Source organism: Protopterus annectens, chromosome 9.part0 (genome assembly GCF_019279795.1).
Source record: "Protopterus annectens isolate FY-2018-M chromosome 9.part0, PAN1.0, whole genome shotgun sequence".
Lineage (NCBI taxonomy): Eukaryota > Metazoa > Chordata > Ceratodontiformes > Protopteridae > Protopterus > Protopterus annectens.
The window spans coordinates 987,129,568-987,201,656 of NC_056743.1; the positions used below are offsets into that span (position 1 = coordinate 987,129,568).

The 72,089-nt window shown below is 42.6% G+C and overlaps 1 protein-coding gene across 1 annotated transcript; it reads right to left on the reverse strand.

Annotated features, from left to right (window-relative positions):
- Positions 1-3,107: 3,107 nt before the first annotated feature.
- On the reverse strand, positions 3,108-45,341 carry RPS26 (ribosomal protein S26). Its single transcript, XM_044083748.1, has 4 exons — positions 45,247-45,341; positions 34,985-35,162; positions 19,728-19,858; positions 3,108-3,231 (listed from the first exon to the last, which is right to left on the reverse strand). Exons 1-4 carry the CDS (start codon positions 45,247-45,249, stop codon positions 3,196-3,198), a joined length of 348 nt encoding a protein of 115 aa, XP_043939683.1. The 5' UTR covers positions 45,250-45,341; the 3' UTR covers positions 3,108-3,195.
- Between the last annotated feature and the right edge of the window lie 26,748 nt (positions 45,342-72,089).

A 72,089-nucleotide genomic window follows, 5' to 3' on the forward strand; every position in this document is an offset into this window, starting at 1 on the left:
GGTATTTTAGCATATGGAACTGACAGTTTAAGGCCCTCATGGTTAAGGTAGCAGAGGTATATACCCTCTTTCCCCACCTTTCTAAGGATCGGGAATCCCTCTCGGAAGGCAATGGATTTTTAGCAGTGGAGGCCTTAAATTCCCTTGGGGCCCTGTGAGATGGTTTCTGGGTCAGCAGCATGGCTTTTGTATAGAAATTGGTGTGAGTCAGGAACCCTGTAGTACCTGTCAGGCTCGACTGGGGCTGGAGGCAGAGAATCCGGGTTAAGGCAGGACTGAGTAAACATCATCTAGGATGTCCAAGACAGGAGGTATAGCCAGAGGCTTGTGCTGAGGTAGCAAGAAAAATTCCCTAAGCCTTTCCTTGGAATCTGAATAATCTTGGCCTTCCCACTGGAAGTGTTCCCTTAAGGTATGCAAAGTTTCCCCAAATGAGTAATCCTCTGGGGGGGATACAGAAGGAATAGACTCCTCTGCATCAGTCTCTGCAAAAGGGGAGTAAGAATGCTCCTGATCATCAGAATGCTCTGAAATAATGGAGCCCTGATCGGAGGAGGGGGATTCTTCCTCCACTCTGGGCCTTTTGTCCAGTGGGGGCTGAGAACCCCTGATAACAGTAAATAAATCCTCAGCCATTTTAAGCATCTGTTTTTTAGGCATGGGGCCTGGGGATGGGCCCTGTTGTAGCTCGTCTCTTAGAGTGCATGGCTGCTTTAGACTTAGTGAAAGCCTTGATGGAAAAAGAAGAGGAAGGTCTGAAGACATGTCGTCTGTAGTCAGGGGCTGCGTAGGCACCTCGCTGAGAACCAGACCACGTGCAGTCTGCTTTGGCATGGTGTCGGTAGAGGCCGCGGACCTCATGTGTCGGTCCTTATCTTTGTGGGTTTTTAGACAAAACTGGAGCCGGAGTATCAGACGACATATTAGTTAAATGTTTTTCCAAAATAATGCTGGGCGTACTCCGTCCGACGCTTAGTGCATTTGTTGAATGTAGCACAAAAGCGACAGACCGAGACGTCGTGGTCCGGGCCTAAACAAGGTATACAGAGGGAATGGAAATCCTTATGCGGTATTTGCTTCCCACATGAAATACAATTGTTAACTTTGACATCGGTCAGAGGCAAGAAAAGTTTCCCCAACGGGATACTTGGCTTTCAAGAAGACTTCGGTTTCAAAATTTTCGTAATTTCAGGAGCTGGCCGACCGGCACTTGCAAACTGCTTCTGCTTCGGGCACCGCGCGGCAAGAAAGACGGAAGAAAATGGCGTCGGCTGGTTCCTTTATACCCCTGTCACACAGACGTCAGGGAAGATGCGATGACAACCGACGCCAGACCTACACTTTGGAATTCGGCCGACCGAGGACCCGCCTGACGGCAGGAGAACCCATCTGTTGTAACTGCAGCTGTATGCACGATGAACATCTTGACACCTGAATTCAAAAATGGAATAAATACTTTTCCCCAAATGAAAAAGCTTTCCCTTTCTTATCAGAAAGGGAGGGACTGGATTTAGACCTATAGTTGCTGGGTCTGACCTGATCTCACAATCTACTGGCTTTCTCGATAAGGCTGGGTGCCAGGCTGGCAACTCTACACCGTAAAAATTTACGGCCAATCATTAGCAGACCGGAGTTCCACTTTGGCGACCCCTAACCAGGAAAAGCCAAAAGATAGTTACTTCAGGCAGTGAAGAAAGTCAGTTTCCCCAATAACATTAATTTTGGGAAAAGTTTCAGAGACCCCCTTCAAAGGGATTGGCAGAAGTCACATTCCTCATAGTCGGAACAAAAACCTAAGACTACCAAACAGAATCTGTCCCCATACAATTTTGTGGTTCAAAATCTTTAAGAGCCCAAACTACACCCCAAGTCAAGCCCAATAAATCACTACTGCACTAGATGTACAAGTTTTTCCTTCTTTGACAGCAATTTGTGAAGCAGACCCACTTTTGCTATGAAAAACTTCCCTATGGATAGGCAGAGCAGCGATATTCCCTGGCCCTTCTAATCAGGACAAGAGTGGTTCCCCCTAGCTCAGTAAAGGCACTCCAGTCGCTCAGAATGTGTTTAACCCTAGTCAAGGCTGGCCAAGGAGACAAATGGTCTGAGGAGCCAGAAATGTCAATCTGTGGGACATCAGCAGCCTGATGTGGTGTGGCACAAGTGATTTACTGTGTGCATCGCTGGAAGAAAGCAAGTTGTTGCACAGTTAAGATAAGACACCTGGTTCTAGGGAAACCAAGCAGCAGCAGACTGTAAAACAAGCTTGTAAGAGGCACTTGAGTGAAACAAGTCTCACCTCAGCCCCCAAAAGTAAAAACTTAATGCAGACAACTTTAATTCAACTTTTCTCCCCACAAAAGTACAAAGCGCAGTGTGCTCCTATTTAACAGTTAAGTTGCACTAGTCAAAAAACGCTGCCTAGTTAGCCCACCAACAGAAAGTGTTGCCTAAAGCCTAAAAAACCTGCAAGAGCAGCGTTCTTTGGCCGCAAGAAAACTTAATGCCTGGAATCCAAACCACTTTTTATTCGGGCTGAATGAGTGGGTGCATGAAATGTGTCATTCAAGCTTTGAAAGCAGACAGGCTTTTATAACCTGTGCAGGACACAACCCCATATAGCAAAGGCTACTGCTGCAGTCAAGATGATCAGCACATCCCTCATTGACAAGCCTGGAGAAAGTACTCCTTACCACAAAAATATAACCAGAAAGCAGTTTAAGCTCCTCCTTAAAGAGGAGGCTCACAGTCAAGCCAACTTGTTCAGGGGCATACCCAAGCTTGTGGTACTAGGCTACGAAGACTACACTGCAAGCTGCATGGTTTACAAACATTTCCAAGGACTTTAATTTGGAAAGGGACAAACAGGACGGCACAGGGTATGGGAAGAGAAATGCATTAACAAGCAGTGTCAGAAAACAAGTAGAGTGCTCTAGCACCAAATATGAACACTCCTAAAACTAAACACCATGTGAAGACAGATCAATAACTCACAATCTAGGAACCCTCAAACAGCAAATAACATGCATGTTAAGATAGCAGAATCAATTTTGCTACAAGCATTCCACTGCATTAAAATATTTAGACAGACAATCTGAACATACACCTTTTACAGAACCAAAACCATTTATTCCTAAAAAAGGAAAGATTACATTTTTTTTTCCATATTTTTATTTAATTTGTAGAATTGTTCTCCTACATGGTCTTTTGTGGAGGTCGCGGAGGAGCACCCTAAAAACAAAACACACAGTTTTAGAATACTGATTTATTGACTTCAATTTCACCTTGCATTAAAAAGCATTTACATCAGTATTAACCACTGAAAACATACATTATTAAAATGAAATAACGTAGTGACCGAGAAACATGCAGCCAGCCTCTCAAGACTTGGACCTGACAAAAAAAAAAAAAAAAAGTAAAAAAAGACGAATGCGAAGGACACTTGCACTCCGGTAAGTACAAGCAAATCTGCAGCTACAAGTTTGAAATAAGCTTCAAACTCTGGTCTCAACTGCCTTATCCACAGCTGTACAGCAAGGTACAAATAGTTAAATCCAGAGTTGTGAAAAACAGGTCAGTAGTTTATGAAATATTTTAATAGCCTCACTATGCCTACAAACTAAACTGAGGCAGCAACTCCCAATTACACACAAGCCACTACCAATGCATAACACCCAAAACATTACTACACCTGATGCTGAAATATGCAGTGTCCCCATAAATGAGGGGCTCCTGGTTGCCTGACAATCTTTTTAGGACTACAGCCCAACTACAAACTTGAGTTTGTTCATCTTCAGTACACTAAATGACCCCCTTTGTAATGTTAATTGAAATTCACAGGTCGTAAAAATTCAATGAACAGGCTTTTCGGGTGGAGATCAAATAGTAGCTCTGCTCCAGTATTTGAAATGAAATGATTTGTCCATGCAACTAGCCTTCTGATACATTTTTAAACCAAGGCAAAGGTTTGTGGGCTGCAAGTTCATAGGAGGTTATTAGGCTAATGACCCTAGGGCCCTTACAAGCCTAGCTAAGTTTTACCCTATTTCCAATATCAGTACCTTATCACACCTGTCCAAGAGGGACATGGGTAGAATACCTGGTGTGAATTAGTTACCCATCCAATCTGCATTTGAAAAGGGCCAATGAGGTCCTCTGCTTGACACGACAGAGTCTGTTCCAAAGTTGTGGCAACCTCCCAGACAAATATGCCCCCCCCAGCAGGTTCTATTAATGTCACATACCAGGTTAAGGCCATTAGAGTGAGTAACCAGTATAACATTACTTCTAGACATGCATTTCCAATAAAGCAGGGTCAAAGACTGCCTTACATGTAAGGCACAGAATGCTTCTGAGTAGTCTGTATAAAACGGAACAAGTGACTGATTTCAGACAATCCTTAGATGCTGAATACCTTGATTTTTCCTTGTGAGTAACCTTTGTGCTCTCCAATTGCTTGAAAAGATGTATACCAAAAGGGCCATTGTACTCTATATTATTGGCCTGATTAGGTCATTTCTTTTTTTTCTGGCGACAATGCCCTAATGAGATGAGCAATATACAATGCCCTTCTTACCACTGTGGAGACGTGATCAAAGGTAAGGCTGCTGTCAACCTGTGTGCCCAGGTCTCACCACCAAGTGTGTACTTAGCGTGCTATTGATGTGGTTGTTAGCAGGATCACTCTTACCAAGAGAGAGAAACTCAATGCAAAGTGTGTATTAAGGCCATGGCTTTGGCACCAGTCTGTTTGCACAAAGCCCTCTTGTAGGATACCAACATAGTTTCAGGATTCTACGACTGCTCCCAATTTGCAGCCATCAGCAAACCACCAGTCACAGACCTTTAGTATTACCTAGAACTTCTGAGAAATAGATTCCAATCAGCAATGGTCCCAGGACTGATCCCTGTGGAACATCACTGGTTACAGGTCTGCTGTTGGAGGTGGATTCCCTATTTTGAGGATATGGGTTCCATCAGTGAGTCAGTTAACCCATCTAATGATATACAGGTTGATACATAGCTGGGCGAGGTTGTCAATTATGCCTGAGTGGGGGACAGTGTCAAAGACCTTGGCTATATCTAGACGGGCTGTATGCACAGATTTCCTCTCAGGGGCCTTTGACCATATCAAGTCCACCAGGTTTCATCTCCCTTTGACAAACCGAGTAGTCAAGTGTTTGGGGGGTTTATATCTTTGACAAGGTCCATGAGGATTCGCTCCACGGCCGTGCAGAAAAGGGTACGCAGGCTAATAGGTTGATAGTTCCTGTGGTCATAATGGAAGAGTCACCTTTGTGCAAGGGGATAACTGTGGCCTTTTTCCATTCAGCTAGGACAAAGCCAGTGCTTAGACTAACTGAAGAGTACCCAATGGTGCTGCTAATTCTTGTTTGAGCTCAAGTAGGACGCAGCCTGGGATGCTACCAGGTCCCACGGATACTGTGCTTTTCACCTTAGAGAGGGCATTCACAACCTGCTCTTACAGAAGCAAGGCAGAGAACACAGGTGGCTAGGGACACAAGGCAGAGAACACAGGTGGCTAGGGACGTCCTGGGCTAAGTGTGGCATGAACAGGAGAGAAGTTTCCACAGAACCTATCAGCCAACAGGTTAGCAATGTCCACATGCTTGGTATTGTGTGGTGGTATTAACTGTTAGTTAGGCACAAATCTGGGAATTTCTTTTTAGGTTATGGATGTAACTAAAGAACACTTTATGGTTGTCCTCGGCTGATGAAGCTAATTTAGATTAGTAGCTAGCTTTGCAGTACTTGAAAAGAAGTTTGATTTGCTTGTTTAAGCTGAGGAGGGAGCGTTTCCAGTTTACAGCTCACTCCCTCGTACTCAGACAGCAATTTCCTACTCTTACTGTAAAGCCCGTTAATGTCCATCAGACAGGTTTGCTCTTCCCTGAGAGGCCTATTTTGGTCCCATCAGGTGTGGCAGATTCAATGCAGTTGTTCAGGTGTTTGCATAAAGCATTAGTGTAGAACTTGACAGTTGTCAGTTCCATCTGAGAGAGAGGTGCAGTGAAACTACCATCCCGTAAGACGTTAGAATTTTCTTTGGAAAAGTTTGGTGCTAGAAGTAGGTCAGGTGTGGCAATAACTTTGAATGAGACAGATTCATGTTCAGATCTCACCAGGGAAGACCTCAAGAGATCTCGCCTCACTGTATTAGTGGTCCCCCATACTGGTAACCACCAGATCCAGGATGTTGGCACCCCCGATGTGGTAGTCAACTAGCTGGTCCAGGGCATTGGAGTTAAAGTAGAGGAACCTTTGGGCAAGTGAGTTTGCTCATGAGTACTTTCCCCAGTCAATGCAGGAGTAAAGTTGCCCAAACCATGGTGTTTGCATGTTATCTTGATACTCAAGTAGATCCAAATAGGCAGAGTGGATATCCGGATTCATGGAGGGGGTCCTGTAGCTGGCAATGACTTGAACAGGTGTCCTACCAACAGTTAATTGCACCTAAAGTATCTCCAGGGAATCATGCTGTCTAACCAATATGGAGATTATTCATCTTTAATGAATATTGATACACCACCTTTTTAATTTTTCACACCAGTTTGTGGTCTGAATGTATGGAAGGAGGTGTAGCCCAATATGGCTGGGGTGCCCCTCCACACCCTTGAACCAGGTCTAAGCGACTGCACAAAATGTCCATCTTCCAAGGTGAGAACTGCTTCCAGTGAATGCAGTTTCATGTTAAGACACCTAGCAGCAAAACTTTGAGGTTGTTCCAAGATGGAGCTCGTGTGAGGAATTTTGTCCTTGAGACACTGCCTAAAAAAGGCAGTCTGGGGATGGCAAGTGCCTTGGCCAGTATCCAAAATCCCAGGGATGATAGATGAAGACCATATCTGGTAAGGCATAGAGGTCTGTCAATCATGTCATCCCAGGCTGACATACTGTATTCCCCTTGGAATGACATCCTTAAACTAAGCCAATTACCAGTCATTTTCTGTTTGTATTAAGACATCTTCGGTCAAGGTAAAATGCTGCTTAAGGCTAGGACATACCAGCCCGAGAGAGCTCAATCACGACTCTTCATGTAGTCCAGAGGCAAGTCTCACGTCATTCACACTCAACATAAACTATGACAGTCGTAACAGAACCTGTTGCGAGATTTGAGTGCATGTGTGACATGGCGGATCCTTGTGACCATCTTATGCAGTCTGGTGAGAGGGACATGCGTGTCTCACACTGGAATCACCTACGACCAATATACTTGGCATTGTCTTAAGGGCTTGACAGGTGAGACTGGTATGTGAGCTACTGTGTTTTAGTTGTTTCTGGCGAGGACCGCCGCATACATATTTGTGTGATGTGGGTTTGGATGGAGCAGGTGAAGTGTGCATGCTGACAACCTGCTCACTGTCATATTGTACAGACTGGTGTGTGACAGCATAAGGATTCAAGGTTCTTAAATATAGTTGCATCTCTCATGTGTTGAGTTTGTATGGTCTAGGAGCAGAAGGATGTCAGTGAACATGAGGCAGTTACTACACTGTCTTAGGATGCCCATGTCAAGCTGGCTCGAGAAACTATAGGAAATTCTACATGCATAGCATTAGGTAAAATTATGTGGTTAGGAAGAGGTGGGCACTTAGGAATGGCTAGTGGGCGAGAGGTTTTCATTCACAGAATACTAGTAGGTCAACTGCCCTTGAGAGAGTCATTTTAAGCCTAGCCAATTATCCCATTTCAGAATCAAACCCTGCACCTTGTGTTTGTAAGGCAAGCAGGTGGGCTGGTACACCTCTGAGACTAGGCTTAATGTTCTACCTGACAGTAGAGCAGAGCTGCAAAACCCCCTGGAGGTCCGCAAGATGTGCCAATGGAAAATTTAACAAGCAAAACATTTGCTACTATAGCCACCAACAGTAAACCACCTCTACACAGCACTGCACAACAGAGCACTAACATACAAGATGTGGCCAAACAGTTCAGACAATTCAGACAACAGAATGCAAATAATTTCAAAGAGTGCAATACAAGTGCAGAAACAGGCACCTAGTTGGGAAGCAACGGATGGCTCAGATGAAAGTATGAAATGTCAGTGAACAACTGGTTTTAGTGGTCAAGTGATACAAGACAGTCAAAATTCCACAAGACTAAATCTAGCCTATGCTAAAAACTACAAATGTACAATCAGTCATGACTGCAAACACAGTACAAAGCAGCAATTCAGTAAAACAATGTACTCAATGTAATCAGGTGACTAACAAGCAGTTCGTAGCCAGATTACATAGAGCAAGTGGCGGTAGAAATGCAACTGAACACTTAGGAACAGCAGCAAAAGCAAAATGAAGTATTACAGTAGGAAAACACACAGTAAAAGCAGCTCGAGAGAGTATTTTGTCAAGTAGAAAAAGAGGAAAAAGAAGATAATTCAAGGTTAAGAAGCTTGGGGGGGGGGAGGGTCTTCCCAAATGATTCAATGTACTCTGTAGAATAAGCTGATGTGATAAAATTTATAAGAGGCAGGCAAAGCAAAAGCCACCAATTTATAACCCCACCGGGGGGACAGAAAAATCAAATGGTGCAAGCCAGAGCAAGTGTTCAAAAGTAAGCCAGAGACCAGTTTAACACAAACTTTGCAACAATAAGCACAAACTTATTTACATCAAAAAAATAGTTACAGCAGCTTTGTATGTCAAACAATGTTAGAAGTAATCTAAGCCAAGCAACAAGGAAGGTAGCTTTTAGATTTCATCTCTGGGTAGCTATAGCTTTACCCTTCCACTTTTAGACTTCATCTCTGGGTAGCTAAAGCTTTACCCTTCCACTTTGATCCTTGTATGAATTTAAAATCACAGGTCTTAGTTTTCTGCCATTTTTGTAATTGACTATGAACCCCCCCCCTTACTTTTTTTTGCTTACAGTCAACAGCAGTGAATCACTGATCTATTGAAGTATCTTTACCCTTGCACTGTATTGCACAGATTCATAACACTAAGTGCCCAACAATGCCAAAGTACAGTTTTGTACCTACCATAAATGTAGATGTCCAATAAATATGCAACTGCAGTCCTGACATATGAATTGTCCTGCCTCAGGCAGCCCTTCGGTCGGCCGGATTCCAAAGTCTGGGTCTGGCGTCGGCTGATGTTGCCCTTTCCCCGACGTCAGAGCGCCTGGGGTATAAAAACGTCAGCCGACGCCATCTTCTTCAGTGTTTCTTGCCCCAGATGCCAGGTGCCCTCTAAGGAAGGCTAAATTTTGAAAAGAAAAAATTCCAGACAAGTACAACAGCATAAAAACAAATACACCATAAAAGATTACCCCAGGTAGCTAAAATGAGGGGTAGAAACCCAAAAGAATACCACAGAGGGGTAGGTGGGAGGGAAAACCTGACTGCAGTTGCATACCTATCGGACATCTACATTTATGGTAGGTACAAAACTGTACTATGTCCTTCAAGGATGCAACTGCAGTCCTGACATATGGGTTGAATACCATAGCCAACCTGGGGGTGGTAGGCACTAAGACAAAGATGGTGTAGCTAAAATGCCCTGCAGGACTTCAGAAGCAAACCCTGCTCTGGATCTGGAATATAAAGGCAGGTTGTAATGTTTGGAAAATGTATGCACTGAGCTCCATGTAGCAGCTTCTAAAATGTCCTTTGTTGCCACTCCTCTTAAAAAGGCTGTGGAGGTGGCTGTAGCTCTGGTGGAATGTGGCCCGATGTCAGCTGGCAGTTTTTCCATGAAAAGAGTAGCAGAACCTAATGCAATTTCCAATCCATTTAGAAATTGTCTGTTTGGAAATTGCTTTTCCCTGCAATCCAGCAGCGCAAGCTACAAAAAGCTGGTCAGATTTTCTGAAGGACTTTGTTCTGTCCAAGTAGTAGCGCAACTGTCTGTGTATGTCCAAGGTGTGCAGAAGTCTCTTCTCCTTTATTTTGAGGATTGGGAAAGAAGGTAGGCAGGTGAATAGCTTGATTCAGGGACACCCTGGATACCACCTTTGGCATGAATGACGGACTGGTTCTCAAAGAAACTCTGTCCTGATCAAAAATGAGAAATGGTTGTATTGCCATAAGGGCCTGTAGCTCAGAGACTCTTCTTGCTGAGGTTACAGCATGAAGGAAAGCTGTCTTCCAAGACAGAAATTTCAACTCTGAAGATGCTGCTGGTTCAAAGTGAGGAAGAGTTAATTTTTCCAGCATGAAGTTGAGGTCCCATGCAGGCACTGGTGGTTTCCTTGGAGGGTTGATGTTCTTTATACCTCTTAGAAACTGTCTTAGCAATGGGTGAGAAAATACAGGTGGATCAGTGTTATATTTGGCAGATATTGCTGAAGCATGTATTTTTATGGAAGAATATGAAAGGCCATTGTGGAGCATTTCAGCCAAATATTCTAGGATCTGTGGAATGCTCATCACTGATGGGTCTTTGACCCTTTTTGCTGTTCCAGATAAGAAATCTCTTCCATTTTGCCGAGTATGTTTTTCTAGTGGAAGGTCTGCGCGCCTCCAGGATGATATCTTTTACCCTCTTGGAAAGTGTATCCTGAGGAATAGTCATGGAATCTTCCAAGCTGTCAGCTTCAATGTTTTCAAGCTGGGGTGTAGTGTCCTGTAATTGTGCTGTGTCAGAAGAGGCCTTTGAGGAAGGAGCCACGGATTGGTGCGTGTCAAGCTCCGTAGCAGTGGGTACCCGTGTTGCCTTGGCCAGTCTGAAGCTATCAGTATGACTTTCGGTTGCTCTATCTTGATCTTTAGTAACACCTTGGTCATCAAAGGAAGAGGTGGGAAGGCATATAGTGTTAGTGAGTTCCAACTGAAGGAGAGAGTCTCCACCTTCCATGCTTGAGGATGGTATGTCCTTGTGCAAAACTTTTTCAGATGGTGATTGAGGTGGGAGGCAAAGAGATCTATGTCCGGCCTCCCCCATGTTCGAGTTATTTGTAAGAAAATGTCTGGATGCAACATCCATTCGTGTGGATCCATGATGTTTCTGCTTAGGCTGTCCGCCAGAACATTGTCCTTCTCTGGTACAAACTGGGATTGTAGCTCTATTTTCAATTGTAGAGAAATATCCCAGAGATTCATTGCCAGTCTGCAAAGAGGGTAGGAATGGGTACCTCCTTGCTTGTTTATGTACCACATAACTGTGGTATTGTCTGTCTTTATTAGTAGATGGCCCTGATGCATGAACTTTTCGAAGGCCTTGATTGCATGCATCACTGCCAGCATTTCTTTTTGGTTGATGTGCAGGTGCTTTTCTTTGTGTCCATTGTCCTTGAATGCATCTGCCCTCCATGTGCGCCCCCCATCCACGGTCCGAGGAGTCTGTTATGGTTTGACTTGTATGAGGCTTGCTGAAAGGCAGACCTTTGTTTATCTGGCTTGCTTGAGCCCACCACAGAAATTCCTTTTGAAGGTATGGGATGAGTGGGATCAATGCTTCCAGGCTGTGGCTGTGTTGAGACCATAGACGTTTTAGATACCATTGTAGTTTCCTCATATGCAGCCTTGCGTGTGGAATCAGAAGAATGCAAGATGCCATGAAACCCAGGGCCTGCAGGATTTTCCTTGCAGTCATCTGGGTGTGTGTTGCTAATTTTCTGAAGTATTCTGGCAATTGCTTTGGTTTTTCTTTTGTCAGAAACGCCATCTGTGTCCAGTGTGGCACCCAGGAAAGGTATTTGTTGGGATGGTACGAGACGATTTCTGAATATTGACTGTGTATCCCAAGGCCTGCAGTAGGTGAATGACAGTCCAAGTTTTTTTTAACAAGGACTGTTGGCTGTCCGCTTGTATAAGGCAGTTGTCCAGGTAAGGGTATATTTGTATCCCATGAAGTCTGCAATGTGCAATTACTGATGCCAAGCATTTCATGAACACTCTGGGCGCAGTAGACAAGCCAAAGGGCAATGCTGAGAATTGATAATGCTCTGAGCCTGCAAGAAATCCGAGGCATCTTCTGCAACTTTGTCTGATTGGGACATGCAGGTATGCCTCCTTGAGGTCCAGAGTTACCAGCCAAGACCCCTTGCCCAGCATGGGAAGGAGTTGCTGTCAAGTCAGCATTTTGAATTTTGGCACAATAAGGTAAGCATTCCGTGCGGACAAGTCCAGAATGGGTCTCCAGTGGTTTTCTTTTCTTGGAACAAGGAACAGTCTTGAATAAAATCCTTGGCCTTGTTTTGCAGAAGGAACCTTCTCTATTGCTCTTATTTGAAGTAGGTTTGTTATTTGTTTGAGTGCCTCTGCCCTTTGATTTGGTGGCAGGTTTGGCCTGCCATGTCTTGTTGTCAGTGTATGAAAATGGAATCTGTATCCTTTGTCTATTATGTCCAGTATCCATTTGTCCTTTGTAACATTGTGCCAATTTTGTGAGAAGATAATTTTCCGCCCAAAGGTGCTTCTAATTGAGCCCTGGATGGCGGCGTTAAAGTCATTGAGATTGTCCCTGCGGAGCAGTGGAAGGTCCTGCCCCACCTCTCTGGTTCGGAGGCTGCCATTGACGTCCTCTGTAGGACCCTCGAGTTTGCCCTCTACCACGTCTGTTTTTTGCCTCTGAAATTTGTCTGTGTCTGGAAAGGACCAATGCTTAGAAGGCCAATTCCTGCTGAATCTTGGAGGCTGTACCTGGAGGAAATATTTGACTGTTTGCACTGATTTTGCCTTTTCCTCTATTTTCTTTAAAACCTCTTGTGCAGTAGCACCAAATAGCTTATGTTTCTCTAGTGGTGCGTCCAAAAGCTTAATTTTTACATGGTCTGGCAATGTTTGTTCCTTTAACCAAGCATGTCTGCGTATGACCACACCTGTCATTGCTGCTCTGAAGCTTCCAATGCATCATATCCACACTGAAGGAAATGGTTGCTAACCTGCTGAGTATTATGAACCAATTCCTGTAACCCCTTTCTATCTATTGGTTCAGGGGAAGCCAATTTCTTTTGCAAGTCATCTAACATGTATTCCTGATGCTGAATATGAAATTGACAATTTAATGCTCGCATAGAAAGGGTGGAAGATGTATATACTTTCTTGCCCCACCTTTCTAAAGCCCTAGAATCTCTTTCCGAAGGAAGTGGATTCTTAGCAGTAGTGGTGGAAACCCCTTTAGGCCCCTGAGAAATAGTTTCAGGGTCAGCAGTATGGCCCTTGTACAGAAATTGAGGTGTCTGGGACCCTGTAGTACCTGTCTGGCGTGACAGGAGCCGGGGGGGAGGGAGTCAGGGGAAACACTAGATTCTAAGTACACATCATCTAAAATATTTAAGACTGGAGGAATAGCTAAGGGTCTATGCTGAGGTAGCTTTAAAGATTCCCTTAACCTTTTCCTAGAATCTGAGTATTCTTGGCCTTGCCATTTGAAGTGTTCCCTCATGGAATGAAGAGTTTCCCCAAAGGAAAACTCCTCAGGAGGAGAAGCAGAGGGAATGGATTCCTCCGCATCAGAATCCTCGTAGGCCGGGAAGGCCTCCTCCTGGTAGTCTGAATGTGCAGAATCACCTGAGGCCTCAGAGGACTGGGGATCTACCTGCTCAACCCTAGGCCTCTTGACAGAAGGCGGCTGAGAGCCTCTATCTGGATGTGGCTGAGAACCCCTAATTAAAGAAATAAGGTAGTCAGCTAAACTTAAAATTTGAGAACCAGAAGTGGATCCCAGAGAAACAGATCTTGGAGGGAAAGACTTAGCCTGTTTGGCAGCCTTAGCACGTGTGTAGGCCTTAATGGACATAGACACTGGAGGCCTGGCAGCCCCACGTGCTGGGGTAGTCTTATCCACTGAAAAGGTGTCAGAAGTATCCTGGGCTACGGTCTCAGAGGGGAGAACAGAAACCGGCACCGAGCTGGCCTCCGGTACCGAAGTAACCGGTGGGGCGGTGTCGTCTGTCTGTAGCGGTTGTGAAACCGGCTCAGAAGAGACAGACACTCGCGGTAGGCCTAAGCGTGGTGTCGGTCGAGACTGCAGACCGTGGGTGTCGGTCCTTATCCTTCCGTTTTTTTAGGTAAATGTGCTGTCAGAAGCTCCGACGGCATGATACAACAGAAATCTTCCCCAAAATAATCCTGTGCAAACTCTGACCGACGCCTAAGAGTGCGTCTATTGAAAGAAGCACAAGCTGTACAGGCCGAGACGTTGTGATCTGTGCCTAGGCAGGGTAAGCAGTAAGAGTGGAAATCCTTATGAGGTATTTGTTTCCCACAAGTTAAACAATTAACTTTTACAGTTTTATCAGACATCGGCTGAGGCAAGAAAAGGTCCCCAACGGGTTACTTAACTTTTTTGAAGACTTCAGTAGCTGAAAACACAGGAGCTGGCCGACCGGCACTTGCGAACTGCTTCTGCTTCGGGCGCCACGCAGCAAGAAAGACTGAAGATGGCATCGGCTGACGTTTTTATACCCCAGACGCTGACGTCGGGGAAAGGGCGACATCAGCCGACGCCGGACCGAGACTTTGGAATCCAGCCGACCGAAGGACTGCCTGAGGCAGGACAACCCATATATCAGGACTGCAGTTGCATCCTTGAAGGACATCCAGTGCTGCTAGAGTTCACAGATTCAAAACTGCTTCAGGAAACTCGTCTCATATTTTTACTAGTGGGCACTAAAATCAAACTGGGACGTTCACCCCCCTTTGATCAAGTCTTGCAACAGAAGCACGGAGGCAAACAACTGCCTTGTGTTCACTGACAATTTCTCCTTATAAAATGATTCCATATGTGAGAGCTGCACCTTTCAAATAACTCTGGAGTTAAACTTCATTTTAAAGATGTTAGAGCAGAGTGTTGTCAGTTCTGACACCCACCTCACACAACTATGCCCTCTATCTCCAAGACAGAGGCTTCTTATGCACACATTTAAAATCCCTGCCTAAACCACAAAGGCATTCTAGACAAAGGTTTAGTACAACAGACTGGTTTTCTTTCAGCTTTTCCCAGTTAGGGGTCGCCACAGCAGAACTCCAGTCCACTAATGATTGGCAGTGGATTGTCATGGTGACAAGTTGCCAGCCTGACACCCAACCTTCAAAAGCAGCACACCCATTCATGCAAGTACCTACTGCACATCTTTTACACGTCACTTGACCACAGGACATGCAGACTCCAGAGAGAAGGCCCTCCAGCCGAGAATCGAACGGGAGAACCTCTTGCTGTGAGGCGACAATGCTAACCTCTGCACCACCACAGTTTAGCATAAGAGTAACAGGGAAAACATCTATAGAAGACAGTGTTGACTACCAAGTCACTAGACAGTACATCTGGTAATGTATTAGTCATGTGACTCCAGACTGAGTGCACCACTCACCAAGCTGAGCAAAAGAGAAGCTATTAACCTTTCAGGTGCTGGGATATGCAGTCTTACTAGGGCCATCAAGTCCCTTCACACCAACTACACATGACAAGGTTACTGCACATGTGGGAATGAATTGCTCGAGCCTTATCCCTTTGGATAGAAGGGTCAAGAGTTCAGAATATGAATCTGAAATGGATGTGAAAAATACAGAGTAGTAGCTCACCATCACCAAGAATAATGCAAACAAGGTAAACTTTAAAATTACTGAATTAGCTACTGGTTCATAGGTAGGTACTAGGCTATTGGCCCTGGGGCCTATACAAGCCCAGCCAAAAAGGTACCCTGGCTTTTGCCACCCAAGAAAATTATTTTTTTCTGTGCTACTGTCTAGCAGAGCCACAGAGATGATCCCCGGGGTGAATTTCCCATCTCCCATCCAATCATCAAGATTTTTATTGAGTGCTAATGAGGAGCTTTGTTTGATATAGATAGGTAGTTTATTCCAGAGTATGGGAAGTCTCTGGGACAGGAATCTATCCCTCCGGCATGTTCTGTTTATTGTGGTGACCAGGTTTAGGTCCCTAGAGCATGTAGCTCAGAGGGATTGGGATTTCTTTAAGTGGAGCATGTCCAACAGCTCTGGGTTTGACATAGCTTTGTATGTTAGGCAGAGCTCTGAGTAGGCGATGTGCGACAGAGTAAAGCTGGAGTTTTTTTTTTTGAGACCGTCTGCATAGGGCTTCTGTTTGAGGCTGGTAATCCTCTGCGAGGTACTTCTACGACTTTTCCCGTTGTTGTAGAGGTCTTGTGAGGTACATACCAAAAGGGGCATTGGGTCTAATGAGTGATGAGTAGAGGTGAACAATGATTTTTTTTCTTGATGAGAAACCTTTTGTGATGAGGTGTGCCACATAGAAGGATTTCCCGACTGTCATTCTAAGGTGATCCAACATATAAAAAAAAAAAAAAATAAAATAAGCATAGGAGGAGAGGATATGCCCCTGGCTCCTTTACAAGGGATGGCCAGCACCACTCAAGATTTCCATTTACAGTCTACAGTCCAAGACCTTTTCCTAACATTGCTTTTAGGCAAATTCAGTACCCTCAAAATTACCTACATAACTAGTCAAAAACTACACAAGTTAACACTGCTCAACTCTAGAAGCCTAACAAAACTAACAGTTACAATACAGTGAGAGCACCCCACAGTGCAGGACTTCACAGCCTACCAATCCTACAGACCCAACCCAGGAATGACTTATAGGAGGGGGCATGCCTGTATCCCTAATATAGCCACAGGAAACAAACCAGGACAATGACCATGAACTTCTCCATATCCTTTTCACAGTAAATACATATGTGATGTGAATAAGTACACAACTCCACTTAAACCATATTTTCTCACCAAGACAGAGCACGACTTCCCTGAGTGATCTAGACCGCCTTAAAACAGTTTCCTACAGACCCAGAGGTGGGCTCTGCCTAGTCTACAAAAAGCCAAGTCTTGCGAAAACCCTATACATCCTCAAAACTGTCACTCAAGAGATCTCATTTCCACCGAAACAAACAGGGCCTGCTAGCAAGAGAGAATCCAAGGGAAGCCTATTCCATAAAAGGAGGGATGTAAACTCCCGGACTATTTACACAACCTGAACTTATGGAGTGGGAATAAGTCTAGTGTCTTGATCCCTCAAGCTCTTGAGAAGGGATTGAAACTAGGTACAAAATTAGTCAATGAGTAACCACAATTTGCATTATTGTGGCAGTGCTCCGGATGGTCTTCTGGAACAGCAGCCTAGTACTGACTTCAACACACCTCTGTTCCCTAGACTGCCAGCACGCCATGGTACATAATCAAGGATGTGGAAGAAAATTCGAGATCACGCCAACTCTGCTATTAAAAATGAAGTAGATTAACTTTGTATATGTGTGCTCCACAATGCAAAGCTGCCAGCAAGAGGAGGCAATGCATGCAAGGCACCTGATCTTTCATACCTGGTCTTGCCAAACTCAGTTACGTCAATCTAAACAGATTCACAACTTGACCAAGTCATTCTTTCACAAGACTGCAGCATTGCATGTCATTGTAATTATTCAGCCACATGCACTCGTGATGAACGCAAGGCAAGCAGCAACAAGCCTTTCCCTCTACATTTATATAAAGCTAAAGACCATACAAATGGAAACACTAAGATGTTCAAAATAAATAAGGTCAGCATATTAAACCGGACAACCTGCCTGCAACTCTCATCTTTTGTTTTTAAGTTATACATATACCATGTCTCAATTTTTACTGAAGAACGGCCAGACAATTGGCCCACAAATATGACAAACAAAAACAAAAAAGTGTGTTATGCAAGTGATGTACTCTCATCCAATGCCAGCAGGTAGCACAATTTGGCACTAAATGAATTTCTATTTGTGTGTAGGGGGGCTGGGTTTTAATTTCAACCTTAATTTTTTTTGGAAATGTAGTTCCAAGAAAGTATAAACTAAACAGACAAATTCTATACAATAACACCCAAGAGACTGAAGTTTGTACAATACGCAAAAATGACACTGGAGACAGCACTACACAGCCTTGTTTACCCATGTAGTGCATGAACCACTGGTATGTACATTCCAGAAAAATCACTGCAGACAAGGGGATACAGACAGCATGGCACCATTCTTGCCACTGTAATAATGCTTCTCACATGCGCAAATATAGCGGTATGAATAGAACCCCCCCTCCTCCCCAGCACACTGCAAATTTTGAAAGCTGACATGCAGAGCACTAACCAGTTCAGCTAGGATCACGGATAAAGGATCCCTGTGAGGACTCACTCTCGTGAGTTCACTTCACCATATGGGCCAAGTTTTGAGGCATGACATACACCAGTCTTGTACAAGCAGACCTGGTGGCCTGTCCAGAATCTACCTTCTTGTGGAATGCATTCAGCATTTTCTATACATATTCACGGATGGCCCCCTACACTAAAACCCTGAACCTGGTCAAATTATTTGTAGGACATCACCAGAAGCCTGTTCTATTGCCACTCACAGCAATACATTTAGCAATTCACACACTATGTGCGGTAAACAGTTTTGCCCATATCCAACTGGTCCTACTGAAGAAGTCAACTTCTTATGAACAATCTGTTCCAGCCACCCCCTTCTTTGTAATCTGGTGTTCCTGGTTTTGCCCCCCCCCCTTAACATTTGAGCAGTAGTGAGAGGTCCTGTGTGCAGAAACTGCATTTTGATACTACCTCATTTTGGTTTAGTGTCTGCTACTGGTCTGTACAACTTAAGCATTAAACCCTTTGGCAGTGCTATGGGTTCTAAATGCATCCCTTTACAAGTGCAAATCTGATAGCTGGCTCAATTTTTTAAAATTCTACTGTGTTTTACGTGGGGGGCTCTGCACCAAGCCATAACATTTCCACAATCACATCACTGAACAGTGTGTTGCTGTAAGGCCAATACTAAACCCCATCTCTCAAAAGCCATGAAATGAAGCTTAATTAGATTCAGGGCCCCACATTTCAAACTAATTACACGATACAGAAATGTACATGTGTTTGTCAATTCTCACTCTTTGGCTACCCACAAGAACACAACAAAGGATCCAGTCCAAAGTTTTGCAAACCTTGTGAATCTTAGCAATATCATGATAAATAAAACAGGAATTCAGTAACTTCTGTGGCTATCTGCTCTCCAAATGGGTTTTCTAGGTGCATCTATCAGCTATGAAACTGCTACAGCTAAAAAACACACTTTCACCTTTGAAAGTCCGACATACTCGCAATGAATGCTTTCATTTCTGGCAGGGATACCACACACTGAACATTTAATGGCAAGAGGCACATGGTAAACGAAGACTTGAAGTTGCTCCACAGAAGTATATCTAGCACATACAGATCCTTTCAGAACACTGCCTGAAGGAAACCCAATTTCTACAGATAGTACTCAGGAGTAAAATGTGCAGCCCATGGAGCCATTCCAGCAATCAGATAAAAGCTACTTGTGGTGGTTAAGTAGTTCCTAAAAACTGAAAGATCAGCTTCCACTTAAATTCTCAGTGTAAAGGCCACTGCTACAATGCTGCCCTGCCCACCTCAAAGTCATGTTCTGATTCTTCACTGCAGCAGCACCCCCTGCTGAAAACAAATGGCATGTGGGCAGCAGCACCCCCTGCTGAAAACAAATGGCATGGGAGCAGAGGATTATCCCCTTAAATGGAGCCCTAGTGAAGAAAGTATGTGCTAGCCAAAGCAATGCCAAGGGAATGACAAAGCACCGCAGAACATCCATTACAGAATAGTTGCACTTGTCACATAGTTGCTGCTGCACTTACCACCTTATCTTTTCTTATTTCTCAATTACCAAAGCCATTTAACTGCATCTTTATACCACCACCTAGTATAGCAAGACACCAAGATGCTTTTCCTTGCAAAACTATCAATGTAAGCAATACTTACTCCAGGTCTAAATCTTGGAGGTGGTGTGCGGTCTTTTCTTGCCTCACGTGATCGATTTCTTACCACCTTGCTGTGAATAGCACAGCTAACACAGTAGTGCAGCTTCACGTAAAGCTTCGGCAAGACATAGGCTGCAAAAAAAAAAAAAAAAAATCTATAAATAACTTGTGAAATATTCAGTCACCAAGCATAGAAAGTTGCTACAACTCCAATACATCAATAAGTGCACAAGTAGAACCAAAGAGTAGACTGCAATTTCAAGGCAGATGGGTTCTATTCTCAGCTGGGGTGCCTTCTGTGGTGAATCTGCATGCCTCCCCTTGTGTTCGCATGGATTTCCTCCGGGTGCTCCAATTTCCTCAAATTTCAAATACATGCAGTATACAGATTTGACACAAAGTTAGCCACAAGTCCAAGTGTGTGTTCAGAAAGCTATTGCAGCAGGACTAGCCACCCGGTGGTGTAATCCTTTGCTTCAGATGATTGTCACTGTTGGCAGTGACACCCAAACCCGATGTGCAAAAATGGGAAAGGTGTTGTGGACAGACAGATGGCTGGACTTCTGAAGGAAAAAAGTTGACATTACTCCCATTTGCATTCACATGCCTTCCAAATCCATAGAAACCAAAAACAACTTGGATGAATGAATGTGAGACAGCAAGTAGAAGCCATGGGAAGACACCCCCCATCCACCACATGAAACTGGATGGACAGGGGTGAACAGTTAAGTACAACTTAGATCTATGGATGAAAAACAGAAATTAACCCCAGGACTGCCCCATGTACTACAAAGGCAGCTCCTAAACGCTTTATGCCATGCATGGGTCCCCTCAAATTTACAGCATTACCCCTAATGAGAAACTGGGATTAGCAAATGAGGGATGGGCAAGGCCAAACTAAATGGGACTGGTTTCAAGCACCAACACACAAACTGGCTAGGCTTAAAATGACCCGCAATTACAGCAAGCCCAGTCCTTGCTCATGAGCCTATTAAAAATGTCCAACAAGCTTGACTTTCTAAATAGTATGTTCTCCCACTAAACCGCACACTACCCTTTAACCCCCCCCCCCCATTCAGACATGCAAACGTCAAGGCTCTTGCATCAAATTTTGGGCAAATCATTACCCTGCTCTGATAATACTCCACCCCATGGTTTATAAAAATTATGCTAGGATCACATACTGTTACCTACTGCTTATACCATTTCTTTAGTCTAGGGCTCTGACTTGCATCCATGTAAACACCTCTAGCAGTTTTGAGCCTTATTACACTCCACCCATGCCCACAAAACTTTTACATTGATATATTTTTAAGATAAGGTAACAGTACAATAGCCTCATTTACATTAACCAATAACCAACATTAATCTAGCTGTTGTCTAACAGACCTTTCTCAATTTGTTCAAACAAGAGCAAGCTAGTCTGCAGTGAACAAGCACCACCTCCATTTTCCCCCATCTAGGAGGGCCTTCCCCTAAACTTAAAAGGACCACTACAGGCAAATGATGAAAACATTTTTATCTTGCCATGATTTACTACACCTCCCAAAGCTGCCTGCAGCAAATTAAGTACTCATTCCTAATTTTATATTGTTTTTACTCGTCTGCCCTCATGGGGGCAGACATCGTGCTTCCTTTGGAAAGCCAAATCTGTCCCATAATAATGCACAGACCTCAGTCAAATAGCCCTACCATTTGTTGTCAGACTAGACTTTCACTTAGAATGGAACACCTGAAAAAACTGCCAAGTTTGAGAGTCTGCAACTCATGTGTCACTGACTGGTATGCGCAGAGTTTTACAAATGTTGTTCCTACTGATGTACTACACATTCTCTGAAAGAAACTTGCAAAAAAGTGTCAAATTATGGAGATAAAAAAAAAAGACTTTTCAAAAGGAGCAGTTTTGCAAGTTCCAGTTCCTGGCCAGATTACTCCTCCCATCTCCCCTCCATCAGTGGGCTACAGTCTCATTTCCAGCTTGACTAGATTCAACTAGTCAGCTTTGCATGACAATAAACAACAAATAATCACAGCCTAGTGTGCCACTAAATGTTCCCTTGTACGCCTCTTCACTTCTGAATAGCATTTCCCCAGGAATAAAAAAAATCACAGGAATAAAAAAACTCATCAGTCCAGAGTTTAGGCCAGTCTATCCATTTAAAATGTGCACAGTTAAATATTCAACTTGTAATGCATTTTGGCTGCTGGCATGGTTATCTTTACATAGCTATTCTCTTATAGTATAATCTGAACTTATGGTATTTAATGATACATTTTACAACAGTTCAGTTTCTTAACAATGACTTCCCAAGCCTCTAATGTGACCTAGTACTTTTTCTTACCATTGCTTCAAGTTTGTCTTAGTTGTATACCTGTAGCATCTCTCAGCAACAGACTCAGAGAAAACCTCCAAAGCAGATACTTGTATTGAAAGAGTAGCAGCAGCTGTAGCAGTGAAACTACACTCCAAAACAATGCACTCAAACATAGTACTGACAAACACAGGGGAATGTATATGTCTGAATCAAGCAGTGATGAAATTGCTAGGGACTTCAAGCACAATTTTACTCAATCGCTCCATTTCATAATCCATAACACTTCAAGGCACACCTCCAGCTTCCACAAACACAGCTACCCACAAAACATACCTGTCAAATTTAAGGCTTTTCCCACCTCTCTGCAAAACACTGCTGTAATGGCTTTGGCAAACAAATGAAAATGATTGATGGGTGTTGGTTCAGGGCTCCCATCCATATCTCTCAACAGTACAGATTTTTGAAGAAAGTCCAGATTTTTTGTTTTTCATAAAATTGCAGTTTTCTGTCAAATCACTGGAAAATCATTGAAAACTAAAGTCAGAAAGTTGATAGGCATTTGAATTTCAGACTTCATATCCTTAAGAAAATTCACTAATGCAAAACCTGTTTATCAACTTTCTAAGTTTGTAAGTGCAATATTTACAAATTGCCCCAATTTTGGGGCCTTTGTCCCCTATTTATGGCCTTGTCCATATTTCTTGTTCTACAATGTTGAGGTATAATGCCATCTGTCTTCCTACTGGAGCCAGTCCACTGCACTTGCATAAAAGTGCCCCCCCTCAGCAGGGCAGCAAGCAGGTATAAGTGCAGATTTGCTTTATAGTTTTTACACTACACACACACTGATACACAGTTAATGCGAACAAATCAGTTTGTTCAAAGTTGCCAAACTTTTCTCAAACCCAGTTTTTTGACACCTGCTACCAATGCACTTGACAGTCTACAGCTGTAAATCTTGTCGTCCATGTTATTCATTCTTTTCCTTGATTTCGTTTCTTACTTGTAATGTTATTTACTCATTTTTTCTCCCGCCTCCCATACCTACCCCAATTATTACTTTTAACAAATACTCACTCTTTCTTCTCTTCTTCTCTATTTGAACTTTTCCACTCTGACATTTGCTTTATGAGTAATGCCAGCACATTTCAATGCTACATAATACTGTATTCAGTCTAATAATAGGTTCATAGGTAGGTACTAGGCTATCGGCCCAAGGGCCTAAGTAAGCCTAGCCAACAAGTTTCCCTGGCTTATGCCATCCAAGAAAGTTATTTTCCTGTGCCACTGTCGAACAGAGCCACAGAAGTGATTCCCGGGGTATATTTTCCTCCCATCCACTCAAAGATTTTTCTTGAAAAGTGCTAATGAGGAGCTTTGCCTGACATAGGTAGTATGTTCCAGAGAAGTCTCTGGGACAGGAATCTCTCTCTCCAGCAAGTCCTGTTTATTGTGGTGACAAGGTTTAGGTCCCTAGAACATGTAGCTCGGAGGGATTGGGATTTCTTTAGGTGCAGCATGTCCAACAGCTCGGGGTTTGACATAGCTTTATAGGTTAGGCAGAAATCACCTTGGAGTAGGCGATATGCTACGGAGTAAAGCTGGTCAGTGTATGGCATCTGAGGCCAGTAATACACTCTGAAGTACTTCTGCGGCCTTTCCAACTGCTGCAGATGTCTTGTGAGGTACATTCCAAAAGGGGTGTTGTACTCTACAATGGGTGAAATGAGTGTCAAGTAAAGGGGAACAATGACCTCTGTTCCTGGATGAGAACCCTTTTGTGATAGCTGCATCACATAGGAGGACTTCCCGACTACTGTGGCAACGTGATTATCCAAGGAGAGACTACTGTCCACCTGGGTCCCAAGGTCTCATCACACATTCGGTGTTAAGTAGACTACCACCTATGTGATAGCTCATGGGTACAGAGTTTTTACCAAAGGGGATGACAATGCACTTTTTGGCATCGAACTTGAGGCCATGGCTCTGACACCAGGCATCTGTCTCAGTGAGGCCCTTCTGTAGGATGTCCACATTTGGGGACTCTACTATGGCTCCTAGTTTGCAGTCATCTGCAAACTTGGCCAGAGGCTTCTGTGCTGGCCTGTACTTTAGAGAAGTAGATACCAAGCAGGAGAGGTCCCAGGACTGAATCCAGTGGTACTCCACTTGTCACTGGTTTGATGTCAGATTTGGAGTCTGCAACTTTTACAATGTGGGTTCTGTTAGCGAGTCAGTTGGCAACCCATCTTGCGAAGTAGGGATTTATACCTAGTTTAGTGAGTTTAGCTATAATTCCAGAATGGGGGATGGTGTCAAAAGCCTTGGCGAGGTCAAGATAGGCTGTGTGAACCACCTTAGCCTCACTGACTGCCTCAGAGAAGTCGATTAGGTTCAGGATGCATGATCTGCCTTTCACAAACCCAAACTGGGTGGGGTCCAGAGTTTGGAGGTTACCAATGTCTTTGGCTTGTGTGTTCCATGATGATACGTTCCATGGCTTTGCAGACCAGGCTCATCAGGCTAATAGGGGGGACAGTTCCTGGGATCAGTTGTGGCTCCCCCTTTGTGGAGTGGGATAACTGTTGCTGTGCATCACTCAGAGGGCACAAAGCTGGATGTGAGGCTATGATTGAACATGGTGCTTAGGTGGGGAGCCAGTTCATTCTGAAGTTAGTGTAAAACGCAGTCTGGGGTGTTGTCCAGTCCCATGGATGATGTGTTTTTGGCTTTAGTGTGCGCAGCTTTTACCTGTGTAGATGTGATTACAGGGACTCTGCATTCTTCCTGTATAGATATGGGCCCTTTAGGGCGTGAGAAGGTGGTAAAGTTAGCACTGAACCTATCCCCTGGCAATATCAGTTGGTTCTGTAATTTTCATGCCATTGCGCTGTAACTCAGCAGATCTGGGTGCTGCCATTGAGATTCTTGACATAGAATGCTTTGTGGTTGTCCTTAGAACCAGTGGTGATTTTATTTTCATAGCCAGCTTTGGAGGCTCTTATAAGGGATCTCAGCTTCTTACCGAGGCTGACCAGGGAGCTCCACCACTCATGGGATTTTATTCTCTTTTGCAACAGTTTCTTCCTTCTGTTGTACAGTTTGTTTATGGCAGACCACCAGAATGGCTTCCTTTTTTTTTTTGGAGGATAGCTTCTTGGTTCTGTTTGGGATAGCACGATCCATGCACTCATTTAAGTGCTTATAGAGTACATTTGTGTAGGATCCAGCAGTCGTAACTGTTCTGTCTGCACGGGTGTCATGAAGTTCGCCACTTCTGTCTTAAGCAGCATGAAGATGGCTATGGAGAAATTTTTTATCGTGGTTTCCTTAATGTGGGGTGGGGGCAGGATGTGGATATCTAGGGCGATTAGCTTATGGTCGGATCTGACCAACGAGGAGTTGACTTCGGGTGTGGAACACCAGTCACTCATGTTGGTAATGACTAGGGCTAAGACATTGTTGCCCTTGGTGGGGGTGTGGATAAGTTGATCCAGGGCACAGGAATTTATGAATTCCAGAAAACGTGTAGCGAAGGAGTTGGTACATTAGTAGTTCTCAGTTAATGGTGGGGTGGTTGAAATCGCCCATTATTAGGGTGTTTGAACCCTATATTTTCCATTATATCAAGGAGAGGAGTGGGAATCCTGGGGCATGATGGGGGATCTGTAGCATGCTACAATTTGGATTGCAGTCTTGCCCAGTTACTTGCACTTGGATAACCTCGGATGCATTATGCTGAGCAACTAGCCTGGAGGTGTGGACATCCTTAATGAATATGGGCACATCTCCGCCTTTGGTGTTCCGGTCCAGGTTACATGGCCAGTGTATGAGTTGTAGCCTGGTAGTGCAGGGGTGCCCTTTGGAGCCTTGAACCAGGTCTCAGTCACTGCACAGATATCGATGTTCTCCATTTTAAGGAGTGCCTTGAGTGAGTGCATTTTAAGATTTGGACTTCTAGCACTGAGTAGAATTACCCTCAGTTTTTGCTTGCCTGTTCCCGTTACATTTGAAACTTGTCTAAAAAGGCACTATATGGGGCGGCAGGAACCTTAGTCAGTATCTGGAATCCCATCTGCGACAGGTGCAGGCCATCTCTGGCAAAGCATCATGGTCTGTCGACCATGTCGCCCCAGGCAAACAGATACTGGATCCCCTTAGAATGACACCAGAAGCTTAGCCAATTGTTGAAGTCAATCATTTTGTCCTTGTACTGCGGTATCATTCTGGGCGATGGCAGAATGCTACGCAGGGCTAGGGTCATACCTCCCTGGTCTACAAGATCAGAGAGCTCTTCCATGTCACTTTTTATGTAGTCCAGGGAGGCATGTCTCAGGTCACTCACACCAACATGGACAATGACAGTCATATTTGTACTTGTTGTGGAGTGACCCAAGTGCGTGAGTTATGTGGCAGATGCTGGCACCCGACAGGCAGACAGTAACCTTCTCCTTTTTAGCCTGGTGAGTGAGACATCAGTGTGCCTGACTAGTCATCTATGACTAGTGTGTTGGGTACATTGTTTTGCCTAGCAAGTGAGTGGGATTTTCATGATAGCATCAAGGAAAATTTTCCTTCCTTCTGTTTTTTTTTTCTTAAGTTTTGGATTTTTCTTGGTATATTGACTGATTTTTCTTAGTATATTTTATTTAATTTTCCATTTGTTTACCAGGTCAGTCCGACTGGACACAAGGGGACCGTTTTCAGCAGAGGCTCAGGGAGAAAAGCTCCAGCTACATAGTAAATAATTATAAAAAAAATAATAAATTATACAAACATAGCTATTTTGTACAAAGAGCATAGAAAACATAAAAGGAGTAAAATCAGAGTTTTACAATTGCGGCAGCATACAGTGGTTAGAATATTGAGAAACAATTAAACAAGATAATATACAAACATACAATTGCTTGAACATAAATTCAAAAAGAAGTTTCCATAGACAAACAGGGTCATAAACTAGAAATCGTAACTATATTGATATGATTTATATTGCATTTATCTGGTTTTAATGATGGTATGTGTGTGTATTATTGTACGTATCATAGGTTCATACTAGGCTATCTGCCCTAGGGCATTTATAAGCCTAGCCAGAGTGTGTTTGGCTTTCACCACCCATTTTAAATGAATTTTGCTATGCCCTTTTTCGAGGTTAGTATACTGTGCCTCTGTCTAACAGTGACACAGAAGTGATACCCGGGGTAAACCTATCATCTCCCATCCACTCATCAAGATTCCTCTTGGAGAGGAAATGAGGGACTCTGCCTAACCTGGACTGGGATTTTATTCCAGAGTGAAGGGAGCCTCTTGGTTATGAATCGGTCCCTCCAGCATGTCCTATTTATTTCAGTGCTGAGGTTCAAGTCTCTCGAGCGTGTAGCTCGATGGAATTTGGATTTTCTGAGTGCAGCATGTCCATTAATTCCGGGTTGGACACTGCTTTATACAAGTCAAGCACAGATCGCCTCTGAGCAGGCGGTATGCCACTGAGTAGAACTGGAGTTTCTTTAACCGGGCAGCATATGGCATCTGTTTGAGCCCTTTGATCCTCTTGGTGAGGTACTTTTGGGGTCTTTCCAGTTGCTGCAGGTGTCTGGTAAGGTACATCCCAAAAGGGGCATTGTACTCAATTATGGGCCTGATGAGGGATGAGTAAAGAGGCACGATGACCTCCCCTGATCTAGATGTGAACCCCTTCACAATTAGTTGGGCTATATAAAATGTTTTTCTAACTACTTTGGCCACGTGGTTGTCAAAGGAGAGCTTGCTATCAACTTAGGTCCCCAGGTCCCCAATTACTTCTTCAGTACTTAATGGATTACCACATATGTGGTAATTTGTGGGCACTTTGTTTTTACCAAAGGGGATGACTATACACTTTTTGGCGTTTAGCTTGAGGCCATGGCGCTGGCACCAGTTGTCTGTTTCTACGAGGCCCTTTTGCAGGATGCTTGTGTCGGCTGGAGAGTCTATTATGGCGCCCAGTTTGCAGTCATCTGCGAACTTGGTCAGCCCCACAGTCCTTCCGTGTTAGCCTGTACCTCCGAGAAATATATACCGAACAAGAGATGTCCCAGGACTGAGCCTTGTGGGACGCCACTTGTAACCGGTTTGGAGTCTGACGTGGCTCCAGCAATTCTAACCATGTGGGTTCTGTCCTTGAGCCAGTTTGCAACCCATCTAGTGACATAGGGGTTTATACTTAAGCTGGTGAGCTTCTCTATAATGCCCGAGTGGGGTATTGTATCGAAGGCTTTTGCAAGGTCCAGGTAGGCTGTGTGGACCACCTTCCCCTCGTCAATGGCCTTGGTGACTTTCAAAGAAATCAACCAGGTTTAAGAGGCAGGATCTGCCCTTAAAGCAGAAACGGGTAGGATCCAGTGTCTGTAGGTCCCCAATATCTTTATTTATGAGGTCCATGATTATCCTTTCCATAGCTTTGCAGACCAAGCTAGTCAGGCTTATGGGGCGATAGTTTCCAGGATCTGTTTTGGCACCACCTTTGTGGAGAGGGACCACTGTTGCTGTGCGCCACTCTTTGGGTACATATCCTGTAGTAAGGCTGAGATTGAACGGTAGTTTTATGTTTGGGTTTAGTTCTTCTTGGAGCTCATGTAGGACACAGCCCGAGACACCATCTGGTCCCATTGATGCTGTGTTTTTTTGCTTTGGAGAGGGCGGCTCTTACCTGAGCATCTGAGATGTCAGGGGGGCAGCACTCTGCTGGGATAGATGATAGATATTTGCCCTTTTGGTAGGGAAGGGGGGGGGAGTTTGCGCTGAACCTGTCAGCTAGGATGTTGGCAATGTCTGTGGGGTCTGTGTATTTTTTGTCATTTTGGACTAATTCTGAGCACATCTGGGAATTCCCACCCAGGTTCCTAACAACTAAAGAAAGCCTTGTGATTATCCTTGGTATCCTGTGCAATTTTTCTCTCGAAGCTGGCCTTGGATGAATTTACGAGTGCCCGTAGTTTTTTGCTAACACTGATCAGAGATGCCTTCCCTTTTTGGGATTTTGCTCTATCATGTAGTAGCTTCCTCCTTCTATTGTATAGTTTGTTTATGGCTGGGGTCCACCAGACAGGACGCCTAACTTTGGAGGATTGGGTCTTGGTTTTATGTGGGATTGCATGATCCATGCATTCCTGAAGGTGTTCATAGAATGCGTTTATAAAGGATTCTGCGGTCTGGGCCGTGCACAAATATTTGTATTAATGTATTTACAGTATATTGACAAAGTACGGGGTCACATCAGAGGCTTGGGAGGTCATTCTTAAGAAACTGAAACTGTTGTAAAGCTCGCCATTGAATACCATAAGTTCAGGTTATGCTATACGAGAACTACTATGTAAAGATAACCATGTCAGCAGCCAGAACGCATTATATACTGAATGTTTTACTGTGCACATTAAGAAATGGATAGATTGGCCCAAACTCTGGACTGATTGTGTGCTTTTTTCTTTTTATTCCTGGGGAAATGCTATTCAAAAATGGAGAGACACAGAAGGGAACAGATTTAGTGGCACACCAGGTTGTGATTTTTTTTGTCTACTGTCATGTAAAGCTGACAAAAATAGTTGAATCTACCCAAGCTGGAAATGTGAGACTGTAGCCCACTGAAGGGGAGGCGATGGGAGGAGTAACTTGGCCAGGAAATGAAACTTGCAAAACTGCTCCTTGTGAAAAGTCTTTTCTCAGTAATTTGTTGACAGTTACAGGTTTCTTTCAGGAGAATGTGCAGTACATCAATAGGAAAAACATTTGTAAAACTCAGCACATACCAGTCAATGACATACGAGATGCAGACTCTCAAACTTGGCATTTCTTTTTTCAGGTGGTCCATTCTAAGTGAATGGAAGTCTAGTCCGACAACAAATGGTAGGGCTATTTGTTCTCACATTCTGTGCATTGAGACAGATTTAGCTTTCCAAAGGAATCACAATGTCTGCCCCCATGAGGGCAGACGAGTAAAAAAAAATTAGGAATGAGCACTTATTTTGCTGCAGGCAGCTTTAGATGATGTAGTAAATCATGGCAAGATAATGGTTTGCCCGTAGTGGTCCTTTAAGTCTAATGCCACTGGACATCCAAAAGGAATCAGCCCACAATCGTAATGGCAGAGGTCCCCTTATGGAAAGCAGCACTCAATTCATCTTTTCCAAGCTGAACTCTACAAGATGGCACCTTGCCCTGTTTATACACGAGCTGCAGGGAAACCTAGGAGTACCCACAGGCTTAGCCCCTCCCACAAAGACTTATCCCCGACAGTTTATAACTGAACAAAGAAAACCAAAGCTCAAACCCACAAAAGCCCACATCAGTACCCACCGACAAGCACATAACATGCAATACATACAAGCCACTTCTTACAGCCAAGGGTTCTGCTTCACAAATATTTAGAATATCAGCATTGCATCAATATAAACTAGGACCAAAAGTTAAGCCAGCCAATCTTGTCAAATATTTGCCACTCAACAAAAAACACATAGTATTGTAAAGGCATCCCAACACCCCCCTTACTGCAATAACAAAAATAGATATTACCATATCGTAAAGTACACACACACAAAACCACTTATTCTAGACAAAAACTAGATAGCTGTAGAGGGAACATAGTTACCATTAGGTTCTCTTGATTTTAAGACTGTGAAACTTGCAGAAAGCCCCTCACAGCTGACCACCTAAAACCTGCACCCAAAACTTAAACTTCTCTCTCAAACAGGTTACCCAGATTTTACTGGCTCAACTTTGAGAATTGCCTCCCACCGCCCCCAAAACAATTTAAGAACTGGCCATGGAAGAGACAACTGCCACTAGCGCGCATGCACACACACAGTGAAGCATTTGTCAGTAGGCTATGAAAAAAATGGCAGGAACTACATATAGTCCATACTTTAGCATAAAAAAAAAAGGGGGGGGGGTGAAGTTGAGGGAGAGAGTAATGTCGCACTGATCTTTTGCACTGGGGATGGAGTGGACAGAAAGGGCAATGCAGCACTGAACTTTTGAACAGCTATGATAAGTTTGTGCAACTGCACTATGTCCATCATGGTAATCACTGCTGCGGTTGTCTCGGCTATAGGTTCACAGGTGGTTACTAGGCTTAACCATATTACCAGAGTTGCCCCAAATGTCAATAGTTAGGTAAGCGAAGTTCACATGTATGATTCTATTGTAGTAAATACTGGCTGCCTCTGTCCATGAGGGATTGCTCCACCACCAGGGGAGTGAATTTATGGTCAACCATCCACTGATCTAGGTTGCATTATGAAGATGGTGAAGGAGAGGCTGTGCTTCATAGGAATGGGAAGCTTGCTCTAGAGAAGGGGCAGTCTCTGGAAGATGCATCTCTCCAACATGATTTGTTCATGTCAGAGACTATGTTAAAATCTTTAGAGAGTGAGCAACCAAAGTGTAGCTTGATTTACAAAAGTGTGTAGTATTTCCATTAGGACCAGATGGAAACTGCCTTGTAAGCCACAAGTTACCCCATAGCAGCCTGCAGGGGACAGAATACACCAACAGGGCTCCAGTCTTTCTGCAAAGGATTTTGTGCACCCTGTATTTCTTGGTGAGAAACCTCTATGGTTTCTCCAGCAGTTGCAAATGTCTAGTAAGATGCATGTAAGAGAGAGCATTGTACTTACTGGTCTGATAGGGGCAGTGTGTAATGGAATTTTACCATTCTTAGATCTAGAAGCAATGCTTTTACTTACAAGACATGCCACACAGGATTTCTGCCTATAATGCAATTAGCAGGGATGTTAGCTTTCCCCAAAGAGAATAATGCATTATTTTGTATCTAGCCTCAATCTATAGCTTTAGCAAACATTTGCCAGTGTTAACCCTTCTGCAGTATAGTGGCATTGTTGGGGGACTTGCTGCTCCCTCCTAGCTGGAGATCAGCTAGTGTGTTCAACCTCAAGACAATTCATGTTTGCCTGGACTTCTCTAAGAAACAGATTCCAAACAGTAAAGGACCCAGTACAGGACTCTGTGGTACGCTATTGGTGATGTCACCCACTGAGTGTCCTGTGGCCAACTTGCTACCCATCTCATGACATTGGGGTTAATTCCCAAATAAGCAGTTTCTCACTAACACTAGAGTGGGGGATTGTATCAAATGCCTTGGTGACTTTCTCGAAGTTGTAAACCAGGTTTAACAGACATGGTCTACCCTTAATGAATCCAACTGGGTTGAGTTCAGAGTCTGGAGATGACCTCTGTCCTTAAGGTCCACAATGATTCTTTCCACAGCCTTACAGTTGTCAGGGTCAGCTGCTGTCATCCTTTATATGCAGAGGGATTATATTGCAATCCTCCAAAGTGCCAGAACATAACCAGTCCACATGATATGGGGAAAAAGGGATCCAAGTGGGCCTCCCATGTCATTTTAAGTTGTTTAAGAAGGCAAGCTAGAATGTTGCCTGCTCCCACTGGTGCTGTGACTTTGGCCATTTAGCCATGGAGTGCTCAGAGATGACATTTTCTCGGATAACAGGCTGAGGAATTTGGGGGGGGGTCCTTCCTCTGCTGAGCCAGTTCCCTTCCATTAATGTTTGCGTGCCTGTTCTTGGATGTTCTCTTGGAATCCCAGCTTATGCAAGATATACAAACTCCCGACACAAATACTTGGCAAAGACAAAGCTTAAATACAGAAAAAATGTGGATAACCCACAACAGGCTACAAGCTGCAACTGGAGCTAGACAAATTTGTGAACACACTTTGTGGTGGATAGCCCAAAGGGTAAGGAAGAACTGAAAATGTGATCCAGACACACACAACCTTAAACATCTGACGCCTGGACGAATACAGGTATAAACATCTTTTAAAAGTATAGATAAAAAAAGACCCAGAACCGGTCTCCAAACATTTTGATACGTAGACCTTTCTTTAATAAAAAGTTCCCCACTTGGGAAGTAGGAAGAGCATGCGAGAGAGACCCGGGGGGGTCTGATCTGAAGATGAGGAATGGCTCCTTGGAAAGGATGAATTTCCTCTCACTACCATCTGTAACCTTACAGAGTAATCTTCAGGACACATTTGTCACAATTTTTCATTTGCTAAAGTGAAAAATGGAGATTCAGACTTTCTGCAAAAAAAAAAAAAGGGCCAAGGTGGGAGGAAGTCACAAGGTCTGTTCAATAAACCAGACAGTCCCTGGTTTTGGGAAGTTGAGACTTTTGGAACCTCCTCTCTGCGTCAGACTTGTTTACCTGTATTTTGTGGAGACCGCTTCATCTGTATTTTGCAGAAACTGGATGAAGAGTTAAGAACCCCTTAGAAAATTTGGAAGAGGTGGGCTGAAAAATCTTTGATTCCCTGAATTAGCTTACCCCTTTCATCATACTTTTAGAATGATCTCTGTAGCAGAGGATCCAAAACATACACTACTGAAGAGTTTAAAATATTATCTAGAGGGTTCTGAGAACAGACAATCTAACATTACCAGAGGCCATAGACCTGGAAGTTATCAACAAGGTCGTACAACTGTAAGAAAGTAGTTACCTGGGCAATAAAAGAAACCAATGTACAGAAATCTCTCAGGGGGCACTGCAAATAAAGCATTCCCCATCTTCGCATTTAGAACACAGGAGATAGTTGCAGAAGCACACTTTCCTCGTACTTAATTTTCCCATCCTTATCAGACAGTAGGATTGGAATTGATCCCACGACTGGTAAAAATGTGGTTAACTAAAGAGAGCTTCTGGGTCAACCTTGGGAATTGTATATAAAAACAAGGAACTTTATGCAGCCCACCTGCCTTTTAAGGGGCAAATGGCCAACTATCAGGAAACCGCAAGCAGTAACACACACACTAAACGGACAGGAGTAATACAACAATATTTCCAGTGTGACTGAGAACTCGCATGTGACCCCCCCCCCAGGTATAAACCAGAACCAGAGTTTTCCTCTGAGCCCGAATCAAATCTGAGGAGACAAACTAGTCTGTCCCTTCATCTTACCATTCGAATTAAGCTTTAATATCTTCAGGGGGGAAAAAAGGCACACCTCATTCTTTTATCAAAAACTACTTTACAAGGATCAATAACCTGAGCCCTGAGGTGGACCCAATAAAACCACTCCTTGTTAAGGAAATCTGAAGAGTAGATACAGGCTTAGTTAATTACTACCCTTTGAAAGGAAAAAAAAAGACTGGTGCAACATTAAACCAGTAAGTCTACCCTGTTATCTCGCCCAAGACTAACGGTGGCTCTCCCTTGCCCACTGAGAGGACCACAACAGCCAGAGCATGTGGCTAACTCCAGGTCCACAGTGACTGTAGGTGCAAATGGCTACATCATTTGCCCATCTGCAGCTGAGGCAAATTGCTAGACTGCTGTGGTGACAAAGGCAGTTTGCTTAACTTCTTGTGGATGGAAGGACTGACCATAGGACTAGTGGTGTGTTCCACGGTAAAGCTGGCATGGTGACCCTTTCCAGAGGAAGACAAGTAGCAAATGCCAGTAAAAAGTACAATTCCTTAAAGAGTCTTTCACAGAAAAGCACAGTAAAATGCACTGTTACTTTACACAACGTTAAATGGGAGACCTTTTGCCCTGTTTAAAAGTATGATGCAGTCTTAAGAGTCCATTAAAACAAACTCTTACCATTAAAATAACTTTCCCAGAGAGGAAGTGATCAATGGGAGTCTTTCCCCCAAAGGGAACTTATCGACCAAGCAAAGAAACAGCATCAAGCTGACTGATCCCCAAAAGCCTTAACACGAGCATACTCTTCAGCAGCAGTCAAGATCTAAAGGGCTTGACACCCAAACTTGCCTTAGCCCAAAGTAATCCCCTCAAAATCAACCACACCCCATTACTACACGTTTCAAGTCAACCCAGAAAACAAATACCAAACTACCAGCACCACACAAAAATACACAAGTAGTAAAATGTACACTTGTAAACAGCCCAACTGTTGGGCAGTCTAACTTACATTCAAAGACACTGGCTTCAGAAATATCTCTCACGGCGGCAGCCTCAACAATATTCCTTATAACAAACTTCTTAATGGCCTTATCCTTGGGAACACATCGAGCACAGTTGGTGCAGCGAATGGGTTGAACGTGCCCACGGCCCTTCTTGGCCCGTCCATTGTTCCTTCTCTTCTTTGTCTGAAAAGCATTAAAAGGAAAAAATAAAGCACCGCAGATAGACCATACAAAATATTCAACAGACAAACCTCTAAAGTGGCAAGACATAAGTTAGTCTGAACATTTTAATTCATTTCTGGTACCAAACTCACCCAATTCATAAACAATGTATGCCTAAGAAATGGATTTCAAGAACTTTGAGAGACCAAAGAAATTCCATGTAATCCATTTTTTGACAAACTGACCAAAGACGCAACGGATACAATCGGTTTGTAGTTTACGCAGCTTTTACTTGTGTTACCATCCTTGTACGTTACAGAGCAGAAAACTGACCGGTGTCAAAGGGCTGTAATTTGCATTTCTCGGCGCTCACGTGAACAGGCATGCACCAAACCCAGTTTAGTTTCAGTTGACAACGCCAACTTGCATTTCAAACCCATAGTAGCATCCACAATGCAGTAATCTGCAATACTACTGTTGGTTTTCTTTGGACAGCACAGTAGTAAGACAAACCAGTTAGGAGTGCAGTTTGTGTTAGTGTTTTGACCCTCAAACCAACAGAGCAGAATATGTAGCACTAAATTTTGCAATTGCTACCATGAGCATGCTATCATACTCCTGGGAGGTTCCAAATATGAAGTTAGGATTAGACAGACTTCCTCAGTTTTCAGCAAAAGGGGACCACATGTACTGTATTTACATTCAAGTACCAACAATTAAAAACATGAAAACATTCAATTACACTGCAGCAGATGTACTCCTAAATTCCACTTGTAGGTGCAGCAGAGAAATTACTGCTGTTGGACAGAAGTTAAATCCCATTAATGTATTACCCCAAATTTGCAGTGTGAATTTTTTTTTGTATGGGAGGCTCAGCGAGTTGACATGAGATGCTCTCCAACAGAAGCAGAGATTTCAATGACAAACAGGTTCAAGCACGATTTTGCACAAAGCCACCACATACTTGCACTGTAAACACTAATACTGTGGTAAACTCTACAAGTGGAAATTCAGCAATAAATCAATTCATCCAACACCACAACTGCAGAAGTGTGTGGGAAAACATCATCTTTTACAGAGCGGATAAAGACAAATTTACCAGTAATCAACCGTATGGTTCAAACGGGCCTATATATCACATTGTCGAACTTGTATAAAAGTTCGAACAATGTAATAAGCCATGGCACAGATTTTTCCCTTGGGGGGGGTGTCGGTGGGCAGTTTTCAGGGCTTTGCTATTTCCTCCACTGTAAACCAAATGAATCACTGAGAGCAACCAAATGGAGAACGAGCCGAAGTGAAAGTTTATTCAAACCAAGATTCAGAAAAACATGCTGTGATTAACGCTACACAATGAAATTGGTGTTTTCGTAAAACCATCACACACACTAGAATGCCTTAACACTATTTAAATATTAAACTGACTGATAACAAAATATAACTGGACAGCCAATGAATTGGGAAACTAACACCAATATAAAAAGTAGATTCAGTTAAAATAATCTAAAACCTTATATAAACATAATAAAAATGTGTATAAAAAACATGAAAACTGTTAATGTTTGTTACATAAATAAAAATAGTATGAAACTTTTACATAAGTAACTTTGTTATCTAGCATAAATAAAAATGCATGAATCAACTACATAAGATGATATACGCTCTAATACATTCCAATGCTGCCCCTCAGAGAAAAAAATTACAATTTGGCAGCTCTTAATTTTAATGGCTGTCCAATTATATTTGTGTAGCGTTAATCACATGTTTTTCTGAATCTTGGTTTGAAATAACTTTCACTTCGGCTCGTTCTCCATTTGGTCGCTCAGCGATTCATTTGGTTTATAGTTTTCTATTCACTGACATCCTTTTGGTTATTTATTTCCTCCACTGTGCTGCGATCATGGAATTTGTATATTTAAATCGGTGTGGGGGGCCACAGCCCCCACTTTAGTTTAAGGGTTTTTTTTGTTAGGGAACAGTGATTTTTTTTCCCTGGAAAAAAAAAGAAAAACGATGGGGTGCCCTTTATTGTTCGGTTGTAGACTTTTGGGTTCGATATTACATCGTTTAACAATGTGATACAGACCCTCTTCAAACTTATACCACCAATGTTAATTTTAAGTCGCCATCTGTTAAAAAAATCAATTCCCTGTCCACAAGTCTGTTACTCAGAACATGATGCAAGGGGCCCAATGGCTCTGGAGCTACACATGTCTTTTTCTGCTACTCACCAACCATACCCATGGCAGTACTGAAGCTTTAGTGCGTTTCACCCAATAGCAGCACAGATGAAATTCAAAAATTAGTGTTAAGTAAACTGACACTGGTAAATTCTTGCTTTTATTAAAAAACATTTATATACCCCCTTTTCTGTTATATTTCATAAGAAAACCACAACTCTCTCAACACAAGATTCAAAATGTCATTACATTTTTGGGTTGCTGACCTCCGAACTATGATGAACTCCAAATACTCGAACTAGTGTACTGTCTAATAGTTGGGACATGGTGTTATTAATCCAAACACCAAGTCAAACCTGCACACACCATGTTGCTTACCAACTAGCCAGGAACGCAGCTTAAGACAGACCAGAACAGAAACATTACTAACCAAGTATTCTACCAGTACCCACAACAGGTGGTACTTTCTGCAAATTCAGCACAAGCATGTAACTGAATCTTCACTTATACTCCACCTAACAGGGTCTACTAAACTAGTCCTGCTCAGAGAGAGCGCCACACAAAAAGTCTAGGTTACTTCATCCCACTGTATTGTCTTCCAGCAACTCACAGAACAGACTGTCACAATACTGAAAACCACAAAAAGGGGGACCCCCCCCCAGTCTAACTAGACTTACGGGTGACTCGTGTGCTGATTAAGCATGACAGTGAGAAGCTGCCAGTTCACATTCACACATCCCAGTGGAAAGTGGTCCAGGCTATAGCACTGCTTACCTACTGCAGCATAGAACGACATATCCTTGGGTAGGATAAGCAGTAGAATTATAGAATTCATTAGGCATGGGCAAGAACAATCACATTCAGGAACATGCCAGATACTCCCACATTACCTAAATGGGGGTACTACAACAGAACATGGAAATTGCTCATAACTGCCTGGATAACAATGCCACAAATAGCCATCAACCCAATGACAAGAACAAATGAGCAGCAGCTACAGGGCTAGCAGCCACAGAAAATAAAACCGCTGCATTACAGGGTGCACTTACAAACTTGTGGCACATGCAGGATGCCCATGACTTGGCCTAGCAAACTTTAATTTCAAAACAGGAAAAATGTATTAAGGTACACGCAAACACAGTTAAAAGAGGCAAGCAGATTACAGAACACAGGAACAAAAATCACAGCACTGAACATACGCAGGACAGAAAGGAAATGGGAGATGGGAAACCACAGCAGCACACCACTAGGCTGGAAAGAAGACAGACAGGTGGCAACTCTGAGGTGAGGGACAAAATGCACATCAAAAAATTACATTGTAGTGAAAAAAGCACCCTGGATCATACAACCTTAAAAAGGAAGCAAAAGGGGACAACCTGCGTAGTCATTACATCTGATGGTTTTCCTAGACCAATCAGCATTCAGTATCCACCCACTTTTCTCATAGATATAGGACAGCAGCAGTAAGCAGTGAAAACAAGCCAGCCTTCTTTATCCTCACCAACATCCCAAGCTCATTTTGCTGCAGCCCTAGGCAAGCTGAGGAGTCTGACCCATCTCCTTCTAGCACAGAAGGCCTGAAATGCCTCCTACTGAAGGCATCCTCATTAGGTGCCCAACTCAACTATTACAGATCATACACACCAGCCCTTTGTATTTTTTGCTCACTTCGCCTGTCTTCTACTTTACCTGTTCCTTCCTGTCTTCTGTGTTTTTCTGACCACATCAACTTACCTAGCAATATGGGAGGACAATTTCAAGCAGTTTCTCCAGCCAGTCTAGTAGACATGGGCATCCTGAGGCAATGCAGCAATTGCTACATGTATACTGACAACCCACTTCGAGTCCACACAGATTCATTATGAGAGAGATGCATCTATATGAAGAACATAAAATTCAGGATCTCTTGCTCAGTCAGTCCATCAGATACCAAGCAGGCTGTCAGCATGCACACCTTTCCTCCTGCACCTACCAAACCAACACTACAAACCTACATATGTGGAGGTCCTTACAAGAAACTTACCTAAACAGACACCTCCCAAACACAAGAACCCTTCACACAACACTATCTGCGGGAACATAGTACACACAATATATAACACACTAGTGTCACCAGTCAAACCCTCAAGGCACAACACAAAAAAACATCCTAGTCAGACAATTCAATTGAGACAGGTCCCTCTCACCAAGTTGGCTTAAGGAAAAAAAATGTCACGATCAGCTGCCAGGATCCACCACATCACACAATCAAGTCTCAACATCATGCACTGTTATGTCCGAGTCCATGATGGGACTTGAGACTTGCGCTATGGACTATACAAAGAGAGCCATGACTGACCTCTAGGACAGAGTCTCAGGCAGGTATATGTTCCTAACCTTGCACAGCATTCTACCTTTGCCTAGGATGATACCTCAATACAAACAAAAAATGATTAAGCCAATTGCTGAAATCAGTTTCTGATGTCAAAAGGGGATCCAGCATCTGTCAGCCTGGGAAGACATGGTCGACAGACCACAATACTTTCTCACAGATGGTCTTCACCTGTCACCCCTGGGATTTCAGTTACTGGCTAAGGCTCTTCGATCCCATACAGTGCCTTTTTAGGTAATGTCACAAGAACAAAATTCCAGATGTAAAAATACCCTCTAAAAACAACCCCAAGGTTATACTGCTAACCGCTAGGAGTCCAAACCAGAAACTCCACTCGCTTGAAGCAGTCCTCACCATGGAAGATGCTGACATTTGTGCATTCAGAAACCTGGTTTGAGGCTGCGGACAGCACCCCAACTATACCAGGTTAGGTTTCGTTCCACACGTTCAGACCACAAACTGAAGGTGCAAGAACTAGGAGGTGGTTACCAATATTCATTAAAGATAAACAGAGATGTAGATCATGCCTGTAGGATCACCGAAGGCAAATGTGCATATGGCCTACCTAGACTTGGCAAAAGCCTTTGACACAGCCCCCCCCCTCACGCATCACTGATAAAATTCACCCCAGCTAGGTATCAACCCATATATTGTCAGGTGGGTTGCAATCTAGCTCACTGATAGAACGCATATGCAATCTAGCTCACAGAGAACATATATGGTCAAAATGGGGGACCACCTCCTCCAGCAGACCTATAACTAATGGTGTTCTACAGGGATCTATTCTGGGACACATACTGTTCGGAATCTACTCCAAAGTACACGCTAAAACTAAAGGACTGTGGTTGACCAAGTTTGCTGATGACTGCAAACTGGGAAGAGCATTGAAACTCCTAGCGAGGTCAACATCATGCAAGAAGGTCTTAGACTAATGACTGGTGCCAAAGCGAGCATCAAGCACACAGTCAACTGAGATACAGGCAACACAAGTTGACATCAACCTTAACCACCATGTCTCCACTGTGGTAAGAAGGGCATTTTATATTGCTCATCTCATAAGTATGGGAAGGCACTGCCTCGGGGGGGGGGAGATAATCCCTCTGTACTCTTCCTTCATCGGGCCAATAGCAGCTCTCATTTGTATGTTCCTTTCCAAACATGTACAGCAACCGGAGAAACCACAAAAGTTCCTTACAAAGAAAAATTCAGAGTCTTCAAAATGTGTCTTGTTCGGATCATTATCCCTTTACTCTGTGATACAAGGTAACCTGTGTCTTGCATATAGACAAATTTCTGACCAAGCTTTGATAGAAATGCTGCACATTTGCAAGTCAAATGGCACACGGGTCACTCCCTCAAAAGGACCTTAACCTGGTACAAGACATCAACAGAATTTTGCTGGAAACCAATTTGTCTCAGAGGTTGCCCCACCTTCTTCCAATTCATGTTAAAGCCCCTCATTGGCCCTATTTCAGCACAATTTGGACAACTGGATGGGTAACCAGAAACTCACCCCAGGGGTTCCCACCTGTGTCCCTCTTGCTTAGGGGCAAGAGGTGCCAATTTTAGTGTCTGCTTGAACCAGTTACCCTTGGGAACACAGGCTGAACCTGGCTAGGTTTGCAAGGGCCCTGGCGCCATTACACTAGCAACCTCCTATGATCACCTCTCAAACTATGTGCAATTGCAGTAGATTTCCTACCACACCACCAAGCGCCCCACTCCAACTACCCAAAAGCTTTAAGTGAGGATGGGAGAAACAGCTCTGCTTTACAAGTCAACTCTTGCTACTCCAAAGTCTGCAAATTTACTACAAATGCACACTTCTAATCATCTACCCAAACTCCTACCCACCCTCACCCGTTAATACTCAAACATATTTAAAACTCACACGAAGCTGTTCCCCCACTAAATGTGAAGGGCAATTCACCTTTTCTGGGACAGAAATATGACCTGCAATTTCCAGATATCAATTTTCATCTCAACCTCTCTACACTCCATAGCAAGCTGCTACAGGGAAGCTTGAGACCAATGTTAAGTCACCATTTGCAAATGAAGATGACACCCATACATAACCAAACATGAAAGGCTGGGACACTCCAGATTTTAGCAGTATATTAACATATGCCCACGAAAACACAAAAGCCTGGACAGAAGGGAACAGACTTGGCAAATTCCTGCCTACCTCAAAACACCAAAAATGTTGGAACCAGTTGACTCTCCTAAAATACTTTTTAGAGTATTAGGAGAGAACAGTCTAGGATATGCAATTGTATGCATTCTTCTAGGTTCATAAAACAAGTGAACAATTTGACAACCCCTGCAAATACCAAACACTGACCTGGACAACATTCACTTGTGTCTTTCGGCTTTTCCGAGTTAGGGGTCGCCACAGCAGAACTCCGGTCCGCTAATGATTGGCAGTAGATTTTTACGTGCTGGCTTGCCGGGCCTAACGCTCAACCTTCAATGAAGGAATGCCCATTCACTCATGTCGCCACACAGAAGACGCTCTGAGAATCGAACAGGCAACTACACTCGCTAAATCACTAAACCAACTACTAGCCGGTCTCAATTCCAGCACCATGCAAGGATGTGGAGAATCACTGATTTCAAACGTCCACTTCCCTAAGAGAGAGAATCAGTACCCCAGTTTGCCAATCTAGAGGTTTAGTCCCACCACCTACACAGCACTAAAACTTTGACCACAACACTTAATAGCAGTACCTTCAGCATTTCTAATCTTGACTACCACCATCACGTGCAGGTTCTACTGCCCCCACACACAAGGCTATGATGGCTACAGATTAAAAAAAAAAAATCGGTACTTTTCCGTTATCGGGGCAACACTTTAAATGAAGTTGCTAAGCTACGAATCCAGTGTCTTGTCATGTCCTTTTGTGTCTTAATTTAATCAATGTTACTGGATACGGTTTAAAAAAAAAAAAAGGAGATGTCTCTGCTAATAGGAGTGCCTTTTTTAGGCAAGGCTCAAATTCTAAACCTACCACCCTAGAAAACAAAAATGGGAAGAAACTGAGGGTAATGCTGCTCAATGCAAAGTCTAAACCTCAAAATGCTGCACTCGAGGCCCTTCTCAGTATGGAGAACATCGATGTCTGAAAGCTAAAACACAGCATCAATGGGACCGGATGGCCGTGCCCGCTGTGTTGTGCTAATTGAGAAAAATTATTCCGCACCCGCATTACAAGGCAGCTGTTTAATTAATCACATACCCCAGGATAGGAGTGGGCAGCTGTGGTCCTGCTCCACAAAGTACAAAGGCGGTGCCTCCCGGTAATTACCTAATTATAGCCTTATAACTAACAAGTCTAGTCTGCAAAGCTATGGAGAGGATGGAGCTCATAAAACAAAGAAATAGGGGACTTGCAGACATTGGACCCGACCCAGTTTGGCTTTGTCAAGGGGCATCTACTTCAGTACAGGCCAACATGGGAGGAACATGCTGAAAGTTTTTGAGAGGGACACTGCAAACTGGGCCATAGTAGTAGTGGTGGATCGGACGACACGATATCCTTCAGAAAGGACTCACGAAACAGATGCGATACCAGAGAGGTGACATGTGCCTGCCTACATACAAGGCCATGCTATTATTCAGATACCGCCTGCTCAGCCAGTGGTGACATGCCTGACATACAAGGCCATGCAACCGAATCTAAAATTTACTCACACCTGGTTAGATTAAGACCAAAAAGACATGACAAGACACTGGATTCGAGCTCAGCAACTACGTTTAAAACGGTTTCCCTCTTACGTAGCAGCTAGACAAATCAAATGAAAATAACAAGCAACCAAAATTTGGGAAAGCAGAACCTCGATAAAACGCTGATAATAAATGTTGCATCAGGTACATAATGACTATAACTCCTGCACATTATCTATACTTCGTAATAATGGTTAATTCCGTTGCCAGAAAAACCCTTTTAAAGCAGTACTTGGTATTTCCAAAAAAAAAAAAAACGCTCACAGCAACCTGCTGTTTCAGGATTCCGATCACAGCTGCCAGAAGCCAGATAACTGTATGCACGGAAATTGTGTTTTTAGGGGATGTACATACAAGTGTAGTCGTAAGGGGGTGAATAGTTTAATGGAGAATTTTTTTTACACTGCTATCAGAGCAGCACTTTATACGTGGTTGCTGAGCTCGGAATCCTGTGTCTTGTCAGGTCTTCATCGCACCAGGTGCGTATACAATATTTTACTGGATAACACAAACAAAGGGGATGTCAATTCTAAACTTTACGCAAGACCAAAAAGACATGACAAGACACTGGATTCGGAGCTCAGCAACCGCGTTTAAAGTGTTACCCCAAAAACGGAAAAGTACCAAAAGAATCAGTATGTGAAGTAGTCTAAACATTTTTTTCCTTAAGTGGAAACTGTCTTTTTCTTGCACCACATCAAAACTGTTTAATTGTTGCTGCAGTGGCATCCTCTACACAATGACCTAATCCCACAAGCTGTTTCTGGTACTACTTAGTGGAATACATATCCACCCAACAGCTCTTCAGGGAGTTACTTCACCTCCAAACCTAATGTCAACCAAAACATTAATTCTTCACAGGCACAAACAACCCACAGTTAAGTTGTCACTTTTGCAGCTCCTGCAGCCTTCCTGGTCTGTTGGCACCATTAAGTCAACTTGTATTATTTTCGGGTACCCATATTTAGTCCTGTTTGCAACACCTTTCAATGACATCAGTATCTCATCTGATACAGTAGAAAATAATGCAGTCCTTTTTGTGTATAGAGCAACCAAGAGCTTGCTGCTTTGCATTAACATGCACTTATTGAATAACACAAAGAGTGCGCAATTTAGTAACATTAATCTTGCACGATTTGCCAGGAAACCATAACACTTATGTGGCACGAACCTGGACGTTCTGTGATAACCTAGACAGAGAGGCGTGGAATAAAAATTCCTTACAGCACTGCATATGCATCAAGATGCAATTTTTTAAACCTACTTTCAATAATATATTCTTGCTTATTCTGGGGGAAAAAGCTCTTCCAGTAATTCTAGAAGGAACTAACCAAACAGTTGTACACGAGACCAGGCTCGGTATCAACAGTGTAAACACTTCATACTGAGCGGAATCGACATACAATCCGCAAAACATAGCGTCCAATGTATTCGTGACACAAATCTAGGTTTGTTTTCACAATATCCAGATTTCTAGACAGTAGCATTTTAATTAAAGCATTCCAGCTTAATCGTGTATAATTGACCCCCTGACCCGCTCTGCTGTATGGAAACAACATACCACGTAAAATCCTGTTTCGAAACTTTTCGAAATAATTCGCCTTTTCCCCAAGCACACCAAAAACAGACCACAACACGAATCGATAAGTATGCTCTTCAGGCCAACAGCCTCCAACCACAGAAGACATTAACATTTAAGAACAACCGCACAATCGAGGTGAGAATTCTCCTACTCAATAACTCTTCTGATACCCTGATGCCTTCAATCATAAAAAAATAAACATTATCAACACTATACACTTTACTACCCGCATGGAAGTATACACTCACCATTTTGTGAGAGGAGAGATAAAGAGAAAAGGAAATTACATAGCACAGTATTTATATGAGGTTGTGCGCTACCGGAAGTATGGTGCCGGACTTGCACCGCCTCATGTCTCCGTGATTACTGGCATTTTGTCATAGTACGCGCTAATTGGTAGTAGGCAACGATTTTTCTGTTTTGGGCGTGGTTTGGTACCGAAACGTAAAATAATGAGTCTTAAAGCTTGCAAATTACAAACAGATTTATTTATTGTATTTTCACTAGAAATTTAATATAAATGAGCATTTTCTTTCCTAAAAATAGTGTTTAATTTATAACAAAAATACTATCGTTTTGAGGAAACGTTAGAGAGGCGGGAGGGAGTTTAGCGTGCGGTGATTTTTATCCGGACCGGAGGATGAACATTTTTCGGTAATCTCCAATCAGATGCACGATGACCTGCCAGTCATCGTGAACACGCCCTACGCTGCGCAGTACCGCACGCGAGGTACTACACTTGGAGATAACCTGGGGTTGAAAATGGGTTATTTGTCAGACCCAAACCCTTATCTTTATGATAAGGGAAAAAAAAAAAAAAAACCCTGTTGGAAAGACAAGAGGAGCACCTTCTGATTTTTCAAAAGATAAGGTCTTCGTATATAGTTAGTGATTTCAAATATTGGTATAGGCGTAGTTTATGTGTGTGATAAAAAAATATACAACTACAGACCTGATGCAGGAAGCGCAAAACTAAATTTCATGGCCAAAATCATACCGCTATGCTTAAATCTTAGCGGGTGAGAGGTATTGATTGGTTATGCTCCTACCGTTATCACTTGTGGTCTGCCTCAGAGCCTTGCAGACTGGAAATGATATTGAGAAAGAGGTAGAACGGCATTGTCCCCTGCGCCAGCGTATTTATTGTGATGTTGCTGTATTTTGGGGGTGGGGGTTAAAAAAATTCCCTCTTTCCAGTGACCTCCTTCAGGTTGCCTGTTTATATGTTTTGGGTACCATTCATACTTCTTAGCACAAGAAATCTGGACAGAGCATACAACAATGGGGACAAAGGCCCAAAACTGAGGACAGACTTTAAATATTGCTCTTATAAAGTTCCTAGTATATGATTTGCATGCATTTTTATAAAAGATAAGAGATCTGAAACTCAACGATGTCATTATTTAGTGACCTCAATCCTCAGTAGTTGCTAGAAAACTACACATTTCATGAAGAACATGGCAAAAATCTGGACAGTTGAGAGGTATGCAACCTGCCTGGAATTTCATGGTTAACTGATCTAGATTTTCAAGAGTCATTTGTTAATATTGTATACAATTATTCAGCAACAACCGGTAATTAAAATCTAATAGAATTTGCTGCATATCTAAATATAGTTTACTGATAATTTACTCTTTTGTAAACATTCATTTCCTGTAATACTATTTAACATGGCATACTTCTTTGAGAGAGTCTCATAGGTTCATAGGTTTATACTAGGCTATCTGCCCTAAGGCATTTATAAGCCTAGCCCAAATTTTTATATGAAAAAAATACTGTGCCCATTAATTTGTTGTGCCTCTGTCCAGCAATGACACAGAGATGATTCCCGGGGTAAACCTACGATCTCCCATCCACAGGTCTAGATTTCTCTTGAACAGAGTCAGCGAGGTGCTCTGCCTCACATGGATTTTATTCCACAGCATAGGAGTCTCTGGTGATAATATTTATATCCGTGCTAAGGTTTAAGTCGCTTGCTCTAGTGGTTTTGGTGGATTTGGATTTTTTGAGGTGGAGCATGTCCATTAATTCCGGGTTGGACATGGCCTTGTATGTCAGGCACATGTCACCTGAATAGAGCTGGAGTTTCTTCAATCTGGCAGCATATGACAGATTTATCCTTTTGGTGAGGAACTTTTGGGGTCTCTCCAATTGCTGCAGATGTCGGGTGAGATACATCCCGAATGGGGCATTGTACTCGATCATTGGTCTGATAAGTGAAGAGTACAGGGGAACAATAACCTCACTAGATCTGGATGTGAATCCCTTCATGATCAGGTGGGCAATGTAGAAGGTCTTTCTAACCACTTTAGCAATGTGAGTGTAAAAGAAAGGCCACTGTCAACCTGGGTCCCCAGGTCCCTGATAACCTCTTCTGTGCTTAGTGGATTGCCACCTATATGGTAGCTTGGGGTTACCTTGTTTTTCCGAAGGGTATGACTATACATTTTTGGCGTTTAACTTCAGGCCATGGCTCTGGCACCAGCTATCTGTTTCCGTGAGTCCCTTCTGAAGGATATCCGTGTCTGATGCACTTTCTATGTTGGCCTGTAGTAGATGCCAAACAATAGGGCCTGTGGGACACCACTTGTGACCGGCTTGGAGTCTGACACAGCGCCAGCAACTCTAACCCTGTGGGTTCTGTCCTTAAGCCAGTTTGCAACCCATCTTGTGACATATGGGTTTACATTTAAGCTGGTAAGTTTTTCTACAATACCAGTGGGGTATTGTGGCAAGGTCAAGGTAGGCTGTATGGACTGCCTTTCTCATCAATGGCCTTGGTGACTGTTTCAAGAAGGGCATGATCTTCCCTTGACAAAGCCAAACTGGGTCGTTTCCAATGTCTGCAAGTTCCCTATATCTTTGTTTATGAGCTCCATTATGATCCTCTCCATAGCTTTGCAGACTAGACTTGTTAAGCTTATGGGTAATTACCAGGGTCCCCGCCTTTGTGGAGTGGGACTACGCCACTCCTTGGGCACGTATCCTGTGGTAAGGCTGAGATTAAACAGCTGCCTTATGTGCGGGTTTAATTCCTCATTACACCATCCGTCCCATTGATGCTGTGTTTTTAGCTTTAGAGAGTGCAGCTTTCATTTGAGATGTCCGGGAGGCTACACTCGGCTGGGATAGTTATCTCTCCTTTAGGGGCACTGAACCTGTCTGCCAGTATGTTGGCAATGTCTGTGGGTTCAGTGATTTTGTATCATTTTGGACTAATTCTGAGCATATCTGGGAGTTTCCACCCAGGTTCCTAACATAGCTGAAAAAGGCCTTATGATTGTCCTTTGAATCCATGGCAATTTTTCTCTCAAAATTGGCCTTAGTTGATTTTATGAGTGCTCGTATTTTTACTAATAATGATCAGGGTGACTTCCCTTTTATGGATTTTGTTCTATCATGTAATAGCTTTCTCCTCTTATTGTAAAGTTTGTTAATGGCTGGGGTCCACCAGACTGGACGTTTGCCCTTTGTGGAAAGAGTCTTGGTTTTATTTGGGATTGCCTGATCCATGCAGTCCTGGAGGTGTTCATAGAAGGCATTAGCCTGGGTTGTGGTTTCCACTGGCTCAGGGGCCTTGAAGGATACCACACCAGTCTTGAGTAGTGTGAAGTTTGAAGTTCTTCACTATGGTCTTTTTGTTTGGGGTGGGGATGTGGATTTCCAGTGAGATTAGTTTATGATCAGATCTCACCAATGAGGGATATACTTCGGTGTGGAGCATTTTGTCCCCATGTTTGTGACAATGAGATCTAGTATATTTTCTCCTCAACAGTGACTAGCTGTTCCATGGCATTTGAATTTATGAACTCCAGGAACCGTTGGGCTAGAAAGTTAGGGCTTGAGTAATGTTCCCAGTCTATATTAAGTCACCCAATATGATGGTGTTTGGAGATACATTTATACCCTCCAGTGTCTTCAGGAAGGCTGTGTGGGGTTCCTGAGTTTGAGAGGGTGGCCTGTAGCATGCTACAATTTGTAGAGCAGTTTTGCCTATGGTTAGTTGCACCTGGATGGTTTCACCAACCTGGAGGTGTGGGTATCCTTTATGAATATGGATACACCTCCTTTTGTGGTGTGGTCCGGGTTTTGGGGCGGGCATGATATGAGGTAAAACCTAATAGTGCCGGGTGCTCTCAGGAGCCTTGAACCAGGTTTCAGTTACAGCACAGACATCGATGTTCTCCATACTGAGAAGGGCCTGCATTTTGAGATTTAGACTTCTGGCATTGAGCAGCATTACCCTCAGTTTCTTCCCATTTTTGTTTTCTAGGGTGGTAGGTTTAGAATTTGAGCCTTGCCTAAAAAGGCACTATGGGGTGGCAAGAGCCTTAGCCAATATCCGAATCCCAGGGTACAGGTGCAAGCAGCGTGGCTTGTCAAGCATGTCATCCCAGGCAGACAGACACTGGATCCTTTGAATGACACCAGACATTAAGCCAATTGTTAAAGCTGATCATCTTGTCTCTATATTGTGGCGGCATTCTTGGTGAAGGAAGGATACTGCTCAGGGTTAGGGTCATACCTGCCTGGGCTACATAATCAGAGAGCTCCTCTATGTCTCTTTTCATGTAGTCCAGGGAGCTCAGGTCGTTCACACCAGCATGGACAATGACTGTGTCATATTTGTACTTGCCGTGGAGTGACGCTTCTGTTATGTTCTAGCCCGATAGGCAGCTTACTGTGACCCTCTCCTTGTTCAGCCTGGTGAGTGGGACGTCAGTGTGTCTGACTATGGAGTCACCTATGACAAGTATGTTTGGTGTTGTATTTGGCCTTAAGGGCTGTGACTGCTTTGCACACTGCTTTTGTGGTTTATGTGTTGCTTGTGGGGTGTCTTGAGGTAGCAGTTGTTTGGGTGTCTGCTTTGGAGGCCTCTGCTGTTTAGGTAAATTTTACTCAGAGCCTCAGTATGTCTTTGTGTGTTTATGTGTTTGATTCAGTGGAGTGGTAGCATTATGTGAGGCTGGTTTTGTGGTGTGTGTAGTTGCCTTCTCCTCCTGTCTGGTCTTGCCAGTCCTGAGTTGAGAGAGCTCAGCCTCAGTTTGGCTAAATAGCTGCATCTCTCAAGTATTTGTGTTATGTGGGAGGAGGAGAGGGTTGTCTGTGTACATGAGGCAGTTGTAACATTGCCTCAAGATTCCCAGATTCACCAGCTGGACCGGAGAGATTGACAACTGACCTTTGGACATGCTAGAATAATATTGGGAATTCCTTAATTGAAAACAAGGGCCAGTGGGGAGTGAGGGTGTAGTGCTTTTAATTTTTAGTGCTGACTTATATAATTGCTTTAGTGAGCAAGTGCCAGGTAACTTGAGTGCAATGTGTTACAAGTAACTAAATGCAAAAACGACAAACAGTAACTTTCTTTCAAGTGAAACAAGGAAATAAGTACAGTAAGCAATGCAGATATCACTAGTGATCCACAGAAGCTGAGAAGTTGTGTATTAGGTGGAATTAGCTTCCAGGGAAATAACAAGCATATAAACAAAGCTAGATTCAGCAGGCCTGGATCTAGTCTATGCTAGAGCAAACAAGGTGAACCAATTTCAGTAAGATACAGTTCAAATATTCAGGCACTATAAACCTTTAACCAGAAATTCCCAGCTCAGAAGGGCAGAGTCCAGCCTCTTCTCCCACAAGAGTGCAGACCACGAACCTTCTTAATGTAAAATAACTGGCCTGAAGCCCAAGTGCCTAAACCAGAACTAATACACTTGGACACTGGGCTCTCAATCAGCAGTTCCCAACTTAGAAGGATGAAAGCTACCTGTCCTGCCACCACAGTGCTTGCCACAAACCTTCCTAATGTAAAACAACTGGTCTGAAGCCCAAGTGCTTAATCCAAAAGACTTGAATGATAGCTACACTTTAATCAAGTTACAACCAAGCAGTAATAAATACCATTGAATACTTTAGAGAATGTCTGGATTAGTGCTCAAGTTACACAAACAAAGCTAGATCCAGCAGGCCCGAATCCAGTCTATGCCACAGCAAACAAGGAGCACCAACTTCAGTAAGAAACAGTTCAGATATGCATGCACTATAAGCCTTTAACCAGAAATTCCCAGCTCAGAAGAGCAGAGTCCAGCCTCTCCTCCCACAAGAGTGCAGACCACGAACCCTCTTAATGTAAAATAACTGGCTTGGCCCAAGTGCTTAAACCAGAATTAATACACTTTTAGAATAACAGACACTGAGCCCTCAATCAGCAGTTCTCAACCTAGAAGGATGTAAGCTACCTGTTCTGCCACAACAGTGCAGACCACAAACCCTCTCAGTGCAAAACAACTAACTGGTCCGAAGCCCAAGTGTTTAAACCAAAAGGCTTAGAATGAGTTACACCAAGCAGTAATACATACAATTGATTATTTTAAGATGATGCAACAGTAAAATGCAGTAGGTAAAAACACAAGTACAGTAAAAGCAGATGAAAAATTTTTTTTTTTTTTTTCTGAACAAGTGCTGAGATCAAAGAAACAGATTTGAGTGCTGAAACTAGAAAACTGGCTAGTTATAAGAAAAAAGCTAGAAGGCTTCCCTCAAACACAGAAGGGCTTGGGGGCTCAGAAGCCTACAAATAGTCTGTACCACTTAACAAGAAAGGCAGGAAATAAGCTTAAATTTTTTTTTTTTTCTATTTCCCAGATGCTCTCTTTGTACACAGTAGGAGTGCCTGAAATCAGAATATGATCTCACTGCACTCAGTTGAGTGAGCAAATGAGATGGGCCCAGAGGCAGGCTGAGGGGCGGGCAGTTTGTTAACAATTCCTTCTCAAATTAAATACTGTATTTTTAAAAAAAAAGAGCAGATAAAGGTACTTAAATTCTCTTATACGTCCAGTTGAATATAACCAAGTTCTTAGCTGGCCAAGCTGAAGTTTTAAAGCAGGAATTATTTCACATGCACCAGTTTAAATATGCAAGGACAGGAAATCAAAGAATGTGGCTACCCCCACACCTGTAATTACTAGCAAATAACAAAATTCAGCCAACACTAGCTTCAGTTCAAGTTACTGAAGAGCAGAATAACTTCAGTTAACAATTCCTTCTCAAATTAAATACTGTATTTTTAAAAAAAAGAGCAGATAAAGGTACTTAAATTCTCTTATACGTCCAGTTGAATATAACCAAGTTCTTAGCTGGCCAAGCTGAAGTTTTAAAGCAGGAATTATTTCACATGCACCAGTTTAAATATGCAAGCAACTGACGAGGGTAAAACAGTGCACACTGCATATCTTGACCTAGCCAAGGCATTTTATACAATACCCTACTAAGCCATCGTTGACAAGCTCTCTGAGATAGGCATAAATTCTTATATAACTCGCTGGCTAGCTCACAGGCAGGACCCCAAGAAGTCAGGATCAGTGAGACACCTACATCAAGAGACCAGTCACCAGCAGAGTACCCCATGGCTCCCCTCTGGGCCTGCTCCTATTTGGCATCTGCTTCTTGGAAGTCAAGGCTAACATTCAAGGCCTCTGACTCACCAAGTTTGCAGATGACTGTAAACTGGGAGCTGTTAAACATTTACCCGAAGACACCAACATCTTGCAAGAGGGATTAATTAACACAGACTAATGACAGGTGCCAAAGCTTTGGTCTAAGACTCAGTACCAAAACATGCGTTGTAGTGTCTTTTGGGAGACTGTCAACCAAAGTTAATTACTTCATTTATAAAACACCTGTAAGAGTCAACCCAGTAGTAAGGGATCTGGGAACATATGTAGACAGCAATCTGGCCTTTTATCAACATGTAGCTAAGATAGTAAAAAAATTATTCTATATCTTCCGATGTATAGCTAATGGTGTGTTATCCATGTCCAAGGAAGTTACAGTGCCACTCTACTCGGCCCTTAACAGACCTGTCATTGAATACTGTTGGCATGTATCTAACCGGACACTTGCAATAGTTGGAATGTCCACAAAGGTTTCTCACCAGGAGAATTCAGGGCATGAATACCCTGTCCTACACTGATCACCTAAAGGCTCTGTCTCTGTATTCAGTCTCCTACAGGCTGCTGAGAGGTGATCTTTGCCTGGCTTACAGGGCTTCCTCAGATACAGCCCTGATGTATGTGTTGCATATGTGTAAAATAAACAGCACAAGAAGCACTAGGGATCTGAACTTCACCTATGACAAACAAAAGTGCTGGTGAGACAGATATGTGTCCCAGTTGATCCCCGCACTATGGAATAGGCTCCCAGTCCATGTAAAACAGAGTTCATCCCTGATCCTATTTAAATGAAGCCTTGACAACTGGATGGGAAATCTTGAATTTACCCACAGTCTGGCCTCCATGTCTCTTATGGACGGAGGCCGTCAATAAGAAAAGTATTATCCTCACTAACCCCCTCCCCTACAAATCCTTAGTTACTTCTCTACTAACATGTCCCCCCATATAGACACCCATGACACTTGGGACCAAATGGTTTGGAGTGCGTGACTATGCATGTAAGGGCCATAGTGGTCTTTAGCCTAGTAACAACTTAAGAACCTATGACACCTCCACCAACCTTCCTTTAAAGAAATGAGGAGGTCAGTGGGACACCAGCTCATTACAAATGGTATTAGATAATACAGTTGGGATATACTTTATATCAGAAATAAACTTACCTCGTAAAATATCTATTCATGTGCCATATTCACTAAGTGAAAGGGAGATAGATCTCTCTCTCTTTCCAACTGTATCTTGATGTCATTATTTTTCATGATCCTTTTTGGAGTATGAAAAAACTGAAGTATGGGCAGCCACTGTAATTTCTCTGTCACTGAGGCATTACCAAAGATCCCCCAGCATCTCATGTCTGCATCTCCTGAAGACCGTCTGAAATCCATTATAAATTACACCAAATTGCCACCGTAACAGTTGCAAACAAATGCAATCTGAGGGTCATGCTGCTTAATGCTAGACGTCTTAATCTCAAAATGTACTAGTTCGAAGCACTCCTTAAAATGGAGAACATCGACATTTGTGCTGTAACAGGCACCTGGTTCAAGGCAGCAGAAAGCACCCCTACACTACCAGGCTATAACTCATTCCACACCTTTCGGGCCCAAAAGTTGAACCGAAGCTCCAAAGGCAGTAGTGTTTCATAATCATAAAGAATGCGCACACCTCCAGACTAGTAGCCCAACAAGACGCATCAGGGATACTTCAGGTGCAGCTAACATTGGGTAAGACAGCGATTCAGGTCGTAGCCTGCTATACGTCCCCAGCCATGTCCCAAAACTCACACTCCACGTTTCTAAGCACCCTGGAGAATATTAGGGTCCAACCTAACACTCTTATACTAGGTGACTTCAACTACCCCTCCATTAACTGGGAAAACTACTCATGTACCAATACATTTGTCCAACGTTTCCTAGAGTTCATTAATTCCAATGTCCTGGACAAACTCATTCTTACCCCCACACTAGAGGTAGCAACATCCTTGACCTGGTCATTATATGGGAGACCATTGCTCTACACCAATAGTCAGCTCCTCCTTGGTTAAATTCGATCACAAACTAATCGCCTTCGAAATCCACCCCCTCCCCCGCAAAGGTAACCACCATGAAAACTTTTCCAGAGCTAACTTTGGGCTCCTAAAAACAGAGGTGGCTAACTTCACGGCACCCATGCAAATGGAGAATAGTTGCATAAGTGCCAAATCATACACCAATGCACTGTATATACACATACACAAATGCATGGATCTCGCCATACTCAATAGAACCAAGACACTCTTCTCTAAAAAAAAAAAAAAAAAAAAAGCCAATCTGGTGGTCCCCTGCCATAAATAAACTCTACAACAGGAGGAGGAAACTTATGCGGAATAAGGTGAAGTCCCAAGACTGGAAAAAACTCCCTTATCAGACTCAACAAAAAGTTGAGCTCCCTCATCAAATCCTCTAAAGTTAGCTATGAAAACAGAATTGCAGCAGATAGTAAAGACAACCACAAGGTCTTCTATAGTTATGTAAATAATCTCCATGGCAATACCCAGATTTGTTCTGAGCTACTGCACAATACTACCTCCTATACTGAGCCAACAGATATTGCTAATATACTAGCCGACAGATTCAGTGCCAACCTTACCCCTCTCCCCCCCACCACCAAAGGACCAATCGCAATACCAGTAGACTGCCAGGCACCCAGTATTTCTGCTGCATAGGTTAAAACAGCATTGTCCAAGGCCAAGAATACAGTTTTTATGGGACCTGACAATATCCCTGGCTGTGTTCTACATGAACTACAGAGTGAACTGGCACATCGCCTGTGTGCCCTGTTCAATCACAGCCTCACCTCAGGCTTTGTCTCTATAGAATGGTGCACTGCTACAGTCATCCCTTTCCACAAAGGAGGAGCAACTCCAGACCCTGGGAACTATCGCCCCATTAGCTTGACGAGTCTGATATGCAAAGCTATGGAATGCATCATCATGGACCTAATAAACAAGGATATAGGGAATCGCCAAACTCGGGATCCCACACAGTTTAGTTTTGTGAAGGGTAGATCACGTCTGCTCAACTTGGTCCACTTCTTTGGGTCAGTCACTAGAGCTGTGGATGAAAGCAAGGTGGTTCTTACAGCCTACCTTGATCTGGCCAAGGCCTTTGATACCATTCCCCACTGAGGAATCATAGAAAAACTCACTAAGCTAGGCATCAACCCCTATATCACTAGGTGGGTTGCAAACAGGCTCACAGATAGAACCCACAGTGTGAAAGTAGCTGACTCCAAGTCAGACTGCCGACTAGTCACGAGTGGAGTCCCATAGAGTTCTGTCCTGGGTCCTCTCCTGTTTGGTATCTACTTCTCTGAAGTCCAGGCCAACACAAAGGGACTCTGGCTGGCAAAGTTCACAGACGATTTCAAGTTGGGAGCTATTATTAATATACTTATCAGCTGAGAAGCACACTCCATCAGAACACAAGGGGATGCTAGCAAAGTGTTTTTTTTTTTTAGTAAAGTGGAAAGGAGAAACAGAAGATAATTCAAGGTTAAGGGCCAAAGTGGGTTGGCCTTCTCAGATGTTCTCTCTGTATTGGGTAGAATGAGCTAATGACACTAGACTGGAATAGAGCTCAACAGATGGGACTATACTGAACAAAATACAAAAACCATGATGGGCTTAAATTATAAGTTGGTGTTTCCTTAAGATAAAATATCACATATCAAACGTCATTTCAAATGTCACATATCAAATTATTTTCTTACACATACAAAGATGCACTTGTTTAAATATCAAATCAAATAAACTGACCATGCTGTCAGAATCATGTCATTCACACACATATGTCAATATGTAGTAGTCATAAGATGGGAAAGATACCATGTTAAAAATCTAATTTATCAAACTAGGTAATATGCAAGTTCTAATTGTGTATGTGTAATTTTTTCCTTCTTTCTTTCCTTCCTTTGCATTTATGCTCATTGCCACAGATAGATGCCATGGATTGGGTTTCATTCTCAGTATTGCAAAGGAAGGACCAAACTAGCACTGGAGGGATACTTGCCACTGGTATTCAGCAGGTTAAAATAAAACAGTGAAAGTGCACACAATTCTGATTCAATAATCAAGTCATAAAATGTGACCTGCCCCAAGACCATAAAGGAATTTGTCAGTGCCCCTTATCCATGGTAACTGTTTTACAAAAAAGTTATTTTCATACACACATTTCTGGGAAGCTAAGTAGAATTCTCCAGTTCCCCATCTCTTTCTCCCGGGTATAGTAGTATAGCTGCTACTTAGCTAGGACTAGACACAGTCTCACTAGCTGTTGGACTACTCTTATTATCCAAATACAGATATATAGAGATTAATATTTCACTGGTAGTAAACTCAAATGATCTAGCTACTTCACAAGGTTGGCCTTCAGATTGGGTATTATCAAGCAACCTACAATGTTGAATACCTCATTTTCAGATAATACGTAACAGTGTAATAATTATATATAAATGTGGGCAATAAGATCCTGAAGTGAATAAATACATTTTACTTAGTGCAGATGTAGACTAAATAGACAAAGGAATAGTAGAGTGCTAAGTTACATCTAACCAAATATACTACCTGTCTCTTACTACAGAATTACAGGACTTAACTACTATAACACAAATTAATAAAAATAAACAGCAAATGTAGACTTACATGTACCAAGGTCTTGCATACTAGAAGACACGAGTAAGAACTAAGACCAATCTCAAATATTTATAAATTTAATTTCCTCATTTATATTAAAAAATACAATGATAAGCAGACTGCATCTTTTCCTTTCTACAAAAAAAAAATACATTAAATTACACTAGTCTGTTACTTTCTCACAGCAAAAGTAATTAAACTATTTTTTTCATAGGCAATGGAAAACTTTTTCAGGAACAAAAGCTTAACTTCTTCAGGAGAGAAAAACAACAGACCAACAGCAATCAAACTCTTACATATATGCATTACTGGAAAACAATCATTTGAGAAGCACTTGCATACAACAGCAAGAAAAGTATTAACATTCTAGTAGGTATAGCTTAATTAGGTGAGATAATTTTATTTATGGGTGCCTGAAGGATGAGGTACTAGCAACAATCTTGTATGTTGTGAATGAATATAATGAATATATACACACTTAGCATAGCTTTTCTCATGTAAAAACTACTGGTTACCCACATCTTTTTTATGGCAGAAAGACTTTGGAACACTTTACCTCTCCATGTGAGAAATTTAGAAACTTTTCCAACTTTCAAAAAAGGGTTATAGTTTTAGTGTAATGACATTGTCTGTGATCCAGGGGCAATTAGTAACAAATACTTAAAATAACAGTTATTAGGGGTTGTGCATTTGAGTCAAATGCATTGATCATTGGACATCTCTTAACAGTCGGCATTATTTTGCAGTTCTGAAGAGCTGCTCATTTTGAAGTACAGCTTACTTGCATTTTATGAACTTCTAGCATCCTGAAGCAAGAAATTAGTTTACTTTTCAATTACAGTTTCATGCATGTTTCTTCCTCTCACTTCATTTTTCATATTTACAAAAAAAGGTCATAAGGTTACATACATTGTGCAGCTCAAGTGCTATTAGTATGAATTCAGATTGAAAAAAATGAAATCTTTAAATCAGTTTTCTTTTCTCTAGCACTACACTCATGGTAAAACCCAGCTGCCTTTTTAAATGTTGAAAAACATATTGGCAGATGATCTTTTTAATAGAACCAGTTTTAGTTGGGATGCTTTAAAAACTATTATGCTTCACACACATCCTTATCTACTTGTCTATAAAATGTACAACTCATTAGCTAGTACCCTGCTCTTAGTATTCAGTCTCCAAGCATTAAAGTTATAGTTCTGACTTGTGTTGTTTGTCTTTCGGCTTTTTCCCGGTTAGGGGTCGCCACAGCGGAACTCCGGTCTGCTAATGATTGGCAGTAGATTTTCACGAAAGCCGAGGTGCCAGCTCAATGTTTAACCTTCAACGAACGCACGCCCATTTACGCATGTCTTTCAAGCCCACACAACCACGGGGAGGACACGCAGACTCCACACAGAAGGCACTCCAGCCGAGAATCAAACGGGAGAACCTCTTGCTGTGAGGCAACAATGCTACTGCTGCACCACCACAGAAGTACACCATCTGAAATTTAGTATGTAATATAAAACACCCAGTTCCATATGTGTCAGATTAGGCAAGAGTCAAACCTTGAATCTTCTGATTAATACAGCAAACTTTATGCTTTATTTGTCTACAACTGTAAACGTAACATTTTATATTTCTTCTTGTCTAAGCAATAAAGCAGCTTGTCTTTGTATACCTGTTTAGATTCTAACCTTGGGCAAAGTATGAAAATACTCTCTTTCATTCATGCGGAATACATAATGTGAAAAAGAAATCTCATCAATCTGGGAAGTTTTCTTAGCCATAGATAAGCATAATCCAGAAATATGTTCTAGCACTATGCACATAACTGGAATGTAACTATTCATAATCAGTGTCAATGCTTCACATACCTACATTTACAAAATTAAAACTGATGGCAGTTCCATAGAATCTACTGTAGATGCCTTGTGTATCCTAGTTAGAATGACAAAATCTTAGTATAATGCAGATATGTAACACACAAACCAATCATCTTTTCAGAGTTAGCAAATGCAGCACATATGAATACACTGTATGACCACCCTAAAATATATATGTACACATATTCTCCTCAGGAACAGACTCATCATCCACATAAAATAAAGTTCTTCCCTGTCCATATTCAAATGCAAATTAGATCTATGGATGGGAAACAGAAAATTTACTCCACTTTAGCTATTAATGGACAGAGGAAGCTCCTAAATGCCTTATCCCATGCATGGGTCCCCTCAGTTTATCTATGGCATTATCCCAGCTATTCTCATTAGGGGTAGTGTGTAATTATTGACTATGGGATAGGTAAGGCCAATCTATGACCAGATTAGTTTGAGCGCAAAAAGAGAAGTTGTCTAGGCTTTAAATGGCCCACAATGGCAGGTAGCATAGTACTTATCTAGGTTACTGGATATTTTCAATGGCATTTTTACTTTCTGTGGACATGTAGCAAAAATAATTTTTGTTAATACTGGAGTCCCTATATGCATACAGAATCCAATGTTCCTCAGGTCATCTTTTAGGAAGTTATCTGTGCTCTCTGTCCCCTCAGAAATTAAGATGTAAGCAGAAAACATACTGATCATTAAACTCAAGTTGTGTATAACTCATCTGTCTATGATTTTATCTTCAAGTTCCTTGCATCTCAAACTTTTTGCACTGAAAATGTCATTAAAGTAATGAACAAAACAGTTTGCATTACAACTGTTGTGTTCTTGATGCAGTATGACATGTAAAAAAGTGTGTGTGTGTATATATATATATATATATATATATATATATATATATATAGTGACAACAGATAGCACTCTTTAAAACATTTTTTCTTTCTTTTCCCAGTCATCTCCCTTTTTTTAAGAAATTATAGTATATCATGTTTCACTTTTAACTTTTTTGTAATTCAGTTTATTGCACTGATGAAAACTGTATTTTACTGAGATGTTCTAGCTTCTATCATACTTTTTTTTAACTAAAAAAGCTACATTTACTATAGTACTCAGTGAGTACATTTTGTCTCATATTTCTTCATAAAATGTTCATATAGTGTAGGAATGAAAAAGGTAGGCACTTGTACATGTTTCCGTTCAGCTATTGTCAGCTAACTCATGTGAAGATCTGAAGAATGGTTGAAATATAGATGTCTTATGTTGCTTCTTCTTGCTAAATTTGCAGGTATAGATATTTTGGGCAAAGGGACAACTGCCTAGGTTGCAAGATGTTGGGGGGGGGTGATCCTCAGTGCTGGCATTCATTTTCTGAATGCTGATACTGCATCGCTGAAGTGCTTTAGTGCTCCGTGTGCAGTCATACTGCATCACTGAAGTGCTTTAGTGCTCCGTGTGCAGTCATACTGCATCACTGAAGTGCTTTAGTGCTCCGTGTGCAGTCATACTGCATCGCTGAAGTGCTTTAGTGCCCCGTGTGTAGTCCAGTGCAGTTGCAGCATTCATAAATGAATGCTGGTAATGCATTTTCTGTCAGGACTGAAGCTTCAGCTTTGTATTTTTTTTTTGTTTCTGCTACTCAACTTACAGTTGAGGGGGAACCAGACTGGGAAATGGCACACACTGTACACTAGATAATGAAGCAGCATCTCTGAGCAGGTACATTATGCTATATTTATGATATGATTCAATTGTTTCTCATGGAAACCTCTCCATGAGTTACAGAAGTTTACATATCTCATTAACTTCACATTTTCTGGTAGCACAAATACTTTAAGATATAACAATTTTGTATGCTGGTAAAAATGTTTGATACGTCAGTTCTGATATTGGTGATAAACTTTTGTTTAATGTCAATGCATATTTTCACTTTATTCAAAGCAGCTTACCGTGCAGCTTAATATTTAATAAATTAATATTTAAATTGTGTCAATATAGTGGACTCAATCAAATGTCTATTGATTTACTTTACAGAACCCGTACTCTGGTATTTCATTACCGAAAATAAAAGCACCTTATCCATCTGAAGTTCACACTTTATATATTGGAGAGTTCAGCAGTTACATTGAGGTTATGGGCTGCGTTTTTCCAGTTTTGTTGTTTCCCAACACCACCGTGCTTTTTAAACTCTACCGATATCGTCACACCCATTTCTTTTCCTCAGGAGATCCCCCACTTGAAATAAAACTGGTGAGACTTTGATACTTTCAGGTGTAATGACATGGGTAGTATTCACAGTCATCACACAAATACAGAGGATATTTGTATGGGTTGAGAACAAGTTTAGCTAAGGTGCAGTTCAGACTATTGTCCCAAAGTGAAGCATTTAGAATAGGTTTGAGAAAATCTTATGGAAATGAGTTGTACATAAGGGATGTGTGAGAAAGACATGACTTTATGTAAATGAGGCACTCAATGCCTTTATACAATTCATAGTCTTTTGTTGATGCACATGTGAGCTGTAAAAAGCTAATCTGTGACTTTTCTATCACAAAGAAGCTCAGTTTCTTTGAAATCTTGTCTGTTTCAACCTGTGAAGTGATCACTTCAATCACACCAAGATCTGGTGTGCAGAGCTGTGCTTGCTGACCTAGGAGAAAGTATAGGCAAAGGATAGCTCACCTTAACTTTGCAGAGCACAAATTATTGGACAAGTTTACAGTGTTTTATTGTGTGCATCCTCCCTGTTATGTTTTCTAGATGATGCAGACTACCTACATGAACCCTGGTTAATGGTATCAGTCCATAACGCACAGGGGGCTACTGAGTACTTTAACACTGTCCTGTCACAGACACTGATAGTCATCATGTAAGTGTTTGGCCTGCTCAAAAGCTCATTTCTATTGCCCAGACAAGTCAGGGGCCCCTTCAGTATGTGTTACTGCATGCATAATGTTTAAGACCTACTGCATTGTACATAACATGATTAGGCATTGGTCTGGTGCACAGCAGCCATAGTCAGCTACTGATGGCAGAAGTGGAGCTCCATGTGTCATTTGTCCCACTAGTGATGATAGAGATGGTGGTCAGCTGATAACTGTAGCATGACAACCCCTCTGGCAGACTCGTGCATGGTACATTGCTGTGTAAACAGATGGTGTCTAGTCCAGAACTATGAGCCATGACATTCACTATGACAGTGAGAAGTTACACAGATATACTCAATGCATAAAGTATTTCTTGTGGGCTATGCTGACTGGTGTATAGTTAACTCAGATTATACATCAGATATTTCTACATGTCATACACAAATATGTTGGTCATATGGTATTAGCCATCATAATTCATACAGTGTTCAGTGGCACAAGTGATAGCTATACAGGTGCAGTTAAAGGAGCAGGTGTTATGAAAGAAGTTTATAACTATACTCAGAGTATTTTGTCTGCAGTGTGGGTGTATTATCAGTGTAGCATCTGTCCTGTGAGCTCAAGAATCCAGTGTCTGCAGTGACTTCATGGCGTTACTGATGATCAAAATTTAACTAAGATTTGGAAGGTGTCATACACAATGTCCCCCAAAGATAGTATGGGAGATGGTCTCAGAAACTGTGAGCAATGACTGGCATGCAAGTTTGATGCTGCAATGATGGGACGTATTGGATAATGCTACAGGACCTAGACTGGAGGCTCTACCAAGTATTGCAGAATTTTGTTGAAACTTTACTGCCATCTTCTGGGAGTTCACATAAATAACTGCAGCACTCTCCTGGAATACATGTGGTGTATGGCCTACTCATCCACATCCAGTTGTGCCAATGTACATTTGGTAAGTCTTTTTGTGCAGATGAAAGTTGACATGGATGCAGTGTCTGCAACCGTACTGTGCATAAGGATCATCACGGCATTATCCCTGGCCTCCTCCATTTCCATGAATTGGCGAATTTCCTCAAGTATACATTTGAATACTGTATCCACTGCTACCGGACCACTCAGTACCAATGGCCTATGCCTTAATTAAGTTACAGCATACTTGCTGTAGGGCAGACAAGGCCTTACATGTCTCTCGAGCTAAATGTGAAATATGCCCTCACCCATTATCCCTGTGTAGAGGTCTAGCAGTGACACTTATACCCTGAAAGGGTTGTCTCTTCATCAAGGGATTCAGGATGTGCACAAGAAATGTGTTGAGGTACATGGTGTTTCTTCCCCTTGTTGCAATGTAATTTCCTCATTATGCTGAGTGGAGTGTATGAGCCTGTGTCACTGCCTATGGAGTTATCCATCTACTGTGGGGTAGGGGCCCTACCTGTACACTTTGCAACTGTGTGCTGCTGTCTTGAGAATGTGTCATGAGAAAGAGTTATGGTATCATCGCAGACAGCCATTTTGCTGTTTACATCAGCCTACTATGGTGCAGCCCATTATGCAATTGTTTTTGGTGCTGAACCAGTGAAGAAATATGTAAAGATATGATTGTGACCTCTGACATGTCACTTTTTTTTTTCTTAAAGGTATTACATTCACCCTTACCATGCAGTGTCTGTACAGTTTGTGCTACACCCGATGTTGATGAAGTACCGAATGAGGAAACATTTGAGTTATAGGTACACAGGTACCATAGCAAGTACGCAAGTACACCTAGCCTGAATTTGACATTGTAACCTTCTGCACTGCCTGTATGTGGATGCTGTAGGTGTCAAAGTACTAGTGTTAACACCATCTCGTAGGATTCCCATGCCAATCTTTTCTACATCAAAGTCATCATCCTTTATGAAGAGAAGTTACTCTTCATCCAGTGTTAAAAGTTGGACTGTGGAAGGCCCACCACTGTTGCTGCTATTGGCAATTGCATTCTGCCTAGCGTTTGTCCTTCATCCTGCCATGTTAACTCTCTTCCTACACGTTGCCAAGGTGTGATTCTTTCCCCTAATAATATTTATATCAGCCCATATTTGACTTCATGCTGTAGCTCTTTCTGCCCTCTTTTCCAAAAATGTTTTCCATACATTCTTACTACATCCATGTGAGTCATGCATTTCATTAAGCAACCAAATAGCTGAAGGACAGTGAAACTAAGATTTGTGGGCTTGTGTTTCCCTTGCAGTTTTGTCTGTGTTATGCATTTATATCCTGTAGTATTTGTGAGACTGTGCAGAGTGAAATGTAGGCCTAGAAGGCTTGGCTGGAAGGGTGGGTGAACTTGATTAAGTAATTATTTATGTATTTCATTCCTCATTTATAGGAAGGCTGCCTGCAGTGTGGTCCTGAGAATTTCCATTGGCAGACAGCAGTGTCTGCAGTAACCAGCTCTACACATGTAAAGGTAATTAAAACAATACTGAATATGGCACACTACACATCCCAAATCTTTGCAGGTAGAAGTGCAACACTATTGCAATATTTCCTGCCTTACAAGTTGGTCAGAGGCTATTCCTGAATGGGTTACACTGAAATCCACCAAGTGTTTTTTTCCCCCCAATAATTTTAAGTTTTCTAAAATCCATAAAAAGCTTATTACTCAATTCATGCTTTACCTTGGCCCTCTCATAAATGTGGCGCCCAGAGGCTTTCACAATGGTGAACTGAGAGAGACTGGTGAAAGTTTGGTCAGACAAGCTCTTATGCAAATTATGCACTGCCATGCTTATGTCTGAGTTGCATCAAAGTGCATGCATGTGACTACTTTCATTGGTATAGGTGAGTATGTACAGTTGTGAATGAGCTGTGAAGTGCTAATGCATGTGTCTATCTACTGTGCTGGACTCAGGTTAATGGCACAGTACTGGTACATGTGAAACTAGTTTATGTATGGTCATTTTTTTTTTCTGAGCCCAGCCTGTAGCTAAACAGGGTGAAAGGGGCCAGGAAGAATGATGTCACACATTAGTGGATGAGATCCACACTCTAGCAGACTCAGTTTCATACTTACTTCTTCATTTAATTTTGAACCTGGACTTTGAGCTACTGTACCTGCAATTTTTGGAGAATACAGCAGCAGGCAGCATCTGGATAAATATTGACATTTGATCAGAGTTGTGGGATCACCTCACCTTGCTAATGGGGATTCCCTGCTCAGAAGAGCTGTGCTACCTCAGATATGATGCAGAGATGGAGGACAGGACAAGGTGTGTGGGTCAGTTTCTGAAGTACAGGAGAGGAGGCCAGATTCCATGGTAAAAACTCCTTTTTATTCTATATTAAACAGGCAACTTTGATCTAAAATTAAGCTATTTACAAATGAGATGCCTTGCCCTTATGAAAAAGGGTTGTCTAAAACTTCAAGTCATGCCTCTCTCTGCTGCCAGGCAGATGGAATTGTCAGGCATCTGCTCTTTTCAATTCCATTTACCAGATGTCTTATGTGCATTGTTATGCCAGCATGAATCTTGTATCAGCTTGGAGCATTTCAACAGTTCTTGGAGTATCAGAAGAAAATGTTCCTGTACGATACATTCAGTTACATATTCAAAAATGCCTAATATTTAGCCTGTTGCGTGATTTTTAAAAGCAATAAATAAAAATACATATAAAATCTGTTTAACAGATAGGTGAACATTACATCGTCACACAAAATAGTAACCTGTTCACCAATACCTAAATACTAAGCAAGTTATTAGCTACAAGACCTTTTGCAACACATCTAATGAAGTTATCAGATAAATTTGAGCGATCATTTAGTAACGGACAATACAAAAGACAGAATTGTTAGCTAGATTTTATTGGCCTGGTATTATGAAGCATGTGTGTAACTTGCCTACAGTACCAAAGGACACAGTGCCCAACCCTTGTTTAAAACAGATCTATCATTAGCTTTCATCAATGTTCCGTATGAATACATAAAAACGGACACTGTAGCTCCATTTGTAAAAGAGTGATAATGTCTCCCCATTTGTAAAAGAGTGATAACATCTCCCCATATGGACTTCTGGACATGTCATCCAGTATATTCTTGTAATTGTGATTATGCAATATTCAAAGGCAGTATCACTGTGAAGAATCAATGCAAAATCTAATCAAAACAGCTAGTACTGCTTTTTTCCTGAGTAGGATCCTCAATAAATTATTGATCAAGGTTCCCTATACATGTCCACAGTAATGCATGGATTGTCTTTTTTTTTTTTTTTTTTTTTTTTACAGTGGAACATATAATTTCTTTTTAAGATCATGCATTACAGTGAACACGTATAGACACCCTCAAACAGAAGAACTAGTTAAGCCCTATAATAAAACTTTAAAGTGTAGGTTGCAGAAGGGTAAAGTAGTATATGGGAGAAACTGTAACCAACTGATTCCATATTTTCTCTGTTGCAAAAGAATGGCTATAATGCAAGTGTCACTGAGTCTTGCTAGACATGGCAAAAGAAACCTGTGAGTTGGGGGAAAAAACTTTGAAAGTATGATAAGACATTTTATAGACTTACAGGACATATTAAGAACTATAATGTCTCTAGTAAGAGAAGTTAAAGTTCCTACAACATATCCAGAAGTCCGAACGGGGAGACATCATCATTGGCTCAGAAGCAAGAAGTGAAAGAATTTGTACCCAGGAGTGATGATGTATTCTCAAAGTTACACAGTAGAAGCAGTTGAATGCAGTACAACAAATAAACTATACCTACTGAGAAAGTACATTTGAAACTGAACATTTCAGAATCCAAATGTCAAGCATATTAAAAGCAGGTACAGAAAATGCTGAAACCTGTGGTCACAGGAATTCCAAAGTGAGTGTAGTAGTCCCAGATTTCTAGTATCCAAACACTATAGGTCATAGGGTAATGGGAAGTTACTAGGCTATTGACCCTGAGGCCTTTACAGACCTAGCCAAAAATTTAGCCCATGTTCTGACAAGTCAGCATCCAATGTCCCTGTCCAACAGGGACAAAGGTGGAATCCCAGGGGTGTACTTTCTGTTCCCTATCCAGTTATCTAGGTTGCACTTAAAAAGGGATAATGAGGTACTCTGCTTGATGCAGACAGGGAGTCTGTTGTACAGAAGGGGGAGTCTCTGGGACACATCTGTTCCACGCCAAGTCCTACTGATGTCACAGACTAGGCTGAGGCCACATGTGTGGGTTACTCTAGTGGAGCTTGACTTGTAGATATGCAGCAGTCCCATTAAGGTGTGGTCTGAGATTGCTTTGCACGCCAGACAGAGGTCACCTCTGAAGTTTGTATGAGACTGAGTAGAGTAGAGGGACAGGACTTTTAGCCTATGTAGGGTAGATGTTTGAGGCCCTGGATTCTCCTGGTTAGGAACCTCTGTGGTCTCTCCAGCTGCTGCATGTGCTTTGTGAGGTACATGTTGAAAGGAGAGTTGTACTCAATAATGGGTCTTATAAGGGAAGAATACAAGAATGTTATGAACTCCTTGTCCCTGGATGAGATACCCTTCCTAATGAAGTGGGCCACGTCAAAAGCCTTCCTTACAATGGAGGCAATATGGTGGTCAAAAGTCAGTTGCTATCAACCTGGGAGCCCAAGTCCCTCACGACTGACTGCATGCTTAGGACCTTATCAATGTGATAATTTGTGGGGACATCACTCTCCCCAAAGGGAATGGTGATGCATTTATTGGCATTCAGTTTGAGGCCATGTTTCTGGCACCAGTCCTTTGTTTGGGTGAGACCCTCTTGGAGGATGTCCACATCACTAGGGGAATTGATGACAGTGTCCAGGTTGCAGTCATCTGCAAACTTAGTCATCCATAGCCCACTGGTTTTAGCCTGGACCTCAGAAAAGTATATCCCAAACAACAGAGGTGCCAAGACTGATCCCTGGCATATGCCACTCATTACTGGTCTACTGCTTGAGGTGGCTTACCCTATTTTGACTAGGTGGGTTCTAACAGTGAGACAGTTTGCTACCCATCTGTAACATATGGATTGATACCTAGTTGAGAGATTTTATCGATTATACCCGAGTGGGGAATAGTATCAAAGGCTTTGGCCAGGTCAAGACAGGCAGTGTGCACAGTCTTTCCCTCATCCACGGTTTTGGTGACTGTCTCAAAGAAGTCAACCAAGTTTAACAGGCATGACCTTCCCTTGACGAAACCAAATTGTGTGGGATTGAGTGTTCGGAGGTAGCCAATGTCCTTTTTAATGATAATCCATTCCATGGCCTTGCAGTTCAGGCTGGTTAGGCTGATGGGTCTATAATTTCTTGGATCGTTGGATGCTCCACCTTTGTGCAAAGGGATGACAGTGGCTGTCCTCCACTCAGCTGGAACAAAGCCGGTACTCATACTTTGGTTGAACAGAATGCCTAATGGTGCTGCAAGTTCCTGCCTGAGTTCATGTAGGATGCAGTCTGGGATGTCAGGTCCCATGGAGACTGTATTTTTTGCCTTTGAGAGGGCAGTGATGACTTGCTCTCTAGAGATAAGGGGAGGGGGCAGGTGCTGGGAATGTCCTGATTTACTGATGGAGGGATGAAGATTTTGCTGAACCTGTCTGCCAGCAGGTTCGCTGTATCTACAGAATTTGTGTATGTGGTGTCTTTGACCAACAGTTCTGAGCACTTCCTTTGAGATTGCAGACTATGTGAAAAAGGCCTTCTTTAGTAGATGTGGCCAGTTTGGACTCCAAATTTGTTCTGGAGGATTTCACTAGTGCTCTTATTTGTTTGTTCAGGCTAAGGAGAGATTGCTTCCAATTAGGCAACTGCTGCTTCTTGGTCCTGGACAGCATTTTTTTCCTTTTATTGTAGAGTTTATTTATTGCAGATGTCCACCAGGTAGGTTTACTTTTCATTGAGGACAATGATTTTGTCCCGTCAGGTATTCCTGATTCCATGCAGCTATATAAATGCTCGTATGGTACTTTGGTGTAGGTTTGGACATTTGTGCCAGTTCCCAACATTTCCTAGAATTTATAAACTTAAATGCCCTGGATCAACTGGTCAACACCCCCACCAGAGGTGACAACATACTGGACCTGGTCATCACCAACATGGACGACTGGTGTTCCACACCAGAGGTTAACCCCTCGCTGGTTAAATTTGACCATAAACTAATCACTCTGGATATCCACATTCCTCCCCCACCCTCTGTCGTCAAAGAAGCCACCGTGAAAAACTTTTCAAAAGCAAAATTCATGTTACTTAAGACAGAGGCGGAAAGTTTCAAATACCCCATGCTAAAGGATATTGCTGCCAAAGCTGCAAAATCCTTTACTAATGCACTCTACAGGCACCTACAAGAATACATGGATCATGCTATCCCAAGCAAAACCAAGACTCACTCCAAGAAAAGGAAACCAGTTTGGTGGATCCCTGCCATAAACAAGCTATACAATAGGAGGAAACTAGTACAGAAGAGAGTAAAATCCCAAGAAGGGAAGACATCCCCGATCAGTATCAGCAAGAAACTACGATCCCTCATAAAATCATTCAAAGCTAGCTTCGAAAGAAAAACTGCCAAGGACTCCAAAGATGACCACAAGGCATTCTTTAGCTATGTCAAGAATCTAAGTGGCAATTCTCAGATCTGCTTGGAGTTAGTACAGAATGGCACAAAATACACTAAACCGACCAATATTTCCAACATCCTGGCAGACAGGTTCAGTGCAAACTTCACCCCCCTCTCACCCCCAAAAGGGCCCATAACCATACCAGAAGAATGTAGTGCCCCTGAAATCACAGACACTCAGGTTAAAACAGCCCTCTCCAAAGCCAAAAACACAGCATCAATGGGACTGCACGGTGTCCCAGGCTGCATCCTACATGAGCTCAAAGATGAACTAACCCCTCACCTAAACACACTGTTCAAACGTAGACTCTCCACAGGCTATGTGCCCATAGAGTGGCACACAGCAACGGTTATTCCTCTCCACAAAGGTGGAGCCACAACAGACACCGGGAACTATTGTCCTATAAGCCTGACTAGCTTGGTCTGCAAGGCTATGGAGCTCATCATTATGGATCTCTAACAGAGACACTGGGAACCTCCAAACACTGGACCCTACCCAGTTCAACTTTGTTAAGGGCAGATCATGCTTCCTAAACCTGGTGTTACCAAGGCAATAGAGGATGGAAAGGTGGTCCACACAGTCTACCTAGACCTCGCAAAGGCCTTCGACACCATTCCCCATTCTGGTATTATAGACAAGCTCACCAGCCTGAACATAAACCCCTACGTCACGAGATGGGTTGCCAACTGGCTCATGGACAGAACCCACATGATAAGAGTTGTGGGAGCTAGGTCTGACTCTAAACCGGTTACAAGTGGTGTTCCCCAGGGCTCAGTCCCAGGACCCCTCCTGTTTGGTATATACTTCTCAGAGGTACAGGCAAGCACAGGACTATGGCTGACCAAGTTCGTTGACGACTGCAAACTAGGGGATATAATTGACTCTCCGGCTGACACAGACATCCTCCAAAAGGATCTCACTGAGAGTGATACCTGGTGTCAAAACCATGGCCTCAAGCTAAATGCCAAAAAGTGCATAGTCATCCCCTTTGGAAAAAAAGTACCCACAAACTACCACATAGGTGGTAGCCCCCTAAATACAGAAGATGTAATCAGGGATCTGGGGACCCAAGTAGACAGTAATCTCTCCTTTGATAATCACATTGCCAAAGTGGTTAGAAAATCTTTCTATGTGGCCCACCTAATCACAAAAGGGTTTGCATCCAGATCAAAAAGAGGTCATTGTGCCCCTCAACACATCACCCATCAGACCCATCATAGAGTACAATGCCTCATTTGGGATGTACCTTACAAGACACCTGCAATAGCTGGAAAGACCACAGAAGTACCTCACCAAGAGGATCACCACCCTAAAACAGATGCCCTATGCAGCTTGACTGAAGAAACTCCAGCTGTACTCAGTTGCATACTGCCTACACATAGGTGATCTCGGCCTGACAAACAAGGCCATGTCCAACCCAGAATTGATGGATATGCTTCACCTAAAGAAAACAATATCCTCTCGAGCCACACACTCTAGGAATCTAAACCTCACCACAACAATAAACAGGACGTGCTGGAGGGATAGATTCCCGTCCCAGAGACTTCCCTTGCTCTAGAACAAGATTCTTGCTAACACTCTTCAAGAGAAACCTTGATGAGTGGATGGATAGCCTAGTACCTACCTATGAACCTACAGAGGGAGAGGGGGAGGGGGCTGTGAAGCTGTTCAAACCTTCCCTCAGGAGATTGTAATCAGCTGTGGAGAAGTTTTTTGTTTAACCCTAGCTTGAGGGGGTTGGGGGAGATGGTGACTTCAAAAGTGACTGCTTTGTGGTCTGATCTTACCAGGGAGGATGACACTGTAGGGATATTGCAGTGGTTACTCATCTTGGTTAATACCAAGTCCAAGATATTATCACCTCCTGTGGGGGTGTCGACCAGCTGGTCAAAGGCATTTGCATTGACAAAATCAAGGAATCTCTGGGCATTTGTGTTTTAGCATGAGTAGTTCTTTCAATTTATTGTTGGAAAGTTAAAGTCTCCCAGGATCAGTTGAATCTTGATAGATTCAAAGACGTTGAGATAGGTGGAGTGGGCATCTTGAGTCAAAGCTGGGGGCCTGCAGCTAGCTATGATTTGAATAAGGGTCTTGTTAACAGTTAACTGCACCTTGAGTGTCTCCTGTGCGTCATACTGTTTAACCAACCTGGAGGTGTATATAATGTCTAATATATATTGAAACTCCACCTCCTTTTGCTTTGCTGCCCATGGTTTGGGGTCTGAATGTATGATAGGATGAGTAACCTGGTATGGCTAGGGTGCTCTCCGCAGCTTTGAACTAGGTTTCTGTGACTGCACAAATGTCAACATCTTCCAGGATTAAGAATGCTTGCAATGAGTGCAGTTTCATGTTTAGACTTGTAGCATTTATAGGTTGGTACTAGGCTATCGGCCCTAGGGCCTATACAAGCCTGGCCATAACAATTCCCTGGCTATTTCTTCCCACAGTATTTACTTCCCTGGACCCCTGTCTAGCAGGGTGACTGACATGATCCCCGGGGTGAATTTCCTATCTCCCATCCAATAATCAAGGTTCCTTTTGAAGAGTGCCAAAGAGGTGCTCTGCTTGACATGTATGGGCAGTCTTATTCCAGAGTCTGGAGTGTCTCTGGGTCAGGAACCTATCCCTCCAG

Excerpts from the sequence above, each read along its gene's own strand:
- RPS26 (XM_044083748.1), bottom strand. Across the intron at positions 19,859-34,984 it reads TGAAGCCAGTGTCTTTGAAT|CCTATGTCTTGCCGAAGCTT; the intron begins GTAAGTTAGACT and ends TTTTTTTTGCAG. Across the intron at positions 3,232-19,727 it reads CTCCAAGATTTAGACCTGGA|GGTGCTCCTCCGCGACCTCC; the intron begins GTAAGTATTGCT and ends TTTTGTTTTTAG.